General features: G+C 39.4%; 1 protein-coding gene and 1 long non-coding RNA gene across 2 annotated transcripts; both read right to left on the bottom strand.

Annotated features, from left to right (window-relative positions):
- Positions 1-14781: 14781 nt before the first annotated feature.
- On the bottom strand, positions 14782-56110 carry LOC116551371. The gene is made up of 3 exons (XR_004268883.1): positions 56016-56110; positions 29933-30034; positions 14782-15452 (listed from the first exon to the last, which is right to left on the bottom strand). It is a non-coding gene; the product is annotated as an uncharacterized LOC116551371 (long non-coding RNA).
- Positions 56111-56959: 849 nt separating this feature from the next.
- OXGR1 (oxoglutarate receptor 1) lies at positions 56960-59479 on the bottom strand. Its single transcript, XM_032277505.1, has one exon. The coding sequence runs from the start codon at positions 59387-59389 to the stop codon at positions 58376-58378; it is 1014 nt and encodes a 337-aa protein (XP_032133396.1). The 5' UTR covers positions 59390-59479; the 3' UTR covers positions 56960-58375.
- Between the last annotated feature and the right edge of the window lie 12610 nt (positions 59480-72089).

The raw sequence follows: 72089 nt of genomic DNA on the forward strand, positions 1-72089 counted from the left end.
GACGAAAGAAGACATTAAAAGCTCATAAGGAAGAGAACTGCTGCATGTGGAGCCCATTCTTGTGATTTACAGCATTAATGCTCGTTGCTCACAGCCCCTCCCTGTCATTGGAAGCTGACCCTTCTTGAAATGGAAAAATTGTGGTAGTTTTATCGGCATTATTTGGGATCTATTTTGTCTGAAAGTGTGCATTGGAAAGAAAGAAGCCTGGAAAAATGGCATGTCTGACCCGCAGTGCTCAGCAGTTTCTCTGCATATGTCCCCATGGCCCTTGTCTTATAGGTAACCACAGGCAGGGCCTGAGGGATTGGAAGGTCCAACTCAGTTGCTTCACCCCAGATTCAGACTCCATTCGGTCCTTGCTCCACAACTACCATGCAACAGACCTGCCCACTCACCATAATCTGCCCTAGGGCTCTAGCTTGTTTTGTCTAACCATTAAATGTGGGAGGGGTCCCTCTTCCCATCCTGCAGAAGTTCAAGGGATTCTGGAAAGGCCTGTGCGTGGTCGGGAGATTTGGGGTGCTCTATAGGAGAAGATAATAACTGCAATAGTAGCTGACACAGACAACAATGCTCTAGGCACTGCATTAGGAAATTTCCATGTATGGATTCCCTTATTCATACAATAATCCCACAAGGTATAAATTTTTAGAGAGGAAACAGCATAGATGGGCAAAGCTAGGAACTGAGTAGTAGAGAGAAGATTCAAAGCCATGGAGTCCGGCTTCAGAGTCTGAGGTGAAACAAAGGCTGATGGCATTGGTAGCCTTTTGCCTTCTCCTTGCAAAGCTAGCTGCCATCGCGGTGTAATGCTTAGTTAGGTGACAGTGGGGTGAGTTACTGGTGAGGACTGACTTAGAAGTTACTGGGAGCTTGAGCGAGGCCCCTGCAGCTGCTTGGGTAGGAGCCTCAAGTGTGGACTACTCTTCTATCTGGAGTGCAAGTTTCCTATCACTCCTTCTCACTTTAGGCTACCCACCCTCTCCCCTATCATTATTCAATATTAAACCCTTAATTCCCTTTCCACGTCTCATCAAGGGGACAGGAGAAAAAGCAGCCTGTGATGGCCATCAGCTGGGGTGGTACTCATCAGCATCCCTCAGGGTTTCCTTGCTAAATATAATCAATCTCACGGACCATTATCTTCAGACAAGATGATAAAGCAAGACGAAACCAAGGCCAGTTGGTGACCATGTCAGAACACAGACAAAGACATTTCTTGTGCAAACCACAAGAAATGGTCAAGCATCTCCCTCTCTTTGTTTGTGTTTGTTTGTTTGTTTGTTTGAGACAGAGTCTCACTCTGTCACCCAGGCTGGAGTGCAGTGGCGTGATCTTAACTCACTGCAACCTCTGCCTCCTGGGTTCAAGTGATTCTCATGCCTTATCCTCCCAAATAGCTGAGATTACAGGCGTGCGCCACCATGCCTGGCTATTTTTTGTATTTTTAGTAGAGATGGGGCTTCACGATGTTGGCCAGGCTTGTCTCAAACTCCTGACCTCAGGTGATCTGCCTGCCTCACCCTCCCAAAGTGCTGGGATTAGAGGTGTGAGCCATCGCACCTGGCCCCCCGCTCTTAAGGAACTTGTGTGACTCACTCTTCTTTATCAATTAAACCTTTGACTTCTTTCTATTTTTTTTCTGCTTCTAGATAAAATTCATTAAGATACCCAATTACCCAATCATAGATTAACCCTGCTTTCTGACAATACCATATCCAGAACATATTCTCCCGAAAACCACCTTGCACAATCTCAGATCCTGTTAAAAAAAAATCCCCATTAAAATGCTTCTTGGGATGGCCCACAGTTCCCCAGGGTGTGTAGTCTCTGTTGCTGCAGTGAACATGCATTAATCCAACTCTGCATACAGTGTCATTCCTGGTGAAACAAAACAAAAAACCTTAAATGAAGACTCTCAACAGCAATTAAAACTAAAGCCCATGTCACTTGAAGGAAAAAGGGCATCTCTTTATGAAACCAAAATACCCAGTTCCCACTTCTTTTGAGGGCTGGGATGTCAGTCTGCAGAAACACAGTTGCAGGGTCTTCCCTTCCTGGTGGAGAGAGAAAAGTCTCAGATTTATGTTTTGCCCTAGAGAAGGTCACCTCAATCACCCATCCACCATCCACCACAATGAGATACGTGAATTCTATGAAGTACGAAAAAGCCCAAAATCATGTTATATTTTCAAAAGTAAGTGGAATATTCATATCTCTACTGCTGTAGTCTAGAAGCTCACTGAGGTCTGAACTGCTCATTCACATATTTCTAAGCTGCATAGAAATGCTGCTTAAATCCAGTGACCCTCTGTTCCATTGCCTCTACTTAGTTGCTTACTTTATTTGACGTACTCATCCCCTCTCTCCTGAATTATTACAATAATTTCCTATCTACTCTCCATCTATCCAGCCATAATCCCCTCCAAGTAAGCTTCCTGATTTGGTCCAAGAGATTTTTCTGAAGCAGTTAGATTGCCCATGTTGCTCTATTGACTAAAACCTTTCACGAGGTGACTGTCCTGTCTGCCCTCAAGCAAAACCCTGAAAGCAGAATCAGGATGCTTCACAAGCTGCAACCCAATCACCTTTCCAGGTGCACCTCTCAGATTTCTCAGATTTATCCTAGCACAATTCAAGTCTTCAAATAGTCCTTTTTTAAAAAAATGCTGCTTGCCATTTGTAATAGCCAGGGTTCTCTAGAGGGACAGAACTAATAGAATATATATATATATATATATTATATATATATACGACACCCTATTACTTGTATATATGGGAGTTTATTAAGTATTAACTCACACTATCACAAGGTCCCACAATAGGCTGTCTGCAAGCTGAGGAGCAAGGAAAGCCAGTCCAAGTCCCAAAACTTAAGAACGTGGAGTCTGATGTTTGAGGGCAGGAAGCATCAGCATGGGAGAAAGATGTAGCCTGGGAGGCTAGGCCAGTCTAACTTCTTGACCTTTAGATGATGCTCACCCAGATTAAGAGTGGATCTGCCTTTCCCAGCCCACTGACTCAAATGTTAATCTTTTTAGGCAACACCCTCACAGACACACCCAGAATTAATACTTTGTATCCTTCAATCCATTCAAATTGACACTCAGTATTGACCATCACACCAATGTACATGTGTTTGCTGCCATTTAAACTGTCCTCAACTTTGCCTCTCTGAAGAAAACCTTCCTCTTACTGTTACTACTACTTGGCTCAGGTTATGACCCTCAGGTGGCCCACACCAAAAAGTCATGGGTAACTAAGGCAAGAGGCCAAACCAAGGCCTCCATACCACTTAAAACTTATAATAGTTAGAAGTCATAAATTATGATAAAAGCCCATTAAATAGAACATGTTTTATCATCCCATCTGGATATATGTATTTCTTTCTATAAACAAAATAGATACATAGCTATTATAGACATATGACTGAAAATCAGCAAAATACCAGAGTAACTGAATTCTATTATTGTGCAAGCCTGTGCATTCTGTGAAGGAACTAGCAATATTTAGATTAGTAATAAGCTAGAGATGACAAAGGACACGTAATTTATTTTTTCATGAAATCTATTTTTCTTGTCTATATTTCAGCAAAATTTGCTAATTGTGCAGTAATAATTAACGTTTGCACATAATGAATATTCTAGTTTGCAAGTAATTTTCTAAGTAATTAAAAATTAAATTAATTGCATTAAAGTGTTTAGAGTTTGAATATGTTTTATTGAAATGTAAATTAAATAGACATAAAAATTAAAAACATCATTTTTGTATCTTTTCAGTTATTTTTCCTTTGAAATATTCAGAATGTCTATTAAAACTAAAAGACAAAATAAAATTATAATCAACTTATACCAAATATCTTTAAATAAAGTTAAAATTTTTAAATTTGTAAAATATTAATAACATAATGAACATATTTTTAAGATAAAATTTAAGATGCTATTTAAACTAGTATTAAAAGTTATCCTAGTTGCCCATATAGAGTTAGCATTGCCTCTCATACATATTACATCTAGGCATATATTTATACAAATTTAACAGTACTATGACTTGTTAGTGCTTCAAAATGTCCCTCAGCCTCTCATGTGCAACTGCTGAAATATCTCATGAATTCTTGAGTATCTGTGGAACCACAAATTGGAACATCTAGAGACACAAGAAGATGAACACTTGGCACTAGCCAAAGGAAAAAAACCCACTTTGTTATTCAAGAATATTGTACTTATGCTCTTTGAGAGGAAAGATGAGCATGTTCATTCTCTCTGACTTGGCAGCAGAACCCACATGGCTTCCAGAGGACCCACAGGGCAAAACATGGAGAAGCATTTTCCCCTGGGGCCTGCACAGTTTTGGTCTCCAAAATAGATGTTTACTGCTAGGTCACTGTGCTCACCCTGAGCACTGGATCCCCAGTGATAGCAGGAACCACCTACTTTAATTCAATTAACTTATATCATGTTTTGAAAAATGCAGGACCCTATCACCCAGGTCTAATGAGGCTACTGGTGATCAGGTGAGGCAAAAATTATCCTCTAAATCATGCCAGATATTGCCTACAGTTGAAGAGTGATTTTTAGTTTGTTTGTTTGTTTTGAGACGGAGTCTTTCTCTGTCACCCAGGCTGGAATGCAGTGGTGCAATCTTGGCTCACTACAACCTCCATCTTCTGGATTTAGGAAATTCTCCTGCCTCACTCTCCTGAGTAGCTGGGATTACAGCCACCCACCACTACGCCCATTTCATTTTTGTGTGTTTAGTAGACACAGGTTTCACCATGTTGGCCGGGCTGATCTCAAACTCCTGACCTCAAGTAACCTGCCCCTCCTCGGCCTCCCAAAGTGCTAGGATTACAGGCATGAGTCACCACACCTGACCAGGATTTGTATTTTGATAGGAAGAAGAATCACCTGTATAGCATTTCTGAGGTAAATGCAAGGCAAAAAGGTAGGCATCCACTGTCATGTGGTAAGGTTGTAATAGAACATCTTGTGGGTTAGCAAAAGTTGTCTCTCTGACACCTGTTTGAAACATGAATCTGCAACTGGTATGAACCAAGTCACCTAAAAATTTCAGGCTTCCTGGAAGAGAAAAAGTTGAAAACCTCACTCCCTGCTCACTGAAATTTAGTTAGAGGGACTTGTAAGAGTGGATTCTGGTGCCTCTAACCAAGCTGTGCCAGCTATGAAAGACATCCATCACCTGCTTCTCCCCAGGAAGAAATCATTGAAAAGAAAGAAGCCTAGCCAACCTCAACACGAACCCCTCAGGGGTTTGGAAAGGGGAATGGCTTCAACCCAAATTGGCATCTGACTCTAGAATTCCGCTGAACACAGCCGCCATGATCCAGACAAGGGCACTGCTACAGTTGTATGTTGGGATCTACAGCACGAAGTCTCTTGCTCAAATCCTTGTGGGGCTGCAGATTATTCGACTTTCCCGGACTCTCTCTCTTCGTAACATTTGGAAGCAGTATTGCCTCCTTTGGACAGAGTGGGCCCTAAGATTCTTAGCAATAGAACTAGGAATTGAGGAGACACTAAATATTTTGCTAAGAGGGGCAAATGGTCTTGAGTGATTTGTTGGACAAATCAAGTGGAAGTGACTGTATATGTTTTCCACACTGGTGTAGTGCTGACATGACCTACATTTCCATTCAACCACGTATGCTGTAAGCATTTAGAACTTTTGTTTTCAGGAAGTTTAAGCTGGTGAGGGCAAACATGATTAGGAGGGTCAGGTTCTGCAAAGGGAAGTCAGATATTTAGACTTTCCTTTACGGATTTTTTTAAAGTATATCCATCTATATTTATCAATTGTACCTAACATTTTTAAAGCATTTGACAAAGTTTTTTGTAAGTATAAACCAAATGTTGTGATACCGTGGGAGGAGTATCATGATAAAAGTAAACACAGACAACCAGTGAGCATGGAGGAGGGGAACCTTCTCTGGTGTAGAGAGGCCAGGGAAATCTCCCTACATAAGATGATGCTTTTGCTGAGCCCAATAGTTACTAGCCAGGCATGTGGCCTTAAAGGCATTCCAGGTAAGGGGAGCCACCCACATAGGTAAAGGAAAAGAGGTCAGGTTCCTTGAGAGAAATTCTCATAGAGGAGTATGACTTTCTTGAGAAAATTCCCAAAGCTTTCAGGTTGTATTAATCTGGTTTTGCTTTTGAGAAGCATGTGGCAAATGCGCAGGTACATTGTCCTTGGGTTGTTTTCTGTGTGTTTGTCTCTGCATTAGAAGGAATGTTCAGGAGCATTCCTGAAAGCAGCGTGATGCTTGAGACTGAGAATAGGGTTTCAGTGTCAGAGAGACCTGGCACTGCCTTTTATTTACCATACCACTCATGCAGGTGTCTGTAGGCACAAAGCAGGTACCCAAAACAATTTTTTTTTTTTTGGGACGGAGTTTCCCTTTTGTTACCCAGGCTGGAGTGCAATGGCGCGATCTCGGCTCACTGCAACCTCCGCCTCTTGGGTTCAGGCAATTCTCCTGCCTCAGCCTCAATCAAGTCATTTGACTCCTTTGAACTTGAGTTTTCTAATGTGTAAAATAGGAATAATGCCTATGTGGCTGCAGGGAGGCCAGTGAGGGACTCATGTAATAATCTGGGTAATTAATGGTAGCTTGGATTCAGGTGGGGGCATTAGAAATGGAGTGAAGTGGATTGATTCAGGGTGTGTCCCAGAAGAATTGCTCTCAGAACCTTCCAATGGATTAGATATGAGAAAGAAAATAAAGAAAACATAAAGAACTTAATCTTGTTCTTAACCCTGAGTTCCAAGAATCAATTACTGATATGAGAAAACTGGGGCATATGCTGCTGAGTAAAGGTATTAGATAATCAGTTAGATGTAAGAGTCTGGCATTTAAAAGAGCTGGATATTTGCAAATGTGAGGCTTACTTCCCTCTAAATGACATTCAATGGGACATGTAGAAGAGTATAGATTGGGAAGAAAAGGGGCCCTGGGTCATATCCCTGTGGACATTCCAACATTTCAGTGTCATGAAAGAAAGCAAGAGTCAAAAAGAGAAACTGAGAATGAGTAACTACGAATGTATGACCACAAGCAAGTGACAGAAAAATCAGGAGAGAGTGATATCACAGAAGCCAATGAGAAAGAGTGTTTGAAGAGGGAATGAATGTCCACATGTGTCAAATACTGCTGAGAAATCAGGTAACACAAAATATTTTGCCTTATTTTGCAAAGTGAAGGTCATTGGAAACTTCAGTGAACAGTTTTAGTGGAGCACTAGTGTGTAGTGAACACGGAAACTCTAGAAAACTCTTTCAATGATATTTGCTTAAAGAGTGTAAAGCAGGGTAATGGATTTGGAGCTTTTTGCCCTTTCTGAGTATAGCAGGCAGGTCACACACTCTGTTAATGTTTCTCTCAGTGCCCCTTTCCAAGTGCACTTAGTATATCACAAATGTATCAAGAGAGGTTTTTGAGGTTCTGTTTTGTTTTGTATTGAAGATTGAGGGCACTTTTGTTTTGCATTAGACTGATCTGGAACAAAGAGGAAGCTAGTGATGCAGGAAAGAGAAGGGGTACTTACATGAGCGAGGTTCTCAGGAATGACGGAGAGGATGATGAATATGTGGTTGATAGAAGCAGAGAGAGTTTATTCACTGTAGATGAAGGGAAGGCAAAGAGGTTATGTTCATGTTCTGTATGTTGGTCAATATAATGGAGGCAAGGGGAAGAAGGACTTCTCATGTGATAGCTTCCAATTCCTCTTAGAACTTTATGCCAAGGTTTTCTGTTGAGAGCGAGAGGGTAAAGGGGAAACAAGAGATTTGTGTCAAGAGAGAAATGTGTCAAAAGCCCATTTTGGAGAATGAGAAACAGACTCTACTAGGAAGCCATAATATGATTAGGAAGAGGTATTGAATTATCTGAACCTGTATTAAAGTGAAACAAACATAAAATTGTGTGCTTTGCTAAACGAATGTGTGTCTGCTCAACTGCAGGAATGAAACAAGTAGGTATTCCGTTTGTCCAGTGTTGGTCTTGCCCAGGCTGGTTCAGAGAAGCAAGAGAATTAAAGGTGTTTACAAAGAAAATGAGAACATGAGCCGGGTAATAGCTAGGGCTGAATCAATGATAAATGGATGGATGATTAGAACAGTGAATAATTCAAAGTGAAAACACGTGTCATTATTGAGTTGCTTATCCTCTAAATAATTTTTTTCTTTTCTCCTGCAGTTGCTATTGGGTAATCTCCATGCTGTTGCATGAAGCTTGAAGTTCTCATCTGCCCTCCTCAGCATGTACTTGTGAAAGCTGCAGACCTCATCTGGGTTGAAGTAACCAAGGAGACCAAAATAAATGATTCCTGAAAAAAGCTTGAATGACATTTTCAGAGACGCAATCCCTGCTTCTTATTAAGATGGCTGTATAACATTGTAGGTTGGGAGGGTCAGAAGGCTGATCGCCGAAATGTCTCAGAAGCAGAGTGGTGTGTGGGAGTAGGCAATGACTGAGGTAAGAGGATAAAATGTGGAGAAGGAATCAGAGTGGGTCACCACCCTCTTTTGTTTCTTCCCACTGTATGTGCTCCCAAGGAAGCCCCTCAGCTACTCCTACTGAGTTCTCTGTACCCCTTCCTTGTCCCCATGGCTCACAGACAGTGGTTGAACCACAGCTGTCTCTCTGATAACACCCTTTGGTGTGAAACAGGTAAGACTCCAGATTCTTGTTTATTCTAAGAATCTTGACTGGCCTTCTGTAATCATTACATTTTATTACTCTCATTTGATTATTTGGCTTTCTTTCCCCAGTAGTTATTTTCTAACCGTTCTTCAGCTGACAGGACACTCACAAATGAACACAGCAAACACACAGGATCTGTGTCTCTATTCAGAAGTATCACAAGTGAAAGGAGGATGCCCACTGCCCGAGGCCCCTTTTTATTCCACTTAGCCTGACTACTGAACTGGCAAGTGCAGGTAACAGCTTTCTCCCGGAGTCTCTGAGCACCGTGACTGTGTGATGACAGCTGTGGTTGGAGGGCCCGAAGCTGCTGCACAAATGCATTTGCTGTTCCCGAGGAAATGGTACATGAATTGGGTTTTTGAGCGCTGGAAAGAGAAGGCTAAAAGGTGCTTTAATTTATCGTTTTCAAGTATATGAGAGGATGGGATCTTTTTCCTTCTAAGGAGAATGAAAGCTTCAAATGCCTACAGTGAAATATGAAATAGTAAACTTAAAGCAGATAATTTTTCTATTGGCGTGAGAAAGCAACTCCTAACCATCATGCCTGTGGAAACACTCAAATGTGCTACTGAGCAGATTTGCTGGTGTCTCTCTTGGATATAGTAAATGTGTGCCCAATAAACTTAGTTTTTCCCCTTTCTGAATGTAGCAGGCAGGTCACACACTCTGCTAATGTTTCTCTCAGTGCCCCTTTCCAAGTGCACTTAATATTTTTGGCCACATCAAATTAGAATTTGCATGCCTGCTCCCCTTGGAATACATGACCACCTGTGTCCATCCGATATGCCCTGCTTTTCCTCTCCTAGGAGAGGAAGAGAGGTAGAAACTGTATTTTTTTAAACACCTGCCATGCACCATGCTCTACAGATGAGAAAACTGAGATTCAGATTTCATGAAGTCATCCGCTCAAGGCCTCCAGCCAGCCTGACTCAAATGCAAGCATCATCCGGTCTGCAGCAGCACATTTCTAAAACCTTTATAATTCACAACCTCTCGTTTTGCAGAGACTCTCTCTGCCTAGCTTATTTGTTCCAGCTTCATGGCAGCTTTATTTAGGTGATAATAGAAGAACCCTGCTGCTTTATGAGGTGATAATCCAAGCCCTATGTGGATAACTATTCTTTTAGGTTGAGTGGTTTATCTCTTTGATAAAAAGAGGTAGATTATTGTTCTGAAAGCCCAAAGTCTTCCTTTCATTCTTGAATTAGAGAATGAAACTTACATATTTACTTTTAGCAGCAGCCTCAAAGGGAAACCCAAGCTGAGATGAGCAGACCCTCTGCCAGCAGAAGGCAGGTATCAGAAATGCTCTTCCTTCTCTGTTGGCTGTGATTTAAGGAAGTCACCTGCGATTTTTGGGATTTTCTCCTTTTTCCTTTTATTTGTACTTTTAAAGGGGTTATAGGGTGCGACACTGTCCCATTTTTCTCTGGGACTGTGCTGGCGTTGACACTGAAAATCCTGCATCCCAGAAAACCCTTCAGTTCTGGGCAATCCAGGATAATTAGCAACCCTGCTTAAAACCTCAGCTGGAAAAATAATAAAAAGACTAAGTGGACAGGTAAGTGGAAACTAAAAGGGAAGTTTGTTAAAAAATAATTTACTGTCTCAAGGCATTGCAGCCACTTTTATGTTTTTCTGGTGACAGAGTGGGGTCTTTTAGGAAAACAACCTAAAAATCCATAACTGGGGACTGGATAAATAAAATTTGAATGCTCAATTCTGGAATATTATGCAGCCTTAAACATTAAGAAGGTAGATGTATACATGACCATATTGAATAATTTCAACATTGGAGCAAAAATAAGCATGTATAAATATTTTGCACATACTATTTATGGAAAGGTACTGTATTAATTTTCTATTACTGTGTAACAATGTCACCGCAAACTTAGTGCTTAGAACAACAGGCACTGATCTCCCAGTTTCTGTGGGTCAGGAGTCTGGCCATGGCTTAGTCAGATTCTCAGTAAGGCTACCATCAAGATGGTGGCTGGGACTGTGTTCTCATTTGGAGTTTTGACTGGAGAAGGAGCTACTTTCAAACCCATGTGGTTGCTGGCAGAATCCAATACTTGTGGTTGTAGGACTGAACGCTTTCCTCTATCAGTAATGTCTGTCCATGGGAGGCCACTCTTGCCTCCTACCAGCTGCCCACAGTTTCTTGTCACATGAAGTTTCTAACATGGCCATTTGCATGACCTCAAGGTCAGCAAGCAAGCAAGAAACTAAAGTAAGACAGCACTATAGTCTTCATAATATAGTCACATCATCACATAATCATCATCACATATAATCCACCCCCTTTCCTGTGTTCTCTTGGTCAGAAGCAAGTCATAGGTCCTGCCCTCCTCAAGGGATGGGAGAGCTCAAGGGTGGGAAACTAGAAGTTGGGAGTCATTAAGCCACCGTAAAGGTCTGTCTGCTACTGTGTCTAAGAAACTGGCAGCAACACTTGCCTCTAAAGAGAGGGCCCAGAGCACAGAGTGGGCAGAGACTTACTTCCATTCTTTTTCACACATAACTTTGGTTTTGTTTGCCAAGTGCATTCATTACATTTTTATTAAAACACACACCAAAAAACAAAACAACAAAACAAAAAACCTCCAAACAAACACATTTCACCAATTAGTTAAGAAAATAAAAGACAAGGGACACAGCCTTTGTCCCCTGGGCAAATGCCATTGCAGCCCTTTAACTCCAGCATTATATATGCCCAGCACCAGTGCCTGGCCCATGCTGCCATATAACTTCACCTATACATGAAATTCAAGGAGTGTTTTATGACAGCTTTAAGACTTTGTAAACAAATGCTATTGTATCTCAGCCAGGTGCAGTGGCTCACGCCTGTAATCCCAGGACTTTGGGAGACCGAGGCAGGTGGATCATTTGAGGTCAGGAGTTCGAGACCAGTCTGGCCAACATGGTGAAACCCTGTCTTTACAACAAATACAAAAACTTAGCTGACACTGTGGCCTGTCCCTGTAATCCCAGCTACTCTGAAGGCTGAGGCAGGAGAAGCTCTTGAACCCAGGAGGCGAGGGTTGCAGTGAGCTGAGATTGCACCACTGCACTCCAGGCTGGGCAAAAGAGCAAGACTGGGTCTCACCAAACAAACAAAAAAGATATGCTATTGTATTTCTTAAAGACTTTGTTATGGTGTATTCAGTTGTTTGGAAAGGTTATACTGTGAAAAGTGGTCCATTCAGTATTAAAGAATAAACAAGAATAATGCCATTTGTGGTATAAATGAGGAGATTACAACCATGCTGATGTTTGCTGACAGGGATGTACTAAGAAGCTACCTGGAAAGCAAACAGCATTCAGGTCCCATAAACCTCCAGCATGGTCCATGGACCAGCATCATTGCCATCACTCTGGAGCTTGTTAGAAAGACAGAATTTCTATTCACACCCTGGATTTACTGAATCAGAATCTGTGTCTTTAGAAAATTCAAATGCATATTAAAGGTTGAGAAGTTTTCTAAACTGCACCATACTACTCCACAGAGTACAATACAGAACCAGAAAAACTCACATTTTCACAGGAAATATCACACAAGAATGCTTATTGCAGTATTGTTTATAAGAGCAAAAAATAAATAAAATAAACCTGGAAAAATAAAACTAATTGATCACTTGTATGGGGACTAAAAAATGAGCTACAGTGTATTTACCAAAGAAACACTATAAGAAGTTAAAATTAAGCTACAGCTACATACATCATGGATATATAGATAAATTAACATGTGGATAAATTTCATAAAGATACAATTTACCGCAAGAAAAAGGGAAAAACACAGAAACTCAAGTTGCAGGAAGGAATATACAATGTAATACCATGTATGTAAAGGTAAAGATATGGTGTATGGATGCATATGTAAGTAGTGAAATAAGCATGAGAATGACAAATGCCAAGTTCAAGACAGTGGCTTCACTTGAGACGAGGAAAAAGGAAAGTTAAACAGAGCATTTTCAGTGTATATTTTTCATGCTAGATGGAAGATACATAGAGGTTTATTATATATTCTCTACCTTTTTATGTACTAAAAATATTTCACTATAAAAAAAAATACAGCTTTTCTAGATGATGCCAAACTTTCCTTCAAAGTATACATATAGATGTGTCACCCCACAAGCAGTGAGTGGGGTTCCCATCTCTCCATGTCCTTACCCAGTCTCAGGTGGTCAGACTTCTAACTTTTGGCTTATCTGATGGGCGGGTAAGAAATGGCATCATATTGTTGCTTTAAGCTTTCTTTATCTTTTTTATAAGTGAGGTTGAACATGTCCTCATGTGCTTATTGACCATCAACTTTCCTCTTCCAGCAACTGGATTTCATATCCCTTGTGCATTTTTTTCTATTTATTTGCTTTTTCTTATTGTTTTGTAGGAAACACTAATTAAGAGCACAGGGAATACAAGTTGATGTCCTTTTTCAGTTTAAATTACAAGTAGCTATCTCTCTTATACCAGACAGAGCAAAGGCTAATGGAAAATGTCTAGATACAGACTGGGTCACATCTTAGGTTTACCACTAAAACCATGCACTTAACATTTTTGTTCATTACTTTTAAATGCATCACTATTAATGCATTATTATTAAATGTGTGGCTATGAGAAAGTAAAATCACAGAAGCAAAAAATGTTTCTATATGAAGTTAGTATCTTATGGTGTCTTCAAGTTGATGTCACTTTTCTTGCATTAAAAATATAATAAAAACAATCAATTAAACAACTAAATGCATGGGATTAGCAACTCCACATATTTCTCCCTGGTAACCTTATATTACCTTACATTAAAATTAAATCACAATTTTATTCATTTTTGCTGCCATTTGTAGGGGAGAAAAAACCAACAATGACATAAATTAGCAAAAAATTTTGAGATTTTCCCAGTTAGCTCTAATTTGTATTAGTCCTGTGTGTGTGTAGGTGTGAGTAAGCATGTGTCTGGTCTTTAAGAAAATGACAATCTCTGGAAATTACTTCAGGAGAAATTTCTTTTTGTATTTGATCCTTCTACAATTATCATTGTTTATACCTTAAAAGAAAGGCACTTCTTCTTACTTAAACTAGGAGGAATCAATTTCTTTAGAATGCTGGAAAATCTTTATGTTAAACAATTAAGGAATCTCGTTTATGTGATAGATGTTCTTCAGCATATTTTTGGTAGCAGCACAAAAAAAGCTTCAGTTCCATTTATGATAGAAAGGTAGCGTTGCCTTGGTGAATGAGAGACGTATTGCTTTAAGTAAAAATGGGTCGTTTCTCAGCCCTACAGTGTCAACGGGAATTTTAAGCATTGCAAAACAGAAACTTCACAGACAAGTGTTACAATGCTTAAGTTTGAAGTTTAACCCTGTTTCCAGGGACTGGCTGTATTGCTCTAAAATTTCAGATATATTTAAAATCCTCAAAGACTTGGTCATTTGCTCAGTGATTCTCAACCTTTCTGTGCTCCCCCAGTTCTCAGTGCACCCGTCGGTTGTGAGTCAGCCCACATCCCTGCGTTTAGCCTGACGTTAGGAAATGAGGGATTGCACAGACACAATGACTGCCACGCAATGCCAAGCTGAGCAGGGCAGGCAGCAACAGCATGTCAAGGACACTGTGTCAAGGACACTGTCTTAGACTGGCCAGGCAAATGAAAGATTTGGAGAAATCCCATCTGTCCCCAAATAAACTTTTACATAACAAATGGTGCCAAGATACTGGGGCGTGGGAAAGTCTGTCAAACAGGATCTGTCTGAGCATTCAAGGAAATGGGATTCTTAGGAAATACCATGAGTTCACCCAGCTCCCGCCATCAACTTCTTTTTCCAGCTTTGTCTGGAAATTAGTAATTGAGAGTGAAGCCCGCCACCTCTGGGCCTCTGCCGTTGTATATTGTGAATCCATTGGCTGTGTGTGAGCAGGAGCAGATGGAACCAACAAGTACCATGAGGCAAACAAGAACAAAGGAGAAACATACAGAGTAAGAAATTGAGGAGGCTCTGTGACATGAAATAGCTTGCCCATAATTCTCATGGCTAGTTGGGGCATATCTGGGATTACATCCATAGGTATGACTCTCAAGCAATTGTAAGTATCTAATATGGCATAATATGAAGACTAACTCTGCTTCCTATCTCAGAGTGACAACGTCTCATTGCCACACTCCTTGGCTTAATCTTAATTAAGACTTCCAGCTCTCTCTCCCACTCCCAGTCCACTCTGTCTTTCTCCACTCTTGTTTCTAGCTGCTCATCTAAGCTTTCCAGCCACTTCGTCACTAGCTCACCATACGTCCCCAGCTTGTCTGGGGACTGCTGTGCCCCAAAATGTGAACACACACAGCCCTACTTCTCCCTTATCTCCCTCATTCCTCCAAACACTGACTGCAATCACATAGTCAGGTCATGAAGGCACCATACTTACTCTGAAGGGTTTAGCATATCAGTGCTTCACACAAAACAGAAGGTCAACAAAAATAATGTTAACAAATGTAGGTATGATGGAAAGACACTATGTATATGTTTGACAACTTATAATTGGGTGTCAGACTTCACTGGCTTGACAGTTCATTTGCTGCTTCCTGCTGCAGGGAATGTCCGTAATGATCTTTGTCCTCTACTGGTCTCAGCTGGCTACCGTGTAGCTGATCTCTCCAGACACCTTTCTCTCTATTTACCACCTCTCTTCTCTGAGTTCAGCCTTCCTCAAATTCTCCTTCTTTGTTGAGCTCCTAAGAGAAAACAGAAATTTCTTATTATTTAATTTGTAGAATAATTTTGCTTTTTTGTCTCTATCTTCCCACTTTACCCTTGGGCCCCGTATGTTATCACCAAAAATGTCACTCACATATTTTCCCTTAAAAATAAAAAAAGTTAAAGTCTCTAAAATGTGTAAACAAGAACAGAAGGAGCATTTAAAATTACAATGTTTTATGGCTTTACATATATTAGATTAAAATCTCATAATAATTGTATTAACATTTCCTTGAATGGTTACTGAAAACAGTTTAAGTAATTTTTTATAGGGAGTTTTTTTCCTTGGGGTATATCCCACTGGGATTACACAATCATTTAAGTTTTTTTTTTTAAGTCACGTAGAATAACTTTTCTCTGTGTGGTTTTGTCACCAAATGGATAAATGGGTAGGGTCGTTTATGTAATTTTACTTTCAATTCTAACTAATTCCTTTTTAATTTATTTAAATTTTTTTTTTAGAAAGGAAGAAAAAGAATATAAAAAAAAAAGAAAAAGAATAAAGGAAAGGAAGAAAGAGGAAGAGGAAGAGGGAGAGAGAACAGGGATGTTGCTTTATTGCCCGGGCTAGAATGCAGTCTAAAACTGGGTATGCCTGTAATTGTGTTTAATAATAGAGACATTAAAAAAAAATGAGGGAAGAAAATAATTAACAAGCAGCCAACCAATATTTCATTTAAACCTGTAAATACGTGTGATGTAGTACTAATAAGAGTGTATATTTTGTGTATTTAAAGTGGAGAGTTCTATGAATGTTAATTAAGTCTACTTGTTCCAGATCTGAGTTCAAGTCCTGGATATCGATGTTAACATTCTGTCTCATTGATCTATCTAATATTGATGTTAAAGTCTCCCGCTATTATTGTGTAAGGGTCCAAGTCTCTTTGTAAGTCTTATATATCTGGGTATTTCTGTATTGGGTGCATATATGTTTAGGATCTTTAGCTCTTCTTGTTACATTGATCCTTTTATCTTTATGTAATATCTTTCTTTGCTTCTTTTGATCTTTGTTGCTTTGAAATCTATTTTATCAGCAAAAATTGCAACTCCTGCTTTCTATTTATTTATTTTAGCTCTCCATTTGGTTGGTAAATTTTTCACCATCCCTTTGAGTCTTTATGTATCCTTGCATGTGAGATGGACAAGCAAGCACTCAGAGATTTCATCACCACCAGGCCTGCTTTACAAGAGCTTCTGAAAGGACCACTACAAATAGAAAGGAACAACCAGTATCAGCCTTTCTAAAAAATACCAAAAAAATAAAGAACATCAACATATTTAAGAAATTGCATCAACTAGTGGGCAAAACAGCCAGCTAACATTAAATGACAGTATCAAACACACATATATTGTTATTAATTCTAAATTTAAATCGACTAAATCCCCCAATCCAAAGACACAGACAGGCAAAAAAAGCCAAGACCCATTGGTATGCTACATCCAGATCCATCTCACATGCAAGGATACATAAAATTATTTAAATTTTTAATAGACTATTTACAAACTTCCTAAGTAAAATCTACAATGTGTGGTATGCATCCTTTGTCTCCTCTTGTTCCTCTCAAATCAAACTGGACCTGACATTCATAATGGTCTTTGCAAAATGCAGATCCTGTGACCCTTCCCCCTTCCTGCTTGCAAACATTCACTCACTGCCCCAAACACCTTAACATGGTCAACTGCACTGTGTGTGAGCAAGCCAACCCTTATATCCCTCTCTAGCTCATTCTCCATCCTTACTCTTGATGCTCCAAATAAAACTGAATTCACTCAGAGACTTGAAAGTATCAGGCCTTTCTTTTGCTGGCATTCTTGCCAATTTCTCTCCCTTTGTCTGAAGCACTTCCACTGCTCACATACTGTGTGGTTTTACCCCTATTATTTCTTTTGTTCAGGCATATGGTTGTGGCTAATCTACCTCATGGAACCGGAACCACCCCTTCTTGAATGCCCAAGCTCTCTGCCTCACACTGGGAGAAGACCCTCTCCACATACAAAGAACCTTTGGAATAATCCAGGAAATATGTCATTTGAGCAACAAATGTACAGTTGTCAGCCTGTCCTCCATGTTGCCAGCTATACCTGCTCTAGGAGGATACTCTGTGGATCAGGGTTCTCTTCCATGCACCCATGACACTCCACATACATGACATTCAACACATTACCCTATACATGTCTCCTAATATGTCTTCATCCTGCACTGAAATGTACACTTTGCAAGGAGAGAGACGTCTATTTGATTCACCATTTTAACTCCAGAGAGAAAAACTTGTCTGACTCCAGGGCCTCCAGCACCCCATACAGTTTCTTTGTGAGTAGCTAAGTGCTTTTCTGCATTCTACACATTGCATGGTCATACACAGCAGCCCTGCCTGGCATATAGTATTTTCCCATTAAAAATATGTCGAATTAATTAATCCTCGATTTTGACATGTACTTCCTAATAGCTTTATTGCTGATCCTCTTTTTCTTTTTAAATTTTATTTTCGGTGTTTTGAGCATTCTTTAAATTTCTCTGAAGATTGCACTACCATTTTTCAAAACAAAGAAGTTGAGGCTTGCAGTGTAACTTGATTTCACAAGCCACACACCCCAACCCTCTGCACCAAGATGCCCACCTGATCCCCCACCATGACATGCACTTTTTATTTGAAAGCTGGCTTCTCCTATTCTCAGTTCTTTGAAGGAATACTGGGTGGTATAGGAGAGGATGCAGCTGGAACTATTACTGTTTGTTCTGCAGAGACAGCAGGCCCTGTACTATGTCTGTTTCAAAGCTTGGAAGAATTTGGAAGCAGAAAGTTCACAATCGCTACTGTGCGGTTTTACCCTCATTATTCCTTTTGTACACGCACATGGTTGCAGCTAATCTGCCTTGTGAAACCCACCCCTTCTCCTTGAATGCCCAAGCGGTCTGCCTCACATTGCGAGAAAACCTTCTCCACATAAAGAGAACCTTCAGTATAATCAAGGAAATACTTCATTTGAGCACCAACCTTCCTTTCCTCCACATTGTTGAGAAAATTGTCAAAACACTACTTTTGTTACAATTAAGGTTCTTCAAAATACAAATATATTCATGGAGAATGCTTCCTCCCACGTTCCGTCACAGCAGAGCTGCGTGCTACAGTGAGAGCCTGATGGGCCCCTCACGGCCTGCATTCTAAAGACAGGGCAGCTACTCTGCCAGCCCCTTGCTGGGCCCTTTTTAGGTCCTCTCTAAAAGACTTCAAATCTGGAAAGATTGCACTGATAAAGTATTTGCAGAACTGTGCTTTTTGTTTTCCTGCTTAAAGAACAGGGAGAACACATGTAAGTGTTACAGGAGGAGGATCTGGACACAGATCTATCTCCTCTTCAAGCATTCTTTCCAAGTCTCCTTGTATTGCTTCCTGAAATATTTATACGAGTAAATACCCGACTTATCATAAGGAAAGTCTGGGATGACATAGTCAAACACATTAATCTACAAAAGAAGATACAGGCTTGCAATGGTTACTGAGGTGGCCAACTGCCTGTTCAACATTTAGATCTGTTAACAGCGGTAAGTATACACTAGTAAAATAGTTTTTTTTTCTTTCGCTTCAAGAACTGGGCAAATACATGATCATGGAAATAATTATCTAAAGGGAAGACTTAAAGATTTGTGTTGGGAAAGACTAAAGGTGACTCACAAGTACCTAAACCAGGGGCAGAGCTCTTAGGGTGTCCAAAAAATTCACTTATTTTTTTCCTTCTGCACTTACCAGTTTTACAACTTCACTTTTGAAAGCATTTAACATGATTTACCTAAAATTATTTTTCTATTAGTTTTATATGATTCTATCTTTCCATAGGCTTATTTTTTATCTTTTTAAATGAATATTCATTTTTAATTAACAAATCATGTTTGCCTCACTAGAGTGTAAGCTCTGTGGGGAAATACCTTTCCCCACTGTATTCTCAGCAACAAATACATAGCAGAAAATCAATAAATATTTGTCAAATAAATAACTTTTCAGAACTACCCACTATAAGTAATAACATCATTAAAATAGAAAGTGCTTACTGGTCTGGTATTCTGTGATTGATACATTCTGAGGGTTTTACTTGGGTTCTTTCATGCAGTGCTCACAAAACTCTACAAGATAGGGATAGTTATTATTATAGTTTAACCAGATGAGAAAATATAGGAACAGAGAAAAACAGGTGTGACACAAGTCATGGATAGGAACCAACAGACTACTTTGTAAAGAAAGGCAATTTAACTCCAGGATCAGTTAAGCCATTGCCCTCTACTGCCTTTGAGGCCAGAGACACAAGGAAGGAAAGTAATTAATATAACCAAAAAAAAGTGGAGTCTCTCCCAGGGTTTGATTATGTCTACAAGGGTAGCCCTCACTGTACAGATTCCAATATATGGGAATTTCAGTCATCATGGTTTAGTTGAATAGTGTCAGTGCCCGAAAAACTTGAGGTTTTTTTGTTTCTTGTTTTTTTTTGAGGCAGTCTCACTCTGTCCCCCAGGCTGGAGTACAGTGGCCTGATCTCAGATCACTGCAATCTCCACCTCCTGGGTTCAAGAGATTGTCCTGCCTCAGCCTCCCGAGTAACTGGGATTACAGGCCTCTGCTACCATGTCTGGCTAATTTTTGTATTTTTAATAGAGACGGGGTTCCACCATGTTGGCCAGGCTGGTCTTGCATTCCTGACCTCAAGTGATCCATCTGCCTTGGCCTCCCAAAGTACTGGAATTACAGGTGTGAGTCACCACGCCCAGCCAACAATTTAAATTTTCCTTCCCATGGTAGATTGACTGTGAATAATGACATGAAGTACAAATTTTGCTGCAAGCTCATCACTTCTTAAATCACTTTGTAAATAACAGATGTACATCATGATCAGTATCCAACCTGATCACTTCTTGCTTAGTGTACTGGTGGTCCATCACTGTTGCATTTGTTGTTTGTTCAGTTTCCACAGACAACAAAACATGTAGTTGTGTTGCCTTTTTGTCTCCCAGCGATAGACCCATGTGACATTTTATAAAGATAGGCAATTGAGAGAGGGAATTGTCCAAAAAAGCTGTCCAAAAAAAAAAAAAAAAAAAGAAAAAAGAAAGAAAATTGATAGCATTGGATGTGAAATTCAACTCAGCATAAATAAATGGAGTCACAGAGGAATAGCTGGCCGTAGGGATGTTGATGCTGCTGCCATTGAGAGACTCAGTATGCAGCCAGAGGAACTTAGTGACAGTGAGCTTAACAGCCTAAATGACAAAAATAGTTGTGAAGAAAAGAATGAAGATGTCTTAAAGGAAGTGAAGCTGGTAAGAAGATAACTTCACATTAAAGGAGTTCTCAGAGATAACTGCAAGACATTGAAGACACAAAAAATACAATGGTGCAAGCTGATCCAAATTTAGAAAGGAGTATGACAATTAGATAAAACACTGAAAAGATACTGGCTCCGTGTTGTAAGTTTTATGATGAGAAGAAGGTAGGCACTGCCTACTCTTTCTTTTTTTAATGGAAATTAACTTTTATGTCTATAACACACAAAAGGTATAAGTAGGACTTATATAAAACCAATAACCTGTACACACAAACAGAAATTATGTGAAATTAGGTTATTGCTATATCTCTTTAAACCAGAGGGAGGAGGAGAAACAGGATGAGATCCCGGAGCTTCTGTGTTCAATGAAGGTAGCTTGCCAGGCAGTGCGCCAAGGCTACAGTGCCAAGGGGAGTGGGGAGTTGGGGGAGGGGATGTGATAACGAGTTGTAAGGCTTCCGGGCACAGCTGTGAGGGAGGCACTTGAGGGGAAGTATGCCTGAGATGTAAACAGTCTTGTCCACACTCAGCAGGTGGGATTTGTTAGTGGGGGCAAACCAAGGGTCTCCATAGTTCCCAGCTGGCCCTCCTTAACATGCTTATCTCATGTGGTGCAGGAGTAGGCAGGGATAAGACGTCAGTCCACAGCAGGGAAATCATCAGGAGCAGCCGCCACAGGTGCCTCTCCCAAGGCTGGCAAACAGTTACGCACACAAGGGCTGTGACTGACCGGTGCTGACGGCAGAGCTCACAGAACTCCTGTGTTCTCAAGGTTTAGATACATTCTGGGAAGGGCGAACTGGTCTATGAGTCACATAGTACACGGAGGGGTGCCGATAATCCAAAAAATTTAGCAAAACACCTTTCGCGTCCATGATGCAGGCTTGAGGGAGCCAAGAAGAAAGTCCAAAGCTCTGCCACATAGACCTTGAGGGCTCGTGTCCACCGGTTAATCCTCTCCAAAGCCTCCCCTGCCACCTGTCGGTGCTTTGTTTTTGTTTTTTGGGTGGTTTGTTGTTTTATTGTGTTGCGTTTTGTTGTTGTCGTTGCTCTTCTGTCGCCCAGGCTGGAGTGCAGCGGCACGATCTCCGCTCACTGCAACCTCGGCCTCCCGCGTTCCAGCGATTCTCGTGCCTCAGCCCCGTGGGCTGCTGGGCGCGCGCTCCCGAGCCGGTAAATTGTTCTGTTTTTGCAGAGCCGGGATTTCGCCATGCTGGCCAGGCTGGTCTCGGCCCGGATCCACCCCGCTCTGCCTCCCAAACTGCTGGGATTACAGGCGTGAGGCCCCGCACCCGGACCATAGTCCTGCCATCTTGGGAGCAAGCTGTCGTGGTGATTTCGTGGCTGGAACGGGATCCGCTCATGATTCACCGTCATTCCGGGAATGATCACAGACGTTTTCCTAGGACCTTCAGACCCCACTACGCCTGTTTCACAGGAGACCATAGCCAGCTATTGCCGTGTGTGGGCCTTCCCTCCAGACTCTGCCCTTGATGGGGCAGACGCCGCAGTCACAGGCTGCAAACTTGGTTCCCCTGGGGTTGGATCTAAGTTGGTCAATATAATTTTCTCCATGAGATAAATAAGCGGGGTCAGTGGAGATAAGGCGGTTGGATGTTTTGCTCTTTTTCTGCTTTCTAGCTGCAAGAAGAAATGTCTTTTTTCTTCTTTTTCTAAGTACATACAGTAAGTGGGGCAAAGGCCCCAATCTATTCCTTTTTTTATTCCTGATTGTACGACATCTTATTGTGACCACTTTGATGGGCAGGACTAAAAAGACCTCCAAGCCCTCCACCTCTCCCAGTCGGTTATGTGGCCGTTGGGCTGCAAAACCGAAACCGGAAGCAAAGTCCTCTTCACGTCTCCCAGCTCTTTATGTGCTGGGTTGGGCAGCAGCACCGGAACCGGAAGGAAAGTTCTCCAGGCCCTCCACTTCTCCTAGCTCGTTATGGGCCGGTTGGGCAGCAGCACCGGAACCGGAAGCAGCTGCATCTGTGGTCGAGTGCTGGCTGGATACCGAATTAGGTCTTTGTTTCTGAACATGTAGTCTGGGATCTTATTTTCTTTCCTTCTTCTTTCTCACTGTCAGCCTCCTCATCAAAGTTCAGACTGAGATATTATTGTTTTTGGAGACTCTTCTGAAGATCTGGCTTGGAAGCAGTATCCAAGCTGTTTTTCCCACCAAGACTTCCTTCAGTATTTCCTTCCAAAACAGGGGAGCTGAATGAAAGAACATGAACTTTGGTTTCCAGATCTTTATTATCTGGCTCCAGGGCAGCCCGAACATCAATGCCATGAAGACAACATGGCTGTGGGGCGTATGAGAGTCCACCAAAGAGTCAACTCCTCTTTGGTCCTTGACTTCACCCAGCGTAGTATGGCTTCCGGATTTGGCTGCACCACGGATGGCTGAAGGAGCTTTTTTCTCTGCTGTTTCTTGAGCAATGCTCTGATTATCCAGCGCCACCTGTTAAATTTTCTTCATCTCATCGTGAAAGGCACTGACTCCGCTGGTACCAGGCCGGCAGCACCACTTGTCCATGCCTGCCACCAAGTAAGTGGCAACCACGTCCTCACTCCTGACTGCTCATGGCTCTAAACTACTTTTGAGAGCTTGTGTGGAGAGTCTAGCAGGGGAGCACAACTACTCCTATACCTGTGAGCGAAGGCTGGACTTCTTCTATCGGGGATGGACGTCTTCTTCCACCCAGCTCGCAGCTTCAGGAGGGACGCATATGGAACGGTGAGAGAAGAAGGGGACGCACGCCTAGCCAGCCAGGTTAGCTGAATCAATCCTGGTGATCAATGGGGTAACAGACGTCTCAGCCAGATCGCCCTCACATCCTAAAGTGTCCTCAATAATTTTTTTACAAATTAATAGAATGCTTTCATCCTCAGTGTTTCTGTTTTCAATTATAGTATACTAAATATTAATTTTATGATTTTTATCATTTTCTGTACATTTACAATACTTGACAATAAAAGTAATGTTTTCACAATTTTTTTTAATTTACAGAAAAATAATTTTCACATTGATTATTAAAACTATTTTGCATGGTTTCAGCTTACATCTGCAAAGTAGGGACAGCTAGTATTCAAAGAACTTCATGAGTAAATAGTGAACGTGTTTGAATTATGAATCACAAGTTTAGATGGTTCAAAGTATTGCTATATTCTTGCAATATATATCAAGGGAAAGGCTTTAAGGCTCTTTAGCTAGCTTACGAGTCCCATGGGAAAAGCTGATTCCATGAGAACAGGAAGATGCCAAGAGAAAAAGGCTAGCTTTTGAGAAGCAAGAACCTGAATTACATATTGGCTTATCAATTCTATACTCAAGCTCTCATTCAGTAGCTGAAGCTTTTACCTCATCTGTAAAATTTAGAGTAATACAAATTTTGCAGGATAGTTCTGTGTATGAGAAAAATATGCATGCATGTGTATACATGTGATGGGGCAGAGAGCACTTCCAAAGGCAGCCTGCTGTGTGGATGATCGTGGACATCCCCATGCAGGTCATAGCCAGCTCTGCATGGTAGGTCAAAAGTTGGGGCTATCTATGTGGCATCTTGGATTTTCTAATAAAAACATTAGATATTCCAGAAAAGATTTGCAAACTCTGCAGTATCTTTTCACATGTACTTGTTTCTCTGATTCTGCATTCACAGACAACATACCGTAGCTTCTCTGTTTCTCTTTTTGTTTGAGTACAGTACAAAGAGAATCAAATTTTAATAACTATTATTATGTGTTTACATGTAATGAAGCTATTTCCATGTTCGCACAGATGGTCTCAAATAACAGAACATTATTACAGCCAGTTCTCATAAATGTGGAGCTTCTCTACTAGTTTCTTTGATCTCTATCAATAAAATATTGTCATTTTGATATTCATTTTTGTAATAAATTTTATACTATGCTGGAAATTTGCTGGAATTGTAAGTTGCTTGTGTTTCCTTTGTAGGGGAGTCAGAAGAAAGGTTTTCACATTGAGCATGCTCCTGCCTGGAGTTTGCATAAACACATTTAGGTAGATGGTTTGTTAGCGGGGAGCTGAAAGAGAGCTGAGGGATGCCAGAGTTGTCCTTAGAAAGAGTCTTGGCGCCTGCTTGTCTCTCCAGCTTAAGTCTTATTACTTCTCCACATATTTTACTCTAAAACATCCTAAGTTAGGGGTCTATTTTCCTGAAGCTCATCTTCTTTCTCATCTCTGTACCTTAAAGCAATGTAATACTATGAAAAAGAGATGTGATAGACTCAACTAAGGTAGTGCCAGAGTGGATGGAGAGCAGGTCTGATTAGGAGAGAGGTTAAAGAAACAGATTCAAGTGCCCCAAATCCCCATGTAAATTCCTCACCCACATAAGAACACCTTTTGATATCTACCCCTGAGTGCAACTGCCTATCATTTTCTCCCACCAGCCATAGGAACCATGCACTTTAGACACCCCCTATCTCCTGCCATTTGCCACTTGTTCTATATTCACCTCTATCTGGTCTGTTTGCCTGATATATTTTTCTCCCCAATTTTGCCTCCTTTATTTTGTGGAGAAAACGTTGCTTTATCTGACTCTGGTGGACTATTTGTGCCCCACCCCTACAAATTCATATGTTAAAGACTAATACTCAGTGTGATAGTATTTGAGAGTGGAGACTTTAGGAGGTAATTGTGTCATGAGAATGGAGCCCTTGTGAATGGGATTAGCATCCTTATTTAAGACACAGAAGAGATGATCTCCCTCTTGACTATGCGAGGATACAGCAAGAAGGCGACCATCTACAAACCAGGAGGAGAGCGCTCACCAGACACAGGATCTGCTGGCACCCTGATCTTGGAAGTCCTGGCCTCCAAAATTGTGAAAAATATAATTTGTTGTTTAACCTACACAGTATATATACATTTATTATAGCAGCCCAAATGGACTAAGACACTGACCTCCCCTGGTAGAATTAACCACTTTGCCAGTTGTTCAAAAAGCCCCTTAAGTATACTTCTGCTAAGATATAATATGTACAAAATATAACATATATATATTATTTTGTTGTTGGCATCAAAGTTCCTGTTAGGGAAATAACTATTTTTATTTAAGAAAATATACTGAAAAACAGAAGTTAACAAAATGTGAGGCCTCAAAGGGATGAGTTAGCAGGAACACAGAGATAGATTAAAGAAGTGCGTCTCCAGAAAGGGAGTATGAAGCTGGGAGAAGACAGAGGAGAGAGAAGTTGGTGATGAGCTGCAGATATATAAAGAACATGGTGGAAATTACCAGAAAGTAGAAGTTGCCAGAATCGTTGAGAGACTTAAGAAGAGAGAAATCTAATATTCAGCTTAAGGTCTTCTCCCATATGGTGATGAGACACAATTCTCTCATGCCATTACTCCAAATTATCCCCAGTAAAAGTCTGCTTCCCATGGTGGCATCGAGAGTAGAACTCTGGGATATAAAAGAGAAAGATCTGTAGCCTCTGTTTCAGTTGCCATCAAGACAAAAAGGGATCAGGATCAAAGAAAACATATATAAAAAGAATTCTGAAGACAGAGGGTCACCAGAGTCAACAAGGGAATTTAGAAAAGGAAATCCCATCCTTCCTTCATTCCAGATCCCTGCCTCTACTCACCATTGTGAACCATGTACAATGCCAGTAATTTCCCCACCTGTAAATTTAGAGAGATAAACTAGATGGTTCCTCAGGCCCCTTCTGCTTTAATATTCTATGAATCTATAAAGCGTTGTATCAAACTAGGGGAAAACAAGAAAAGTTGTGTCCTATTGTAGTAGATTGTTTGGTGATATGATTAACTTGCTTAGGCACAGGAGATGATACAAATAATGACACTCATTTAACACCTAAGAAAAAAAAAAAAGAAAAAAATTAAGAGAAGTATTCTCATGGCACCCAAAAATGGCTTGTTTAGATTATTCTTGCAGCTTTGTAACATCTGTTCTAAAAATTATGATGTGTTTTGAAATTACTACTTGAGCGTATATACAATGTGTGTCAGACATTTATTTAATTATGTTCTTTAAAAAAAAAAACAGTTCCAGTATTCGTTGGATACAAACATGCTGATATAAACAAAAATCAACTTCCCATTCTCTCCAAACCTGGCAATTTAAAAATAGTTAACACCAAGTTAACATTAACTTAAACTGTCAGTTTAACATTAACTTAAACTGTCAAGTAACAATTAATGATAAAGGATTGGTCCTTCCCTTGATTAAAATGCAATTATGTGGAAGGAAAATATTAAATTATTTCTGTTTATCCACCAGCAATTATCTGACTGTGTTTAAGTAACTCCAGTACAAAAAGCTACTATTTGGAAGGAATACGTGTGTTGTTTGGGTCTACTCACATAAATGATGGTGAGTCTGTCTGTTTTGCAGTGGAGAGACTAATGCAAGGAGGTAGGGGAAACTGTTGTAATTTCTAAAATGAGCAGATATTGATGTAACTAAGTCAATTTTCCATCAGTCATATATTAACTGGATGCATACAGAACCAGTGGTGTACTGTGCAGAGTTCTGACCTGGATTCGAATTCTGACTCCAATGCTTATTGTTTGTATGATCTTAGTTACTATCTGTGCTTCAGTTTATTTCTGTGAGATATATATACACACACACATATATGTATTATATATATATATATATATGTATAATACATATAACACACAACTATGTATTACGTAGGTGTGTATTAATTTTGTTAGAAAATTTGCCAAAAGAAGGGATTTAGAGAAGGTATGAATTATGTAAGAAATAAGCAAGTGTTTCTTTGTTATAATATTGGAAGAAAATTAAGGGATTTAAAGGCAATACAATGTAATTGTAGAATGGATATAGGCACCTGGGGAAACAGAAGGGACCTGTTTGCATTTATTACCGACTATATTACAGACATTGGAATAGACCCATTACCTGTGGCAACTCATACAAACTGTCTAACCTTCTAAGAAGTTATTATATCCATCTTACAAGTATAGGAATTAAGGGCTCAGGGATGCCAACTTAATTATCTAAGAACACGGAGCTGGTAAATGGGTAAGTCATGATCAGACTCAAGTCTTTAGACAATAACTTTATGGTCTTTGCACCACTGTGTGGCACTTCAGACCTGGTAAGGCATGTAGCTTATAGCCACTAATACTAGATATCTAAAGCAGAATTTCTTAAACTTTTGCGTCTCAGGACTATTTGACACTCATAAAAAAGTATTTAAGACTTAGAAGAGCTTTGGTTAATGTGACTAATAGCTATCACTGCATGGCATTATAGAAATTAAAACAGAAAAAATTTAAATTATTTAAAAATGAGATTTATAAACCCATTGCACAGTGGCACAAATAATGTCTATTTATAAAAAATAAGACTTATCAAAGCAATAAATACTAGTAAGAAGAGTGGCATTGTTTTATAGTTTTTGCAGACTTCCTTAATGTTCGGCTTAACAGAGGACAGATGGGCTCTAATTTAGTAGTTTAAATATGTTGTTTTGTTTGAAATACATGGAAATAAAAGGAGTATTGTAGGAGTCATTTCAGATATTTTTTGACCTTCCTCTCTGATATAACACCAAAACTCAACAACTAATCTTTCTAATGTTTCTTAAAGATTAGTTGTAATGTGGAATATCTGAAACAACTTTTCATGTATTTTACATTAAAATTTTTGCCTATCTTCACTTGAAATAGATTTTTACCCTTGTTTGATTTTTGATTCTTATGTATCAGTCATTTGGAATCTATTGGTTTAACAGCTTCCTAATACTGACATATTTTATTATTCAATGCCAAAAAATGACATTTGCTAATATTACCACAAATCTGATCAGAACAGCCTTTAAAAATTGGGACGCTGTCAAACTCATGAGACAGATACAAATTTTCCATAATTCTAGTTTTCACATGGAAGCTTGAACTTCATCACTGGAAACAAATATTGTTAGTTTGTGTTCCTTGAAATGACAGGTGCATTTTGTTGATTTTCCAAAACTTGGCCAAATGAAGAAGTCTGAAAAGCACTGTTTGTCTATTAGTTATTCTTTCAAAAAAATGTTTCATGAAAAAAGCATCTAGTTCAGCTTGCAACTTAAAAAATTTCCTGAGGTGCTTTGGCACAAGACAGCTATGGATTGAAGAATACAGAACTGCTTTAAACATACTCCCCATTTTGTCACACACAACCTTCAAGCATGTTCATTTCAGAATCTAGATGTTTTAAAAATAACAAATGTTACTGCTTCATTAGGAATATTTTGAGTGAGATTGAAATATTCCTTTTTTGCTGCAAGTATGTGGAGGTGAAGAATGTGATGACTATTAGCACAGTTTGGTGCCACTATCTTGCTTTGTGCTATAGGACCAGCAGTTAAACCCACCATTACATTTGCATAAGCAGGGTAAATGACAAACAGTGAGAACAAAACACAGTTTAGTAGTATTACAAAAATAGCTTTGACATCCTGGATCCCTTAAAAGAACTCAGAACACCTTCAGAGATAGGCAGACCATACTTTGAGAGCTAGGGTCTAAAGGATTATCTTAATGATTAAATAATTTAAAAAATGTCAAGCTGATAATCAGATAAATTTGCTAAGCAAAAGCCTTAAATGTGTATGATTTGATTAAATAGAAAACCTATGTGTTACAGCATTTAATTTTTGCAGGGAGTACAAGAATAGGCAAATTATGTCAATGCACACAGAGCCACACAAATTCTCCCTCAATCTTTTTTTGGTTTAGGAGTTTCTTTAGGTTTGATCAAAGTCATTGAATTTTTAATTAAAATTCTTTTTTTTTTTTCGAGATGGAGTTTTGCTCTGTCTCCCAAGCTAGATTGCAGTGGTATGATCTCAACTAACTGCAACCTCTTCCTCCCAGATTGAAGTGATTCTCATGCCTCAGCCTCCAAGCAGGTGGGGCTACAGGCATGTGCCTTTGCGCCTGGCTCTTTTTTTTTTTTTTTTTTTTTTTTAGTAGACACAGTGTTTTACCACATTGGCCAGGATGGTCTCAAACTCCTGACCTCAAGTGATTTGCCTGCCTCAGCCTCTCAAAGTGCTGGGATTACAGGTGTGAGCCACCGTGCCTGGCCTATGTTCTATTTTAAAATGATTAATGTGAAAAAAAACTTACTTTCAAAGAAAGATCCAACACTTCATCACATCAGCCTTGTTAAAGTTTCTGAACTTCTTGGCGAAAATAAATTTTATACAATTCTTCAGTATAAGGAAAGGTCTAGAAAAGGAAGGAAAATGAGAATGAAAAAGAGATAATAAAGGAGGAGATGACCTGTTGAGTAGGTGACACCAGTGGCTGAACTTGTCTTCTTTGCATTACACCAAACAACCCCTTCCAGGTGACAGGAATCTGCAAAATTGTGGAGGATTCTCTTTTAACAGGGTGTATTAGTAAGTTCTCTTATTGCTATAAAGAAATACCTAAGACAGGGTAATTTATAAAGCGAAGAGGTTTAATTGGCTCACAGTTCCACAGGCTATACAGGAAGCATGGCAGCATCAGCTTGGATTTTGGGGAGGCCTCAGGAACCTTATGATCATGGCAGAAGGCAAAGGGGAGGCAGTACCTCATGTGACTGGAGCAGGAGGAAGAAAGAGAGGGAGGAGGCGCTGCAAACCAGATCTCATGACAACTTACTATTGTGATGACGGCATGAACAGAATGGTGTTAAACAATGAGAAGTCACCCCGATGATCCAATCACCTCCCACCAGGCCTCACCTCTAACACTGGGGATATAGTGTAACATGAGACACAGATCCAAACCATATCACCTGCATTTCCATTTAATATTGTCATAAGTAGATTTGTTTTCTTAAAATTAAATATTTGAGGTACTACTGCATATTTTTAAATACACAATCTGTTGATAATGTGTAGAGAAAACAAGAAGACAGCATCAATTTAATGCTCACCATACATGAGGCAAACTTCTTAACCTGCATAGGGATCCAACTCAGCTGGTCTGGAACACCTGAACTACATGGGCTTACAGATTTCTACATTTTACTCACACAACAATAAGTACTAGAAAAAAATGCAAACACAGCATTTTTATTGTTTACAAAAGCAGCTCAACCAATGGTTAAAAGTGTAGCACCTGAAACAGACTTGCTTGAGTTCAGCTCCACTTCCACCACTTATTATACATGTGACCTTGGGTGAGTCCCCTAATCTCCCTGTGGTTCAATTTAGTTCCTTCTATAAAATGGACACCAAGATAATAATTTCTAATTCATAGAAATTGTATGTTGGTTTTCTAACATGCAGTCTTTAATAGACATTACATTTTTGGGGTTAATTGTTATAAGGGTTAAATGAGTTAATAAATGGAAAGTGCTAACAACCAAGAACTACAAGGAGTTTGTTCTCCTTGTCATCATCATCATAATTATTACTATCATCATTATTACATGGTTTAACAGATTCTCTCACTTACTTCTAAATAAAATGTCCCCACGGTAGTACACACCAAGCCAAGTATAGAATGAAGCACACAAATTGCTTTTTAGGAGGAAACTTAGTCCTTGTGAATTCTGCTTACTTGAGATCCTTCTGGCATCCAAGGGAATTTTATGTGAGTTTTCAGGGAATTCTTTGATCTGTTGCTGAGGATAAGAGTTCCATTCAAAAGCTTCTAATTGCACTTCATCCATGTTACTACTCTCAAAGACAGCCATAACAGCAGTTTCCATGTTAAAATTTTTTTCCACGTACACTCAATGAGAATGGGATATCTCCTTTGGTTCATTTTTCATTTTTATTTGTTTTTCTAATCTTCCACAAGTTCCACTTAACCAAATAACTCAAAAGATTTTCTTTTTTACTCTTTTTTTCACAATTTCTCTCCTGACTTTCATTCTTCCTGCAGATTTGAAACTAATGATTGCCAGTTGGAATACACAAAAACTTCCCTAAGCATCTCCTCTTCAGCCCACGTACTCAGCTCCATTCTTTACTAGGCAGGTGCACCCTCAGGATAGGTTATTTTTTTCTTTGTGTATCAATGCTTATTTGAATTAGCTTGTAACTCACAGGGCTCTTGATTATATGGAGATACTTTGTACTTCAGCAGACATAGGGGGAACGTTGTTGGTGAGGGAAGTTGTAGCATGATCTAGAAATTCCTTTTTGTCATGAAGCAGGACCCTAAAGCATTTCTTTCATTCTGGAGAGAAAGACACACAGATATACAAGATGAACATCACCACCAATAACAACCACCTCCATCAATGCAAACAAGAGCCAGAAATCAACGAGTTGAAGGATTAACTAGCCACACAGTCATTATCTTATATCCCAGCAAGCCCAGGGAAAATTAGGATGCCTAACACAGGATCCTGCTTTTCCCAAATAAAATTTCCACAATATATCCCACCATCTCTTTTGGTTTAGGGCTCCCTTAGAATATTTTCTAGGCACTGCAAATTAGAAAGGTGTTGGTTTTCTAACATGTAGTCTTTAATAGACATTACATTTCTTTGGGTTAATTGAATTATATGGCAGGTTAGGAACTGCACCTCATTGGTGAAAAAAATATGTACATTTACTAATTTTGCCAGTTTGGTTTATATTCCTTGGAAGACTCATATTTTGTAGAAAGATATTGTATAAATATAAACAACCTATCCTCATGTTGCCTTTCTCAGAAATGAATATATTTGGCTAAGAAGGCATTTCGAGCTTTCTGTTCTTTCAGGCACTTTTATTTCTAATAAGGTTCTCTGCCCTCTAGTGGTTGTTTTGTTTCTGGCATTGGAGTCAAGGTAATGTACAATTAGGAAGCATAATTTTGCCTAAGGATTTTAAAAGGAGTGGTTGTGTTCTCAATTTAACATTTAAAATGGTTTCTGGAGGGCCATGAGGATGCCAGGGGATTCTAGGATGACTCCGCCTCATGTTGCACAAAGACAGGTACAAATTTCTACTTTATTTTTCTTTTTCTTTTTCTTTTTTTTTTTTTTGAGACGGAGTTTCGCTCTTGTTACCCAGGCTGGAGTGCAATGGCACGATCTCGGCTCACCGCAGCCTCCGCCTCCTGGGTTCAGGCAATTCTCCTGCCTCAGCCTCCTGAGTAGCTGGGATTACAGGCACGCGCCACCATGCCCAGCTAATTTTTTGTATTTTTAGTAGAGACGGGGTTTCACCATGTTGACCAGGATGGTCTCGATCTCTTGACCTCGTGATCCACCCGCCTCGGCCTCCCAAAGTGCTGGGATTACAGACTTGAGCCACCGCGCCCGGCCTCTACTTTATTTTTCAACCTATTTCTCTGTGCTGGGGGGGATCTGTCTCATTTAGGCTACATATTATAGTCTATTATAATAATTCATTATTTCCATTTGCAAGTTAACAAAGAAGAGTTTATGTATGGCCTTAAATTCTGGCTGCTGGATAAAAGGTTTGAAATTCACTCTTATGAAAAATGATAAATGAGTCCTGTCAACTTTGAAGGCCATAGGGTAGATCCATATGGTGTTTGTGGGGCCCATCTTCCTATTTTCAAGTCCAAGGAACTCTTTGGGAATCTGGTCATACTCATGCTTGGGCTTTGAAAAAACCAAGGTGATTTGGAAAATGTTTTCTGAGATGTAACAGCTGCGGCTGCATGATCAGAGGCAGATTTATTTTGGCACAGCTGCCAGGCCCTCATTGAGCCTTCTGTGAATTTTAATTCCTAGTAATTATTGGAAGTGACACAAAGTCTTATTAATTAACCCCTTTGACACAAACAGAAGGTGTGCTTCCTTCAGAGGACTGGGGGGTGAGTTGGAAAAGAGGTCATGGTGTGGCACTCTCACCCCCTTATTCACCAACCCACAGAAGATTAAGATGATCAGGTGGATTGGTTTGGAACTGCTATTTCATATTAATCTAAGAAGCTAGGTTATCCAATAATTGTATGATGATGGGGGAAAGAAATAATTCTACAGAGGAAACTAGGATCAAGAAGAGGGATCAAGTGTTGGAGAATATATCCAGTGCAGTTACAGCATGACTTCAAATCACCTTTTCTACAATTATGTCATATTCTCAAAAGATTATTGTTTTAAAATATTTATATTGTGAAATAAATTATGTGTGTGTATGTGTGTGTGTAGTTTAAAAGAATAATGAGAAAACAAATACCCTTGTACCCACTACCTGTATGAGGTAACGCCAAACTGTTTTCCAAATTGTTGTGTAACTGTTCCTTCCTAACAGCACTGGAAAAAGAGTTCACTACACCACACCACCTTACCAATACTTCATATTATCCAGCTTTTAAACATGTGCCAACCTTATAGATATGAAATGGCAGTTCTCTGTAGCTCAGTGTTTCATGTCCCTGAATTCTAATGAGTTTAAGCAACTTTTCCTGTATCTATCAATATATTTTTACCTATAGTTTCTACTGAACCATTTGTCTTTTTATTCATTTGTAAGAGTCCTTTATATCTTCTGGATATGTAAGGTCAGGGGTTTATATTGCAAACATCTTCTCCTGGTCTGAAGGTTGTCTTTTTGCTCTCCTTGTGGTATATTTTGATGAACAGAAGTTCTTAATGCTTTATTTATGTAGTTGAATTTATCAATAATTTATTTGTGGTTTATGTTGTCTGTCATTTATTTTAAAAATTCTTTTCTTCCCCAGATTCTTAAAATAGTGTCCTATGTCATCTAAAGTGTTACTGCACTCTTTTGTATCTGTGGTAAAGAAGGCTAACTGTCCACCAAGTGTTTGTGCCTCTTCTCTTTAGAAGGTAGAATCATCAGGGAGAAGTTGCCCAGTCAGTGATTAGTTAACCCTTGGTTGCATCTAGATGGGATCATGTTACTAGTTCTTGTTAATGGAATATGAGTAGACGTAATGTAGTGCGTATATAAGAAGGGCATCAATTCTCTCCTTCCCCATCCACAAAGATGCAAATACTCTAGGATCTTAGGATCCAATGAAGCCACAAGTGGAAGGAACATAGAGCCTTGAATGACAATGTGTAGGTAAATAGCCTACTACTATAGACTGACTGTTTCTGTTCCTCTGAAATTTGTATTTTAAAGCCTAACTGTCAGTATGATGGTATTAGGAAGTGGAGCCTTTGGAAAGTGATTAGGCCATCCCTGTTGAATGGGATTAGTGCCCTGATAAAATGAGATCCCAGAAAGAACAGCAAAAAGATAACTTTCTATGAACTAAGAAGCAGGTCCTCACCAGAACTCAACCATATTGGCACCCTGATCCCAGACTTCCAGTCTCTAGAACTGTGAGAAGTAAATTTCTGTTATTCATAAGCTACCCAGTCCATGGTAGTTTGTTGCAGCAGCCTGACCTAAGACACCTGCCAACCAGGAACACCCATATTCAGCAGACACTTGAGCAAAAAAAGGATTTCTATTGTGTTGACGCTAAATTTTTGGCTATTTATTTCATCACGTAGCATTATTACCCTAACCAATGTAGAAATTGGTATCTAGAATTGGAAAGCTACCTTAACAAATTCTAAAATATGTGGCATTGACATCGTGGATGGTAATAGAAAGCAAGGAAAAAGATCAAGCAAGACAGAAATATGGAGAGGTCTGTTATGCAGTAGCATAAAATGGTGTCTGCTATAATTTTAAAAGCAGACCAAATGCCTCATAGATACGTAGCTCTGAGGAGGTAATTGGAAAGAGCTAAAAATGTGAGTGTGTGTTGGTTTCTACTCACTCTTATCTCAGGTATAAAAAGAAAAAGATGAGTCTAAGCAAGAAGTCGTTGTTGCCGTGAGAGCAGAGATGGAAAGGAGTGGAGAAAGTCCAGAAATTTGGAGATTCAAGGATTAGCAAAGCTATTTCTGCACCCTAAACCATGATTTTAAAATTAGACTGAAAAAATAACTTAGAGCAACAAAGACTCATTAGGAATTCTCAGTTACACGAAGGATTAGGCCTTGTGGCAAAGATCAAATTAAGATTGTTTCTGTCCAACTCAAGGCTATTGTATGAGATGGTCTCAAGGTACCTGCCATTACATTGACAAGAAAGGCAATGGTAGGTTATAGGGAGCAAAAAGCAAAGACCTAAATCAGATTGAGAATTATGTCTAAGGAAGAATGAATGTGGTTATTCATACATGGGATTTACTGGAATCAAATAGATGAGAAGTTTACCGTGTCTGTGAGAATTATATTGTTGAATAAATTGCAACCTGGCTTTTAAAAGCCTGTGACTATAAAATAGCCCTCATGCCTCCAAACCTGCCCCAGCAAGAAGCTGGCAGAGAAGATCCAGCCCTCTCAAGAAGGGCAGACCCCTCAAAGCTCATTTCAGATGGGGTCTTAGGCAGCAGGGCTCTCCACATGTGATCCCCAGCCCAGCAGCACCAGAATCACCCAGGAGAATGTTAGAAATGCATATTACCCAGACTCACTAATGAGAAACTTTATGGATGGGGCCCACCCATGTGGGCTGTAAGCCCTCCAGGTGATTCTGATGCTTGCTAAAGCTTGAAACTGTCTTAGAGGAGAAAAAATAAAAAGAATCTCCGGGGATAGTGGAGAAGTGTGGAGAATTCCTAGAGACTTGAGTCTCATCAAGTAACGTCCCCTGTGGCCAGGGAACAGTCTTCCTAATGCCTACATGGCAGGATTTTGAAATTTGTTTGACTATTGGCTCCTATTTTTTAATTTTCTTCCTGAAGGATTATTTTATATTTTAGTTATCTTTAATCTGCTTTGTCTTTATGTTTTGAGGCTGGGGACAGTAGCCACATATATTGTCTTTTAGTCCCTAAATAGCCATATCATAAATGTCTACAACTGGATCAATGGAGAGAACAGAGAACAGTGGTTGCCACTGGAACAGAAAAAGAGGGTGATTAAAAGGAAGCCTCTGAGGTGCTGGGCTGTGGAGGAGCCATGAGTTGAAAGGAGTTTGGGTCCCTGAATCACCGTGTGGACAAAAGCTACCTTCTGACCAGGAATACCTACACTGATTTTGAAAAACGAATAATAACCTTCTATTGTGTTGAGACACCAAAATTTTACAGTTTATATTCTTATTGGTACTATGTAGTACAGTTTAGGTTATCAATCCTCTGAGAATTAATTTTGTAAAAGGTGTGATATGAGAATCTATATTTCCATGTGAATGGTCAGTCTTCCCAGCACTATTTATTGTTAAGCAATTCTTTCCACACATACCTGCTGTGACTACTCTGTCATAAATCTAATTTCCAAATCCATGAGAATCGGCCCCTAGGCTTTCTATTACATCACACTTTAATTTTCATAACCCCATACCAACACTGCATGGTTGTAAATTCACATAACTTTGTAGCAGAGCTTGATGACCTCCACCTAATTGTGTTCTTTGAAATGTCTCGGCTGTCTCTTTTACAAGTTTCGTATTTTTTTTCTGCCTTTCAGCCTTATACTTTTGCCATTTCAATTTCTGACCAGGATAAAGTAATAAACACATATCATGAAAACCACAAAAAAATTTTTTGAAAGAAATTAAAAAATGCCTGAATAAATGGAAAGATACACCATGTTCATGGGTCAGAAGACTAAATATTGCTAGGGTACTGTTCCTTCTCACTTGACCTGTTGGTTAAATGCAATCACAGCCAAAATTTCAGCAAACTCTTTGGAGAAATTGATAAAAAGATTCTAATATGTATATGGAGAGCCAAGGGATATAGACAAGTCAAAACCAATTAGAAAAAGAAGAACAAAGCTGGAAGACATTAAGTAATTTAATGACTTACCATAAAACTACAGTCGTGAGACAGTGTGATGTTAGACTTAAAAGAGATGTATTAAACAATAGAACAGAATAGATGGTTAATAAATAAATAAATAATAAATAGACCCTTATAGACCATTAATTTTTTATAAAAACGACTAGGTAATTCAGTGAGAAACAAGTAATGGGAGTTGTTGCTGTAACAATTTGATATCCATATGCCAAATAAGGGCCTTTCAAACTTACCTCACACCATGTACAAAATCAACCCAAAATTGATAACTAAATGTAAGAGCTGATTAAATACAACTAAAGATAAAAGCTAAAACTGTAAAAATTCTAGAAGAAAACGGCCGGGCGCGGTGGCTCAAGTCTGTAATCCCAGCACTTTGGGAGGCCGAGGCGGGTGGATCATGAGGTCAAGAGATCGAGACCATCCTGGTCAACATGGTGAAACCCCGTCTCTACTAAAAATACAAAAAATCAGCTGGGCATGGTGGCGCGTGCCTGTAATCCCAGCTACTCAGGAGGCTGAGACAGGAGAATTGCCTGAACCCAGGAGGCGGAGGTTGCGGTGAGCCGAGATCATGCCATTGCACTCCAGCCTGGGTAACATGAGTGAAACTTCGTCTCAAAAAAAAAAAAAAAAAAAGAAGAAAGCAGTGAAAAATATTTGAGAACATTGACTAGGCAAAGAGATTTCTTGTAGGGCACAAAAAGCACAAAGTAAATCTGTCAGTTGAACTTTATCAAAATTAAAACCCTTTCTTCTTCAAAAGACACTTTTTAGATAAATGAAATGTTAAGTCACAAACTGGAAGGAAATGTTTGTAAACTGTATGTCTAATAAAACACTTACATCTAGAATATAGAAAGAACACTTATGATTCAATAATGAAAGACAGATATCCCTTTTACAATTAGGCAAACTTTACAGAATAAGACACAAAAATTGCCAATGTGAACATAAAAAAGTTGCAGCATTATTAGTCATTAGCTAAATGCAGATAACAACAACCTGCTATCACTACATACCCACTGGAATGGCAACATTTAATAAAAATTACGGTACCACCTGCTGGCAATTAAATGATGCAACTAGGAAGCTTAATCGTGGTTGTGGAGAATGGAAAATTGCACAGCCACTTTGGAAAACAGTTTGGCAGCTTCTAATAAAACTAACCACACCTTTACCACATGAATCAGCATTTTATCTCTAGATATTTACCCTAGGGAAAATGTAACATATATTCACACAAAAAGTTGTACTCAAATATTTATAGAATATTTAATGTATAATGCCAAGAAATAGAAACTACCTGTTTTCTTCATATGGTGAAATGTATAAATAAATTCAGTTATTTCTACACAAACAGAATACTAATCATAAATAAAAAGGAAATAATTACTGACAGCCCAAAATATTGATAAATCTCAAAAGCTTTATGCTAAGTGGAAAAAGTTCAAAAACAAGATGCCACAGTTTAGAAAATGAAGAAAGCAGATCAGAGACATTCAGGGGCTGGATGTAAGGGAAGAGGACTGATAGATAAAGAACATATGAGAACTTTTTGGTGTGATAAAAGATGTTCTATATCATGATTGTGGTGCTGACTACAAAACTGTATATTTTTCAAAACACAATTAATTGTACATTTAAAGTTGATTAATTTTATTGTATGTAAATTATACCAAAGCAAAGCTAAATTTTTTTTTTAAACTTTGGTAGCTTTAATTAATTAACTAATTAATCTGCTGTCTTTCTGCCAACCAAAGCAGAGGTCATGCAGCTCTTCCTGTAAGGGACCAGATAGGATTTGTGGTCCATACAGGGTCTGTTGCAAATATACAAGTCTGTAGTTATAGCATCAAAATAGATAATACATAAGGAAACAAGACATCATTGATGGACAGTTAAATTTAAATTTTGTATAATTTTCATGTGTCAGAAATATCCTTTTGATTGTTTACCAACCATTTAAAAATAAAAAAAAAAAAAATCATTTAGTTCATGGGCCATATAAAAACAGACAGTAAGCTAGATTGGGTTAATGGGCCACAGTTTGCTGACCCCAAGATAGGGAATTCTCTACAATATTGAATAAAAAAAAAACAATAATGAAGAGCATCATTTTGTGCCTCATCTTAAGAAAAGGCTGTTGGTGGTTTACCATTAGGTATTATATTTATTAGAGGTTCCTTGGTAGATAGGCTAAGGAGGTTCTCTTCTATTTCTAGTTTGCTAAGTGTTTGTATCAAAATTGTATGTCAAATTTATTAATCTTTTTGTATTTATTGAGAAGCTTATATTGTTTTCTTGTTTACTTCATAAGGTGAATTATATAAACTGATTATAATAATTAACTAATCTTACATTCCTGAAATTAAATTCATTTTAGTTATGTTACATTTTCTGCTAAAAATGCATTATTAATTTAGTTATGCTTTTTTCTTTTTTAGAACTTTTAACATCAGTGCCTAAAAATAAGTTTAACTCATAAGTTTTTCTTTCTTCTACTGTTCTTTTTCTAGTTTTTTTTTTTTTATCAAGCTAGCCTATTATCCATTTTTCCATTCATAATATCTTATGGAAAACTCAAATTAGACTCTTGTTGAATGTTTAACAGAAGTTACTTGCATGTTCATATGGACTTAGGCTTTCTTAACTTGAAAATCAGAAATTTCGAATTCTATTTCTTTCATTGTTATGGATCTGTTCCTTTCTTTTATTTCTTCATAAGTTAGTAAGTTGCTTTAGATGTGTCTAAAATCTATAAACAAAAGCCTACCAATGTGTCTACAGTCTATATTTGTCTATTTAAAAGAACATACATTATAGTACTTTTAGTGTAGTTTGAAAGTCTTTTTTTTTTAACTGGAATATTTAGCGTTTTTATATCTATTGTGATTACTGACATATTTGTGCTTATACTTTTATATTATGGCTTCTGCTTGCCTCTTATGCTTCTATTTCCCTCCTCTTTCTTGATTTCATTTGGATTAATTGACATTTATTTATTCATTCATTTATGTATTTATTCATCTTTTAAAACTCTCAGGTAAACAGAATTAGATTAATCATACTCCTTGGTTCGTGACAGATTCTCGTCACTGGCCTATGCAAAGTCTTCCTTTGCCCAATTTATTTGTTTACTTGTTTATTAAGACAATAAACATTTGAGATCTAATTATCCAATTGAAGATAAATAATATTGAAACTAACTTACCTGTGTTCTCTGTGCTACTCCTGCTGTGCTCTCTTTTTCTTGTTCCATGTTTTCCTTCCATTGCCTTGGATCTTAGATTCTTTAGATTTATTTTTTGAGATTTTTTTCCTTGAAGTTCTCACACTGAAATTTAACACAGCCAAAGTTACTCAATGTATTTACTCTCTTCCCAAATGTAAATGTCTTGCTGTATTAATTACAGTATCACTTCTCCCGAAGTAAACGCTAACAATATTATAGGAGTTATTAAGAAATTGTTTTAGGCAGATACAGAGGATAAGGGGTCTTTGGTAAGGTTTTTTTTTTTTTGTTAAAGCAGCTCCAGAAATATTTCTTGTCTAACAGAAAAGTGACTTGAAAGGCCAGATCAACAAGCTTTAATATGCAAATACTAGCCATTAGAAACTGGGTCCATCCAATATGCTGATTATTGCCCTCTTCTCCTTGACAGCAAATCAGACACCAGCTCCTGCAGCCTCTTAATATAACTGACTGTTTATCACCACTCTTGAGGTTTCCTCTCTCAGCTTGGAGCCCCCTTCCCTCTGTCTCTGTAAGGGGGAGCTTCTTCCTTCTTTCTTGCCTATTAAACTCTCCACTCCTTAAAACCACTCCATGTCCATGTGTGCCTGTGTCATTTTTACCTAAATCACCATGAGGCAAAGGACCCTGATGTTAGTCAGTAGAGCCATATCATTTCAGTGCATTGACCAGGAAACTAAGGTGCAGCATTCATCAGAGTAGTAAGTAGGGGAGTGAGCTTAAAATCTGTTCTATCACTCAGAGATGCTATTTTTCTCTATTTTAAATCAAATCAAATCAATCAATGGGCATCCATCAGTTGGTTAAACAGTCTTATCGTGCCTGCTGTTCTAAAGACTCGGATGTCAGACTTGCTGGTGAGAATATGGAGAACTCTCCAATACCCATGGGTCATCAGATACGTTGGCCATGTTTCAGTTAGTTTCTTTTTATGGGAAAACCTCGCCATCATGCAAGGCTGGGAAAAGTTCTAGGCAACTGAGAATTTCTGGCCAGGGCACCCCTTAGCATTTTTCAAAGGCCTCTGGACCAAACCCAGCCTTCAACAGCCCATTTTGGCTACTGGCAGAGAATCCCCAACTATCCTGTCACAAAACTCTCCTTCTTTTTTCTATCTACAGTCTCTTACTCTGTGTGTCCAATGTGTGGAGATTTAGTAAATCAGGTATACTGTTGCAGTCTTCTAGAAACAGAGGGTTTCCCCGCAACCCACCATGAGCCTCTCTCTCTCTCTCTCTCTTTCCTCTCTCTCTCTCTCACTCTATGTCTGCCCTTGGCCTGGAGAGTACATGGCATTTCCAGGTCTCTCTCTACTGCTTCTCTAGTGGACACATAGTATTTCTAAGCCACCTAGAAATCTTCTTCACGAGGCACTTTTTTTATGGTAACATATAGTTTCCTTTTGCACCACTAGAAATCAGGCTGTAAGCCTCTTCCATGAACAGGAAAATTCTGCTTTTGACAGTTAGGAGTTAAATGTCTTCCATAGCCAAATTTTAGTCTTGATATTGTCCCATCAGCAGGAAAGTGGTCATTAGGTTCCTATGTTCCTTTAAGGCACCTAGTCTGTCTCCAATTAAGACAGTACTTAACTAGTAAGGGAACTTTAAGTCCAGAAGTTAACTGGAACCATTTTTTAAGAGTAAATGCTTTAGCACAGGCCATAATGGCAGGATATAGAATTCAATCTAGCACACCCCCTTCATTAAAAGGGCCTTGCCCAATTATACAGTGTTTCCTGAGATCCATTTTATTTTTAGGGAGGCACACAGGTCACACAAGTCTAGGAGGGCAAAGGAAAATATTACGCAGAGGACTAGGACTACTTGGGTAAGTGTGACCAGGTCTCAAAAGTCTAGTTCCTCTGGTGTTATGGCTTGGAGGGTCACGCCTACAGTCATGGGTGGCACATTTAACAGGGTGCCAGGACCCAGGAACTAGGGAAGGAAAATAGTTGGGGGGACACCCCCACTGTTTTCTTCTCCACCCTGGGTCACACAGGGAAAGCAAGGAGACTAAAAGGATGCTTTTATTCTCACTTCTCTTTCTAGATGAATAACAGATTGTTTTCAGCATGCATTCTGCTGGACTGTGTTTTAAAGCACTGAGACTCCTTCGACATGAGACTTTGAAGAAAAATCACTTCATATTCTATTACACAAGAGCATGTCCCTCTTACCATCTTGGGGACAGACAAATCTAGCTTGCTGGGGGAAGCCTTGATTTTAATATCCAACGGTTAGAACTTTTCTGCAGGCAGAAGCACAAATGGATTCAGGTCCTTTATGTACAGACTTTCTTTGCCCTGTGAGACAACCCAGGCCTTTACAGGTTCTATACAATCAACCCAGTTCTTTTAGCAGCCATGGCAGGAAAGCCCACAGGGAATAGTTCCCTAGAGCTAAAGGAGGTTCTAGAGAAGCAATCTAAGACAGCTATAGAATGTCCCAACCTTTCAGGCCCCCTCTAATTGTACCATCAGCTACTCTAGGTCCACCATCTCCAGTATTCCTCTTCCCCCTTTACTCTTATCTCTGCAGGAAATGCCTGATGGGACATCGTATGGGAGCACTTTCAACTGCCTAACTACCTTCTCTCAGGAGGACACTCTGTCCCCAGTGCCAAAGACCACTCTTCCCAAAGATAAGCTTCACACCCACAGGGTGGGAAAAGTTGACTGAGTAATGCCTCCCTCTGCTTTAAAAACAGTGGGAAAGGGCCATACTTGGGAGATCTCAGATACTGTAACATCAGACTCATAATTGCTGATAGTTCAAAGATGTGGAGGAGGAGAGCATAGCAAGGGTGATCTAAAAGGATCAGAAGGCCTAATAGGCCTTCTAGTCTAGTCAGAATCTAGTCTCTCCTGGTTGGAAGTCCCAATGGGAGTGGCATGCTCTAAGTAACCGCCTTGACTATAATGCAAAGAATAACACATTAACCTTTCCAAATATGCCCCCTCATGGAATTCCAGACCCTTGTATGATGTTTGCTAATAGTAGCTGCTTACAGATCTGTGGGCAAACTAGACACATCTGGACTGACAGCTCTTGCCACAAGGATCATCTGAGATACTGGCCATGGCATTTTATGTCTCTAATTTTTCAAAACTCCATTTGTTAGGTGGACCCTTCTTACTCGGCATGTCAAATTCCAAACAGTATTGTAAATGACTGTGATAAATATGGATATCCTTATCCCAAGGATGCCCTTATTACATGTGAAGAAGGGAAACTTCTAAAATATGAGAAAAATCTGCTGGCATCTCTCACAAGCCACAACTTAGAATTGTCCCTTCAAGCAATGGGGCTATATATTTTTCTGTGGTTCCTGAAGTCATGTTATCCTTCTAATGCATTGGAAGGGAACTTGTACTATAGTAGCAGTAGTTTCTAACTTATTATTTTTAAATTCTACTGAGATGGCAGTATCATCTGGGAACATCCCCAATTTAGACTCTTTTCTAGAAACAACACTATCTCAAATATACTGGACAAAGAGGGGTTTCATTTCTATACACCAATATGTAAATTTAACTGAAAGGAAAGACTGGGGAAGGCATGCATATGAAAATCCCATATTAAAAAAAAACATGGATGCAAAATTATATAGCCAGAGGCCTATTGCGGTTTATGGGCATCCTCTCCTTGAAAGATCAGTTCTTAATACCTCTATTATGATGCAATGAGGTTGGAAGGCCACTATAGGTGCCACAGAGGTACAACAACAATCTAGACTCTTTAGCCTCAGTAGTAGCACAAAATAGACAGGCCTACGATGTCCTTACAGCTGAAGTAGGAGGAACCTGTACATTTTTAAATGAAAAAATGCTGCTTCTGGATTAATACCTCTAGTAAAGGAGAGGAAAATCTACTGGTACTCAAAGATCAAATCAAAATTATTGACGGGCTAAGAGAAAATGCAGGCTTCAGCCCCGAGTGGGTACAATCCCTCTTTCACGAATTCCAGTCTTTATGGCATTGGTTAGCTCTTTTATTAAGCCCCCTCTTGCTTATATATCTTGCATTAATATTTGGATCTTGTATACTCAGTACTGTAACTCAAATTCCTTCCTCTCATCTAGAATCAATCAAACTACAAGTGGTCCTGCAAAGAGAAGCACATATGGACATGTCATTCTTCCAAAGACTCTTAGATTGACCCCAGGAGGAGCCCTAGCTACTGTTCCCACTTGATGCCCCTTTTCAGCAGGAAGTAGCCAGAAGGAGTTGTCACCCAAAACTCCCTAACAGCGGATAGGGTGACATCTCCTCAGGGGAAATATAGGAGTTATTAAGAATGTATTTTAGACAGATAGAAAAGGTAAGGGGTCCTTGCAAAGATTTTCTTTCTTTTAAAGCAGCTCCAGAAACATTTTTTGTCTAGCAGAAAAGTGGTTAGAAGGGCCAGGCCAGCAAGCTTTGATATGCAAATGCTGGCCTTTAAAATTTGAGTCCAGCCAATATGATGATTCCCTCACTCTTCTTGTCACCCCGTCTGCCAAGTATAATGGCCACCCCCAGATAACCCCACATGTGCAGGACATCATGGTGCCTTGCATTTGCGTATGAAAAAGATAGAGTGTGAGGGTCAGTTTTTTTGCAGCTACGTGAATGACATATCTGGTCAAACCAATCCCCTGGGCCCTATGCAAATCAGACACCATCTCCTCTAGCCTCCAAATATAACTGACTGTTTCCTCCACACTCAGAGTTTCCTCTCTCTCTGCTTAGAGCTTCCCTCCCTCTCTCTCTATAAGGGGGAGCTTCTTTTTTCTTTATTGCCTATTAAACTCTCTGCTCCTTAAAACCACTCCACGTGTATCTGTGTCGTCTTATCTAAATCAGCACAAGGCAAGGGACCCTGGTGTTCCCTCAGTCATCAGAGTCGTATCAATAGTTGTGAGTGTTTAGGTTTTGCCTTGTTTCTTAAAGCTACAAACTAGACATTATAATTATTGTTTTACACAGTCAATTTTGTTAGGTTTACCTAGATCATTATATTAGGGGTAGAAGGCACCTAAGTTACCTGGCAGCAAATCCGTACATACCAGCAGCAACCACAATTCTTGCCCCCTTAGAAGAATTCAACTGAGGGGCATAAGGCAGAAAAGGAAACCGAGGCAAGTATCAGAGCAGGAGTTATTAAAAAGCTTATTTAAAGGAGTTTAATAAAAACATTTAAAGCAGGAAAGAAAGGAAAGTACACTTGGAGGAGACCCAAGAGGGAAACTTGAAGGACAGATGCAATACTTAACCTTGATCCTAGGACTTTATGTTCTGTCCCAGCTCTGCTTCTTGAGCACCTTTCCCATGATTCTTCCCTTAGGGTGGGCTGCCCTCAGGCACAGTGCCCTCCTTATGTTTGGTGAGCCTACACAGTGTGTTTAGGAAGAGTTTGTCTCTGTTTGGGAAATTCCTTTTCCCTGGCCCCTGTGTTCAATTAACACTTTAGTGTGACAGCTGTGGGCCATCAGAAGGTTGTCTCTCCCTGGTGCTGGCTGCCAAATTATCATTTTGAGAAAGGCAATATGATAACTGCTGAACCATCAACTGATGATGATCTGATATTCCTGGTAGGTGTCTGGAGGGAGCCCACTCCAGGCTTGTCTAACTGCCTGTAACAATTACAACCATCTCTGCACTCACTATTTCTTCTTATCTCTAAGATCTATCCATTTGACATGATTGTCCTTCTTCCTGAAGTGCGTTCCTTAGAATTTTCTTTTGTGAAAGTCTTTCAGTGGTAAACATTTTATCTCTTCTTTACCTCTAAAGGTCATCATTTCCCCTTTATTTTCAAAAGCTCTTTTCTCTGGATATAGAATTCTAGGTAAACAAATACTTTCTCTCAACACACTAAAGGTATTATTTCACTTTTTTTATGACACATTTTTGTGAGTATGACTTATATTTTGCAATTTTGATATTATATTTTTGCAGGGACATTAATGAAGCTGGAAACCATCATCCTCAGCAAACTAACACAAGAACATGAAACCACACGCTGCATGTACTCACTCATAAGTGGGAGGTGACCAATGAGAACACGTGGACACAGTGAGGGGAGGGGAACAAAATACACACCTACGTCTGTTGGGGAGTGGGGAGCTGGGAGCAAGAGGAGGGAGAGCATGAGGACAAATGGCTGATGCATGTGGGGCTTAATACATAGGTGACAGGCCGATAGATGCAGCAAACCACCATGGCACACACTTATCTGTGTAACAAATCTGCATGTTCTGTACATGTATACTGGAACTCAAAGTAAAATAAAATAAAAATTTTTTAAAGTCAGCTTTCAGTCTTGCAGATCCTCCTCTGTAGAAGGTTTTTCATTTCTCTCTGGCTGACTTTCTGATATGTCTTTGATGATCTGCAGTTTCATCTGATATGAACAACTAACTAGCTGTTAGTTTGTTTTGATTTACCCGGCCTGTATACATTGGACTTAAAGCATGAGGGCTTGGGAGCTTTCAAAAATTCTGGAAAATTAACAGCCATTCACCCTTCAAATGTAGTTTTTTCCTTCATTCTTTTTTATTTGTTTCTAAAAATATGCTCATATATATGTTGGATCTTCTCGCTCTCTACTACAGGTCCACCATTCATATTTTTCATTTTCTTGTTTCATTTTCCTTTGGGTTGTACTCCAGATAGTGTTTTTGGATCTTACTTCCAGTTCATTAATTCTCTCTTTGCTTTATCTAATCTTCTGTTTTACCAATCCATTATTTTTTTAAATTTTAATTTACTGTGCTTGTTATTGCTAGAAGACTGTTTCTTTTAAAGGTTAATCATTTTAATAGTCTCATTTTCATTGCTTATTTCAAGCCTCTCTTGTATTGTTTAAAACAAAATAAACATCCTATTTTACAATCAGTGTCTAATATTTCTTATCCAAGAAATCTTTGAGGTTCTAATTCTAATTCTCACTGTGCCTTTTTGTTGCCATTTCTTGTGATTTCTTTTTTAACGTGAGTTTCTCATTATCCTTGGAAACTTTACCAATAGAAACTCTTTGAGAGCTGTGTTAAATTTCCGATCCCTGAAAGAGATTTCTGTATGCTTCTGCCAGTTGCCTGCTGGTATTACACACCTGGAAATCACTTTAAAATTAATTCTCCACTTGAGCTTCAGTTTTTAACATACAAGTAGCAACAAATTGACATGTAAGCTTGATGCTGTGATTTCTCAGGAGCAAATTTATTTTCCCTCTACTCAGTGTCAAAGTCAATCCAACCTATTTTACATGCTGCCCCCTTCTCTTCCCTAGTCTTATTTATCATTCACCCTAACCTGGAGAGCATGGCCCATTGGCATTCAGAGTTTTGCAAGAGTCTCTTATTACAATCCCCACCTTTGTTGAATTGCATACTCCGTGTCCTTTCTCCCATGCTTAGTGTGACTATATATCATCCCAGATACTTTTGAGAAAAGAAGTGGGTACAGTGATAGACTGGAAAAAGAAAATGTGGCACATATACACCATGAAATACTACACAGCCATAAAAAACGATGAGTTTGTGTCCTTTGTAGGGACTTGGATGAATCTGGAAACCATTATTCTCAGCAAACTGACACAAGAACAGAAAACCAAACACTGAATGTTCTCACTTATGGGTGGGTATTGAACAATGAGAACACGTGGACTCAGGGAGAGGAGCATCACACACTGGGGGCAGTTGCAGGGGGCTAGGGAAGGGACAACAGGGGGTGGGGAGGGATAACATGGAAAGAAATGCCAGATATAGTCAAAGAGGGAATAGAGGCAGCAAACCACCTGGTTATGTATGCACCTATGCAACAACCCTGCATGACCGGCACATGTACCCCAGAACCTAAAGTAAAATAATAAAAATAATAATTATTATTATATCAGGACAATTGGCATTATCTAGTACTATCCTGGGAAAACCAGGATGTACATTCATGCTACACATCCCAACACATATATCAAGATGTAGGGGGAAAAGCCACCAGGATTTTGAAGAGACTGTTGGGAAAATTGGTGCTTTTGCTGCCTGCTGACTCCTGGATTTCTCACCTTTATATTTATTTTTTCCCTTTATGGATTCTTTAGTTCCTTCCCAGCTCACTGAGAATTTTTATAGATATTTATGAAAATAGTTTACTTAGCCATTTTCATTGTTTTCAACTAGAAGTTTGTGCAGCAGATTTAATCTAACATGTTACCAGAAACAGAAGTCTTTTCTCTCATCATCAAAAGCAATACAAAGACTCAGTTTAGGCATGACTTTTCTGCACTCAGCTATTGGTCAAGTAAGAATTGGGATTTAAAAGGCCGGTATTTCTCATTCTAAAAGAGGCTCATTTTTGCTGTTGTTCTATGTGTCATAATTTCTAGTGTGTTACTGGGTGTTGGGAGCACAAACATATGTGTGACCATGTGTTGGAGAAGTTCATAATCTGAGGAGGAAAAAAAAAACACATTGACATAGAAGAGTGATAATCCAAGTCCTGCATGATAAAGTGCCCAAGTGCTTCAAGAACACAAACAACAAAAGATGAAACCACCTACTCTGAGCTAAGTAGTTAGAGAAAGAGCCACAAAAACTGAACTTTATCAGTGCTTTCACAAAAGGTTAAAACTTGAATAGGGGATTTAATATTGAACTTGTGTTAATTCTTTAATATGAATGCTGTCTGGCTTGTTGTTTGAGCATCTCTTATGGTGAATATGTAGGTGTTTTTTTGGCTTTCTTGGTGTAAGATTTCATATGTTTACAGTGTTGCCTCTGATAATAAGATAATACTAAGTATATTACACCAAATTCTATCTTATTGTTTATCTCCAAGGTGGTTTAAACAGATAAATGGGGCATTTAACCATGTACAATTAGCACCCTACGATATTTGTATGTACTTAAAATACACTTCAGGGTTTAGATTTAGATAGTTACATAAGTTCCTGAAATGCACCCTTTGGGTGCACTCCTTAGAATACAAGTAGATAATGATAACGTGTAATGGCAAAAAGAACTAGACAAATATTTTGTTGACTTTTGATAAGTAAGTGTAGCATAAAAGACACTCAACTAAAAGGGACTTATGAATAATCTAGTTAGTCTGCAAGAATGTCGTACTTTTGAAGGTAGAACTGTTTCATTATTAAGATTTATATCTCAAGGTCATAGCACAGCACTTTGCACATAGTAAGAGTTCAAAACATGCTGGTGTTCGTTTACTTGAATAGATGTTAAAACTGATATTGTGATCCTAAACACATAAGCTATGCATTCCTCTGTTTTATAAGTTCCTGTGCTCAACAAATAAATACACTAAGTAAATAATATTTTCTGCATCTGTATTTTATTTTTCAAATGTTTTTGGAAGCTATTGTGATTCATAAAAATTATTTACAATCATTAATGTAGTATTAGCAAGCATTTTCAGAAAGAAAAACAATGTGTTCAGGCTGTAGGAATATTTCTAAATCATAGAAAACAAGTTATTATGTAATCATAAAAAATATATTCACATGTCATATATGCAGAGACGTAATAAGAAAGAAGAAATATAGCAACTCTAAGAAACTTAGTGGTTTAAGTGCACTTTAAAAAACTCATCTCCTCAAAAACCTCTGAAATGCCTGTAAAATAAAAATGAGAGAATGCTTCACCTGAACTGAAATCAGCAAATAATTCTGGCCTCATAGTCCTAGGCTTTAAGGCTTTCTTCTAAATATCAAACAGTTAAAATAAATGGAAAGAGGATGCCAAGAGTACCCACAATTCCCTGGTGCAAACCCTGTATCAAATTGTAGGCAGTTAGTGGAGGGCATTAGAAATAGCTCCACTAAACTACCATGGCTCAATAACCAAGAGCTCTTTTTTGTTCTTTAACATTCATTCTTTTAGAGCCTCCTGGTGTGTTTTAAGGATGTTTCTGAGAGTCTTGTTGGTTTTTTGAAATTTTCTTACGCTTCATACAGGGTTTTTGTTTCCCTGAATGCTTTCTTTTGGAGTCTCTGATTCCTGTTGCTGGATCTCCCCAGTTGCTGTGTAATTCATGGCTGTCCATGCTGATATTTAAGAGTAAAGCACTAAGAAGCTGAGTTGGCAAGGCAGGTCAACTGGTGGGTGCCATTGTAAGGTGGGCAGGCTGAGCTGTTTCTCAACTGTTGGTATCTAAATGGTTTCTCCTTTTGTGAAAAGGCAGCATGGTATAGTGGTTCTATACATGGGCTCTGGAGTCAGACTGTACATTCTTAAAGAAAGCAGTTAAAACACAGCCCAACACATCACTAGTGCTATATAAGTTGTATCTATCATTGCCATATTTTCCATTTCCCTAGAGAAGAAATCTATCATGTTCTGGCATAATAGGTAAGCATGAACTGCCAGTGTTATTGGAGCCAAGAATTTCTATCCAAAATTTAGGACCTCACCTTTGCCCTTCCTTTGATTATATTTATTGTCCTTAGGTCAAGAATATTTCTGCTCCTTCTTCCAACCTCTCCAGAATGAGAAACCAAGAATTCACCTGGTGTAGAAGAGAGGTAATTATTGATTTGCACAGGACAAGGGATGATATCTAGGGGTGTAATTGTTTTTTATTCAGACTTTAAATGAAACTTCCTATTGTCAGTTTACTTATAATCCTCTTTCAGACGTAATTGGCAGCCCTAATTTCTGAATATTTTGGAGTTTAGCAGAATGTATTACCCTGTTTCTGGGTTCTCTCCACTACCAGCATTGGGTCCCTTTTTTTCACCATTTATCCATAAGCTTTTAGCTTTTAATATCTTTAGGGTTATATTAAAATGGGAGAGTTCCGTAACCCTCTCATGGGACTTGTAACAAGGTTGTGGCTTGTTTGCTCAGCTGTCATAGCTTTTAATATCTTTAGAGTTATATTAAAATGGGAGAGTTCCCTGACCCTCTCATGGGACTTGTAACAGGTTGTGGCTTGTTTGCTCCAACCACTTATAGGTGGGGGAGCATGAAGATGGGCAGGTGCAGGAGCCAGGGCAAGTGTTTTTGGGTTCCAGGCCTGCAGTAGCATATAGGGATGAGTTACAATTAATGCTTTTTTAGCAGTTGCCATCCACAGACAGCTAAGTATTAAACCAGCTCAGTGGAGAGTCAAGGTGACAGCTTTTTAAACTCTGCCCTCTTGGTACTCAGGGTGCTTGTCTGGTGTCCAGGAAGAATCGGGCCACACAGACTTGAAGGATGGTGAATGCAGGAATTTTATTAAATGATAATGGTGGCTTTCAGTAAGATGGATGGGAAGCTGGAAAGGGGATGAAGTGGGAGGATGATCTTCCCCATGAGTTTGGCTGTCTGGTGGTAAATTGTCTTTCCAAAAATCCCCAGCCAAATTCCTCTCAGTGTTGAGGTGCTTTTCTCTTCTCCCGTTCTCGTCTGTGCTACTCTGCTGCCCTTCTGCTCTTCTACTCATGGAGGGTGGGGTTTGGGGTTTTTATGGCTACCCGATAGGAGACCATGGCAGGCCAAACTGGCTTTGGAAAAAGCAACATTTGGGCATGAAAATGGGCATACCTCTTCTCATTTAGGGCAATAGGTCCAGTATTGAGGGTGGAACCCTTTCCAGGGTCCCTGCCCTTCTGCCTCCTCTTCATATCAATATTACTGTTACTATTTTAGCATCATTTTAGGAATGAAGAGTCATGGTTAAACTGTCATGTTTAAATTGAAGCTCTCACACTTTAGACAGATAGATGGTAAACAGCATTAATGAGAAAGGCAGGAGGCATTCCACATGGCTTCTGCTCCCTCACCTGGGATAGATCACAGTGGAATATAAGGGAGAGCCCCTCCCACTGGTAACAATGAAACTGGATCAAATACATTAATCAAATGTTTCCAGGCATGGGATGATAGATAGAGCAATACTGCAAGCCCATAATCATCCTGCCTCTCTGGCTCATGGTCTGGCATAATTTCCTGACCACAGCACAAAAATCTGGAATCAAAACAGAACACAATGGTCCCTTTGAGCTGAGGAGGCAGAGGTCAGTGTTCAACATAAAGTGTCTGAAAGATTTAAAGCAGGGCACCAAGGGAGAGGGAAGCATGGGCAGAATAGGGAAAACTTATCTGATTTCTGTGCCAAGGGCTATGTTTGCAGCGAGAGACTACTTAAGGCTAATCAGAAAGAAGCTATGGGAACAGAGACACTGGTGATCAAGCAGTGACTGAGAACATTAGAGTTCTGGTCTACAAAGAAGAAAAATAATCTCATTAACACCCTACTAGCTCACCTCCTAGAGAGAGCAGAAATAAAAGACCATGCCTTAGAGTAAACCCTACTCTAGATCTATTTTGGGGAAAAAAAGGCTAAAACCAAATCTAAGCAAGACCACAAGAGAAACTGAATTTGATAATTGGGTTTTATTGTATTAAAAGGGTTTGGTAAACATCTTGGGCTTCTCGCAAATATGTTCTTAAAAATTACAAAACCAAGCCAACACAATTTCAAGGTGATTAGCACTAAATGATCTCTCTACTAGGAAAAGAAACTCCCAAGTCTTCAGAGATAATAGTAGAATCTCTACAATGATTTATTCATAGTATCAGTAAAAAGATAGTAGATACAAAAAACAGAAAAGCCTGTGCCATAGCTAAAGAAAAAAAATCATTAGAAATCAAAAAGTGGGCAAAGGATATGAACAGACACTTCTCAAAAGAAGACATTTATGTGGCCAACAAACATATGAAAAAAAGCTCATCATCCCTGGTCATCAGAGAAATGCAAATCAAAACCACACTGAGATACCATCTTACACCAGTTAGATGGTGATTATTAAAAAGTCAGGAAACGACAGATACTGGAGAGGATGTGGAGAAATAGGAAACTTTTACACTGTTGGTGGGAGGGTAAATTAGTTCAACCATTGTGGAAGACAGTTTGGTGATTCCTCAGGATCTAGAACCAGAAATACTATCTGACCCAGCAATCCTATTACTGGGTATATACCCAAAGGATTATAAATCATTCTACTATAAAGACACATGCATGCATATGCTTATTGTGGCCCTGTTCACAATAGCAAAGACTTGAAACCAAACCAAATGCCCATCAATGATAGACTGGGTGGCACATATACACCATGGAATATTATGAAGCCATAAAAAGGATGAGTTATGTCCTTTGCAGGGAAATAGATAAAGCTGGAAACCATCATTCTCAGCAAACTAACACAGGAACAGAAAACTGCATACTGCATGTTCTCACTCATAAGTAAGAGTTGAACAATGAGAACACATGGACACAGGGAGAGGAACATCACATACGGGGGCCTGGTGGGGTGTGGGGGTCAAGGAGAGGAATAGTATTAGGAGAAATACCTGATGTAGATGACGGGTTGATGGGTGCAGCTAACCACCATGGCACATGTATACCTATGTGACATACCTGCACGTTCTGCACATGTATCCCAGAACTTAAAGTATCATAAGAAAAAAAAAAAAAAAGAAATTATAGAACCAAGAAATAAAATAACTGAAATTTAAAGTTCACTTATTGAGCTTAACAGGAAATTGGAGATAATAGAAGAAACAATTAACTAAATAGATCTGAAGAATAGAGAGTCATAAGATTGAAAAGACACGAACAAAGTCTCAGTGACCAGTGCCACTATATTGAGCTGTGCAACGTAAGTGTAACTGGAGTTTCATGAGAAGAAGAGTGAAGATGGGACGGAATACATATTTGAAAAAATAATGCCTAAAAATTTTCTGAATTTGATGAAAAAGATTACATTATAAGATTCAAGGTTATTAATAATTCTTAAGCATTATAAATACAAAGAAAATTATACCTAGACACAGAATAATCAAATTGCTTTATAACAGCAATAAAGAGAAAATCTTAAAAGAACAAGAGGATGAAGAAAACATATTACATACAGGAAACAATGAAAGGACTTACAGCTCACTTTTTATCAGAAACAATAGAAATGAATGGATAATAGAACAACATCTCTGAAGTGCTAAAATTAAAAGTGGCAATCCTCTATCCAGTGGCATTTCTATGTTCAGTGAAAACATCTTTCTTAAAAAAGTTAAATTATGATATTTTCAGATAAATGCTGCGAAAATTTCTCTTCAGCGGACCTGCATTATAATGAATGCTAAAGAATGTTTTTTGGTTGGAGGAAAATGATAGCAGATGAACACTCTTATCTCCAGGAAGAAATGGAAAGTATGGTATTGGTAAATAAGTAGGAAACTATAGAAGATTATTTCTTTTCTTATTGTAATTTTCTTAAAGGAAAACTGACTAAAGTAAAAATATTAACAATGCAAACTAGAGTTAATAATATGTTTAGACCTACAAGTTTTGACAGCAATAGCACAGAAGTTAGAGTGAGTAAATGGCATAATACTGTTGTAATGTTGTTACATTTTGAAGATAGAAGAAGTGGGAAGTGAAAAATACAAAGCATCAAGTATGAGATAAGAAGAGAAAAGATGACAGTAGGGAGTGGAAAAAATTAGGTGTGAAGTATAAAATACACACAATTGACTCTAAAGCATTTATGATACTTAAGGTAAGATATTTATAGCCCTAGAAAATTACTATAAAATAAAAAGAATTCAAAAATATAACTAAGAATCCAATAGAGGAAGTAAATAATATTAAAATATTTTATTTTTTGAATAGGAAACACACAAATGTGCAGGTTGGAGGCATGTGATAAACAACAAAATGGAATTAAAACAGCCCGACCTACAACGTTGAAAATTCTACAGGACAAATGACTTGACTTGATTTCTTCAGCAAATAAATGGCAATAAATAAAGGAAAGGGGAGCTCTAACAGATTAAAATAAATTTAAGAGTCATATCAACTAAATGTGATGCAAAGGAGCTTCCTTTGATCCTTATTGGAAAGAAACTGTAAAAATATATTTTGGGGAGAAACAGCAGAAATGAAACAGGGATTAGTATTAGATAATATTGAGGAATCAGTTATTATTTTGTTTTAGTTTTGTGTGTTTTGAAAGAAGTCTGTGTTGATGCATTTATAGGTAAAACTATGTTGTCTAGAGTTTGCTTTTAAATATTCTAGCAAAAAAACGTGAGAAAAGAGAGATAAAACCTTAAGGGTGGGATGTTGACTATTGATGAAATTAAGACATGGGTTACATATGGTCATTTGGCTCCTTTTTAAATTTTGTGACTATTTGAAAATGTCCACAATAAAGAGTTAAAATATTGGAAGGGATTACTGTGTCTCAGAAGTTTGGAACAGGTTTTTCCCCATACGCAGGTGCAGTGAGCCTGACTTGCACTTTCGGGTCTCACACAGCGAGCAGATCTGAGTCTGGTGGACACAGTCAGAGCTCCACTTTTTTGTTCTTACTCTGTCTTTCTCTGCCTAGCCTGGTTGTATGCAAGTTCACATAGGTCCCCTTCTAGCCTAGGAAATAGCATCAATCCCATCTTTTGGCCTCAGTTCAAAACTGCCTCCTCCAGCACAATTAACCCAGAACTCTTGACTTTGTAAAATAAAACTGACCCTTAGAATTAAATTTAGCTTGGATCTCTGTGATTCTGTTCTATCCACAGAACGCTGGAGGGCAGACTGTCATCTGCACCCAACTCACAGCTGTGGGAAGCAGATCAGGTAACAGAATGACAGAAAAGCTTAATCAAGGGGAGGCATTTTTCGGATAATGGAAAATCATGCATGCTCCCAAGTTAAGGTCAATTATCCAGGGTAATAAAAATGTTAAAAATGTGAGAAAGTGAGATTAAGAGTTGGAGCAAGGTCCCTAAGAGAACAAAATAAAGACCAGAGATACAGTGCAAGAATTCCTGCCAGAGGGATGATTTATTTTTCTGTACATTGGTAGGAAGAAGGTTAAAAGATAAAAGAAACTACAGAGATGAGTTGAGAACGACATGAAGGAGGTTGAGGTGGCTTTTCTCTGGTGGGTGAACTCTTTGGAATAAGAAAGAATAAGATGGGGAGAGAAAAAAAAAGGGATTTGTGCACAAAGCTAGAATAATGACAGCAGTGGAATACAGGCAAGTCTGTCTGCACTTTGGTGATAGCCCAGGGGCTGGTCTAGGCATCAGGGAAAAGAAAAAGATCTAGCAGTTCCAAATGGACCTCTGAATACTTCTTGATGCTGTACGGCCAGAGCAGATGAGAAAGTCGGGGTCCTCTAGTGAAATAACCCATTTCACACATTATAGAAATGCTCAGAAGAAGATGGCTCAGAAGGTAGGTGTTGCAAAAAGCACCATTGTCCAGAAAAGTTCATATTCAGATCCACTGGCTTCCTCTTCCTTCTCCCAACGTGTTCTGAAGAGGTTCCTGATGAACATCCTCACTTAGATCTAAGTCAGATGTCGTATCCTAAAAAAACTGGAACATCAGGAAGAATTTCTATGGTACCCTTCCCTCTGAGTAAGTCAACTATTTCAACTTTATTTTATAATATTATTGATTCTTACTTATTTTTGTTCCTAACCACAGAGAAAATAAGTTTCATGTAAATATAATAGTGATAAAACTGCATTTTTCACAGAAAAATATGACCAAACAGCCTATAACTATAAATAAGTTTATTAATTCTAGCAGCATATTTATAAGAGTTTCAAATATCCAGACCAGTTATTTTCTCAAATATTTATACTTACTGATAATTAAGCACACATACAATTCAAAAATACCTTTAGCTATTAAATACACATGTTTACTGTAGTCATAAAAGAACAAGAAATCTAAAGAGAATTAATGTTTCCTGGAATATTTCCCCACAAAAATCAAAATAGCATTAGAAATGATTGAACACCCAATACATACGTGATATTTGAAAGTGACTTCTGGTCCTCGAAAGTTTCCCTTCCTTCCCCAGGACATGTTAATTATGATGAATACAATTTGATAATTTTTTTTATAAATTCAATAAAAACTTCTTAAGTGGTCTGCAACAATAAAGACAGAATACTCCAAATGTGTTGCAGGTACTAATTTCAGCTATTTGCATGGATGTCCTTGAATCATTTCAAAGGTATCTTACTGGTTTGCAAGTAAAATACAGATCTGGCTAAACCCAGTTTTACGATATCAAATTTAAGCTAGAAGGAAACAAATTGTAGAGCTACGAGATGTAAAGAATAAATATTAAGAAAGATAAAAGTAGTGGTTTGAATCGTGTAATGGTTTAATACAAATTGGTCCGGAGTGCGGAGGAGCATGAAATGATGAGTGAAAAGATTGGTTTTCTCCTATCTTGGCACTCATTTACTGAGCAATCTAGGGCAAGGGTATAAAATTGGTTTCCATGTATATATAATAAGTTGGTGGGAACAGATGTTCTCTAAGATGCCTCTCAGTTCCAACAACTTATAATACCAAGTCTGAATACTTTGCTGCATCCCATTCTTATATCTCTTCAATGGAGGAGCTCAATAAAGAGATTGCAAATAACTAGAAGCCTTCCCTGGCTTTGGCACATGATTACTTGAATACATGGTATTTACCAGGAGTTCCATTGAGGGAGACATCCTGAACATCTTAGGAGTGCTAGGTAAAGTATCAGCAAGTATTTATTTCTGGTTAAGTAAATGAAGTATTTCAAGGGTTGTTTGAGTAACTGGTTTTCTTTGCGTGCTCAAGGTCCCCGCTTGCTTTGCATCTCACTATTGAGCAGACAGCCTGCTGAAAGTTGTCACTGACCACCACATACAGTAGCAGGTTACCAAAGGTGTTCAGAGCAGCTAATGGTCTTGAAACGATGTAAGCTTCATGGATCTGATTCTCAATGGAACAGCTGATCGAAAGCAGGCGAGATTCGATACGAATGATCCTCAAGATATGAAAGGGTAACAAACATACGTAAAATACGAGGAGTAGCAGAATGGCTAGCCTTCGAGCTTTCTGCTTAAGGCAGCTGTGAGTTTGTAGTCCATGGGTCAGAGTGTGGATAATCGTGGTATAGCAAAGTGTCACTATCACCAAGGGGAGGCAGAAGGTGGTTGCAGTCAAAATTAGGTTGTACCATTTAATAGTACCGAGTTCATCTGAACTGGTAAGATCAAGACAGGCTGATCTGTTGGTCCTGCTGGTTGACGTGATCAAGAAGGTCATGGGAATGACAGCTACCAGTGAAATTATCCACACCACAGAACAGGCTACCACTGCCCATCGAGTTTTGTGAATAGAAAAGCAGCTCATGGGGTGAATGATCACACAGTAGCGGAAGATGCTGAAGCAGGTGAGGAAGAGGATGCTGCTGTACAGGTTGAAATGGAAGCTGAAGCGGATAAACTTACACATGAAATTTCCAAAGATCCAGTTTTCGCCATTGGCATAGTAGTGAATCAGGAAGGGGAGGCTGGTCAGATACAGCAGATCTGTGCAGGCCAGATTCAGCATAATGATGGTGCTACTCTTCCAGGGTCGCATTTTGAAAATGTAAGTGGAAATCGCTACTGCATTCCCTGGAAATCCCACGAGGAAGATAATGCCGTAAATAACAGGGAGGTAGTGCATCTTGAGTGGGATGTTTTCGTCAGTGCAATTTCCAAAAGCAGCTGCATAATCGGGGAAATCAGAAGCATTTGCTAAATTGTCTAGTGGCTCATTCATGGTTGCCTCCTTTCATCTTGCAGGAAAACAAGAGAGTTCAGTTCGGCAATATGAATCGAATGAGAAGTAACTCGCTGATAAAGGAAAACAGAAAACATTAATGGTAGGGTAATAAAAACAAGGATCTACTTTTAAATGAAAATTGTTCTAACATCCTAAACTTGCCACTTCTCTCTCTCTTTAATCTCAAAAGAGACCCTGTGGAGAAGAAATTGAATTTCCAAGAAAATGACTGAGGCGAGTTACTAAATGCATCTAATAAAAATATAAAAGTTAAATTATCATGAGAATTAAAATGAAGAATTGGAAGAAAAAAAGCCACATGTAGCTTTGGAAAACAATGTGGCAATGTTGCCATTTGGGCAAGCCATAGGGTATCACCATTAGAGACTTAGCAACAGGACCTGCTATTAACAAGTGTGATGCACGCCACCATCAGTTCACTTCTATACAACACAAAATACTGAAAAGTCTTTCTTATTACCTCTATTTTACAAGAGACTGAGAAATGTTTTGTAGCTCATCTCTGGTAACACATCCAGTGGCTTAAATGTGATCCACACTCATGTTTGACTCAGAAGACACTCTCTTTCTACATGACCTCTCAGTACTGCCTCTCAATCTGTGTTTTGTTGATTTTCATCAGGATTGCCCTAAATAATGGAGGGAACTAGTGTGAAGACAGGAAAACACTGAATACTGTAAATTTTAAAACTATAGATTGCATACATTGCAACATTTAATTGCACATTTCCATTCTTACAATTTCTTTTAATAGCTCACATATTTTGCTTGTGCAGGGGAGTGTGTGTGTTAGGGTGGATGGGGCGGGATCAGTGGTATAATGTAACTGTTAAGAGCCTGAGCTCTGAAGCCAGATGGCCAGATTTTGATGCTCAGGTTAGACATTTAATAGGGTGTTCCTAAGCAAGTTGATTAAACTCTCTGGGGCTGGAAGGAGTGCAATTTTAACTTCCTTCTTCTTGTTTATTAGTGTTTTTAAAAATTTCGACAGTGAATTTTTGCAATGAGAAAAATACTTCTAGAAAAGAGTTACAATTAGCTTATTATTTGAATGTAAATAGCTGTTGGTAAAATGCATCCAAGTACACATTTATAGAGCACACACCGTGTATTAGGTCCTCTGTCAAGTCCTAGCCATAGAAACTGAATAACATACACAGATGTATAAGCCACTGTCACAATCTACTGGGGGAAGGGGACATGGAAAATTATTTTAACAAAATATAAACCCACCTCATGGAGCTGTCAATATTATGTTAAAAATAGAAAGAAAAACACTTGGCATACTACTGGGCACATCAGAAGAGCTTAATAAATATTAGCTGATGTTAGTTGCTAAGTCATTTGATGTATGAATGGTACAAGACTACAGAGATCACAAGGAAAGGAGGAAACATCAGAGTCTGCCAACATTATTACTATAATATGATACTAAATATACACTATCCAGCATTTCCTGAGAGGAGTACAGAGGTATATTTCAAACTAGCACAACTTAACAAATCCCAAATTAGCAGAATCTGTCCTTGTTGACTGCCCTTGAGTGTACTCATCCAGGTCTCACTTAGTCCAGGAGGTCTGGGAAAATTGTAATGAACTCAGCATGGTTATGGGACATTGGGAGATAAAATTGAGAAGGAAAAATAGGTATTAATAAAAAAAATAATAGTACAAAGCACTACTGTAAGTGTCTTACATATTTAAATCTATTTAATCCTCACAGCCAATGGTGAGGTAGTGCTGTGATTGTTCCCCTTTAACAGAAGAAGAAACTGAGGCACATAGGAGGCAGTGATGTGCTCAAGGTCAAACTGCTAGTTAGGGTGAGCCAGGATATCATGGGGGCAGTCTTGTTTCCAGTCTGGGCTGCATCTTACAATGAGTAGGCAAGAGGGAAATCTGAAGGGCCTGTAATCACAAAGACCACTTAGCACATGACCTCTTAGTGCTGCCTCTTAATGTGTATTTTGTTGATTTTCATCAGGGTTACCCTAAATAACTGAGGGAATAACAAGTGTGAAGACAGAAAAAGGCTGAATATCTCAGAAAGCTCAATAAATCAAACACTGTAGAGCTATCCCTTGGTATCTGCAGTGAATCGGTTCCCGAACCCCCAAGGATACCAAAATCTGCATATGCTCACGTCCCTGATATAAAAGTAAAATGGCATGGTATTTGCGTGTAACCTGTGTCCATCCTCCTGTATACTTTAAATTGTCTCTAGATTACTTATAATACCTAATGCAACATAGATGTTGTATAAATAGTGATTGTACTATATTGTTTATGGAATAATGGCAAGAAAAAAGTCTGTACATGTTTATTACAGACATATTTTTTTACAGACTTTTTTTAAAAGTATTCTCAATTCACAATGGTTGAATCTACTAGTGCAGAACCCATGTATCTGGAGGACCAGCTGTAATTGTGTGAACCAGGGCTAAATTGTCAGTAATAATAGTGACTACTTTTCCTTGGATTGAGAGAAGATTAAATGATTTTTCAAACAATCTCAACTTATATTTTAGATTCAGGGATTACATATGCAGGTTTGTTAGCTGCATCTATTAAATGGTGCTGAGGTTTGGGGGTTTGACTAATCCTGTCACCCAGATACTAAACTAAGTGTTGAAAAGGGTGTGTGGATCATGCTAAGTGCTACATCAGAATCTGCCACCATTATAGCTATTCTCTGATACTAAATCTACACGATCCAGCATTTCCTGAGAGGAGTGCAGAGGTGTATTTCAAACTAGCCCAACTTACTAAATCCTAAATTAGCAGCATCATTCCCTATTGACTGCCCTTGAATATACTCCTTCAGATCTCACTTAGTCCAGGTGCAGATCAGAATGCATTTACAGGTTTGCTGCTTTTATTCTGTATGAACTGGGGAAAGAATAGCCCAGAACATAGAACTTGCCTCTGGGCAGCTGTTAGGTCCTCAACCGGAGAGGCTGGTGCTCCCTGGGACCATGTATTACCCATCAAACATGAATGCTTCTCTCCTTGCCAAGTTAATTGACTCTAATTAAAAGTGCTATTCAACTGTCATCCTCACAGCACTGGAGGTCATAGGAGTCAGGGACTGCTGGCCAGTGAGAGTGCTCTGAAGCCAGGCAACCACAGTGAACGGCTTCTTCCTTGGCAGAATGTCTTAAATGGACTCATGTATAAGGAGCAGGAAGTCACTTAAACTTGAAAGGAAATGGTCACAGCCAAGGAGTCCCAGAAGCAGCACATCCCAAAGACAGTTTTTAGATTACATCAAGAGGCCACTAAGTAGCTCATGTTGTTTCTGGAGCAAGGAAGTAAAGATAGTTTTAGTAACACTCAAAATAATTCTCTGGAGTTATTTCATTCTAATTGGGATTTGCCTTAACAGAGAAGTGAGAGGAAGAGAAGGGGAGGGAATTCAAGTCCAAGCTGCATATCTGTCAGCTACTTGAAAGCAAAAACACAAGTCACCTCATACCCCAGGGGCTGGCACACAGAAGGTATGCAGTAAATATTAATTTTTGCTGAATGCATTAAAGAACAACCAGTAACATCAGTAAAACTTACATGGTACTGAGGGGCTAGTAAAGTGGCAACTATCATTAAAAAAAAAAAAAAAAAATCTTGGGCCAGGCTCAGTGGCTCACACCTATAATCCTAACACTTTGGGAGGCCAAGGCGGGTGGATCACAAGGTCAGGAGATCAAGACCATCTTGGCTAACATGGTGAAACCCCATCTCTACTAAAAATTCAAAAAGTAGCTGGGGCTGGCAGCTTGTGCCTATAGTCCCAGCTACTTGGGAGCCTGAGGCACAAGAATCACTTGCACCTGGGAGGTGTAGGTTGCAGTAAGCTGAGATTGCCCTACTGTACTCCGGCCTGAGTGACAGAGCAAGACTCTGTCAAAAAACAAAAACAAAAACTTGGTTCTTTGATGACTTTTAAAAGAAGAAGCAAAATGACAATTCTTGTCATTGCCAAATAAACCCTTAGCCATGTTATGGAGGCCATTTTAACAATAATTCCATCAGTAAAATATAGGTAAAAACAACTGCCTTATTGTTGTGAAAAAATAATAATTAAATTTAGGATTGAATGAAGACTGACTGGCCAATTGTAAGGGTTGACTGGGAAGCTTAGTCTCTCTTCCATAAAACCTCATAAAAGTATAGTCTGAGTTTACAAAATATGTGTGATGTTAAGAACAGCACACAAAAACCGGTCTGGGCTGTGAGCAGGTAGGACGAAGCTATTTCTTTCCTCCCTAGCCTTAGGGTCTGGTGCAATTCACTGCCACAACTCAGAACACCAGATGGTCCACAAACAAATCATTTAAGCTCAAAGGACATTAAAAACAAATGTGGCACAACCCTGCTGTATTCCCTTCTCTTAATACAACAGTAGTTCTCAAACAAGAGGATGTTACAAATCACCTGAAATGAGTGGGCTCTTTGCAAGCAAGAAATAACGATGAATTACGTTTCAACATAACCAAAATGTAAGTGTGAACTAAGCTAGGTTCAGCATGCATAAAAGCAAGCATCAACGTTTGGGATAAACTTGTGGAAAAAAAAAAAAAAGCTTATAATTTCACTACAACCACTATGGAGAACAGTTTGAAGGTTCCTCAGCAAACTAAAAACTGAGCTACCATATGATCCAGCATTTCCACTACCCAAAAGAAAGGAAATCAGCATATCAAACAGATATCTGCACTCCCATGTTTGTTGCAGCTCTGTTAACAATAGCCAAGATTTGGAAGCAACCTAAGTGTCCATCAACAGAAGAACAGATAAAGAAAATGTGGTGCTTACACACAGTGGATTACTATTCAGCCATGAAAGGAATGAGATCCTATGTTTGCAACAACATGGATAGAACTGGAGGTCACTATGGGAAGTGAAAAAAGCCAGGCATAGAAAGACAAATATTGCATGTTCTCACTCAGTCATGGAATCTAAAAATCAAAACAAGTGAACTCATGGGCGTAGAGAGAAGGATGGTTACAGAAGTTGGGGAGATTAGTGGGGAACTGGTGGAGGGGATGGCTAATGGGTACAAAGAAAAGGTGGAAAGAATGAATAAGACCTACTATTTGATAGCACAATAGGGTGACCGTAGTCAATAATAACTGAATCTCACATTTTTAAATAAAGAGTGTAAGTGGATTGTTTGTATTAATAGCACAAAGGATACCTGCTTGAGTGGATGGATATCCCATTCTCTATGATGTGCTTATTTCACATTGCACGCCTGTATCAAAACATCTCATGTCCCCCACAAATATATATACCTGCTAAGTAGCCACAAAAATTGAGAAATAAAAAAATTGTAAAAAGCTTACAATTTTAGCCTTTTTTTTCTCTCTGAAATTGGAAAGTAGCTGTGATTGTGGAAAGTAGATGTCACTGTTTGGAGAACACACTGCTTGTGGACTGCTATCCTAATGCCAGCATACCCAGGAACCTCACAGATTGGAATTCCAAGATTCTGCTGTAAAGAAGGCAGGACCAGAAATGGGATTCCAAGATTCTGCAGTAAAGAAGGCAGGACCAGAAATGCTATCGACTTCAGTGGAAGCAGATACTACTTCACATCCACAGCGTACTCCTACTCCTTTGGTGGGAACAAGGCAAGTGGGATTAATGATGAAATGTGATTTTCCTAGGGTGTCTGTTCATTTTGCAGATCAGTTTTGTTGGATAAGTTAAGCTCCTTATCCAACAATGCCTCTACCTCTCCCAGCTCTCCTGTCTCTCCCCTGGCCTCCCTGGGTTTTTCTGGTTCTGCTCCCATGCTGATCAGGCTCACAGTTGGTTCTTTCCTCCTTTTCCCAAGATACCAATGGACCAGGGGGGTGCACCGTTGGAATACTTCTTCTGTCACCTTCTCTCCAGAGTCATTGGAACCTGAAGCTGGGGTCACTTTGGGTTGTCAAAAAGAAACTTAAGAAGATCTTTCATTCATAAAGACTCACTTTGATTTCCCAGTCTACATATTTGAAAACTAATTTTACTCCATGCTGGTGGAAAATAGACCAATTCTATTTTTTTTTTTTTTTTTTTTTTGAGACGGAGTTTCACTCATGTTACCCAGGTTGGAGTGCAATGGCGCGATCTCGGCTCACTGCAACCTCCACCTCCTGGGTTCAGGCAATTCTCCTGCCTCAGCCTCCTGAGTAGCTGGGATTACAGACACACACCACCATGCCCAGCTAATTTTTTGTATTTTTAGTAGAGACGGGGTTTCACCATGTTGACCAGGATGGTCTCGATCTCTTGACCTTGTGATCCACCCGCCTCGGCCTCCCAAAGTGCTGGGATTACAGGCTTGAGCCACCGCGCCCGGCCCCAATTCTTAACATAGGTAAATCTGTGACTGGGTGAGTGCTGACCTCCCTGGCCCCTGAAGGAATCCTTCTCCCCAACCCTTCTGGGAGCCTCAAGGCTCTTCCCTCAATCCCCACTCTATTGTTTGTGTGTTTTCATTTTTATTTATTTTTTGAGACAGAATCTTGCTCTGTTGTCCACACTGGAGTGCAGTGAATATGATCTTGGCTCACTGCAACCTCTGCCTCCCAGGTTCAAGGGATCCTCCTGCCTCAGCCTCTGAGTAGCTGGGATTACAGGTCCATGCCACCACGCCCTGCTAATTTTTTGTATTTGTAGTAGAGACAGGGTTTCACCATGTCGGCCAGGTTGGTCTCAAACTACTAACCTGAGGTGATCCACTGCCCTCAGCTTCCCAAAGTGCTGGGATTACAGGCACAAGCCACCGCCCCCAGCCAAACCCCCACTTTAAATAAGAATCTGTAACTCAATGTCCCTGAAGACTATTAAGGGGCCATGTTGACGGAGCCCAAAGATATGGTTTTACCTATTTGATCTTTGGGAGAAACAAATACAATATCTGAAAGCTCGCTTCAGAAAAATGAATGCATGGACACGCAAATATTATACATATTTGAGGTTTAGAGAACATCACAAGCTAGTTTACGAAATCCATAGCAACGAAACAAAAAAGACAGAGGAGAAAGACATTTCAGGGGCCAACATTTTCCTTGCTTGTTGGGGGTGGGGGTGGGACAGTGTCTTTGGTCGTTGCCAACACCACGCCGTCCAGCACGATGCAGGGTGAGTTCTGAGAACATTCAGCAGGGCGATGATCAATGGGGTAAGGGATTAACTGTTTGTCTCCTAAGCACTCTCTCTGCCCGCCTCCCAGACCCCTTGGGTGTGAGAAAAAGTGTGAGATAAAATCAGCAATCCCTAAATCCCCCAGGTCTCTCTAAGTCAAATGTGTCCTCGCCCTGAGCTTTTTGTTCCCCAGAATGAAACTTTGCTTCCCCCCACAGGATCTGGGGTGCTCCTGCTGCCGCCAAAGAAGGGGGCCTCTCCTCTGTCCGCCCCGGCCTGCTGCAGGGAAGTGAGGGGGTGCTCCTTCCCCTGCTCCCCGGGCACCCAGCGCTCCCTCTCCCGGGTCAGCGCTGGGTCCCCCGCACCCGCTCCCTCCAGCCGGTGGGCCCCGCTCCCCGATCGCGCATGGCTCACCTGGCAGCCCCGGCGAGGCAGACGTGCGCCCCGCGTGCCTGCGCAGCCTGGCTGGGCCCGGACCGCCGACCTGTACCGGGGTAGGCTGCGCCGCGCCCCGCCCCTACCACCCCTCCGAGGCCCAGCGAGCAGGTGCGTGTTCCCGCGTCCTCGCCCCAGGCAGCCTGGCTGGCAGCATCCAGCCTCGCCCACTTCCCAGCGGACACAGGGACAGCAGCTTCCACTCTGCGGATGTCTGGACATCCTCCGTTTGGGTTTGGCGGGAAACTGACCCAGGGGAAAGTGTTTGCAGAGGTACCAAACAACCAGCCCCCGGTAGGGTTGTTGCCCCAGGAGGTTTGTGGCCGCCTTGTCTGGGTCCAGAAATATCACAGCTCTCCTACAGTTTAGTGCCTGTTATTTAGCGTGGGATAGAGGCGACTTACTGAAGCGTTGTCTTTCCCCTGTACCCAATTACAACCCTGCCCTCCAGCGCTTAGCAAGGTGGTTTAAAACTAATTTCTATCCCTGCGAAGAGCGTTTGTCTAGCATCCCCAGATCCAGGGAGTAGGTAGCCTTCTTGCTACATAACTTAGGAGTCGCCGTTTCTCTTCTATGAACCTCAGCCACATCGTCCAAGTTACTAAGCCCCCTGAACCATTGAACTTCAGGATCTCTTCCAGCATCAAAGAGTAGTTCACTGTGTTAGTGAATGGGGGTGCTTGGAGAATGCCCCCTATGCTCTTACATGGATGGGTATTGAATGTCTCTTCTGCACTTCCACCTTGATGGACATCAAACGCCCTGTATAGTCCATCCTCTGGGAATGCCAGCCAGCAGGAGCAAGAATGTTAGGCCAGGTGTCCCTCCCACCAGCGCCCAGGTGGAAAGATTCCGCCCTGGCTGATGGTTGGGATAGCCCTAGTTACGCATTTTTATTACCATGCTTATCATTATTACTATCTGAGTTCCAGCCTCTGCAGGAAAATATTTTGCATTAGGAGAAAAATTATTCTCTAACTTTACTATGTTTAATCATTTCTTCAATTCCTCATTTGGAAATATTTGACCCTGTTTTGTTCCTACCTGTTGATTCATCAAGACATTTGCTGTTTGATCACGCTGTGTCAAGCACTGAAGAGATAATGAAGAACAATACATCATCTTGGCCTTCCAGGAGCTCGTGTCTCATAGGAAATAAGATATAAATTAAAAACGTGATTAGGGCTTGCCACTGGTAAATAAAAGTGCCGGGAGCGCATATAACTCAAATGAAGGCTTTCTGAAGTAAAAGACATCCCAGCATTTTTCCACAGTAAGCAAGATTTCCAGCTAAAGAGGAAATGGCCTATAGAGGTTATTTTAAAACAAGTACTGGGTCCAGAACTCTAGACATGAAAGGGACACTTAAAAATATCCAGTTCTCCACATGGACACAGGGAGGGGAGCACTACACACTGGGGTTAGTTGGGGGGAAATAGGGGAGGGATGGTGGGGGGTGGGGAGTTGGGGAGAGAGAGCAAGGGGAGAGATGCCAGATATAGGTGATGGGGAGGAAGGCAGCAAATCACACTGCCACATGTGTACCTATGCAACAATCTTGCATGTTCTTCACATGTACCCCAAAACCTAAAATGCAATAAAATAAATAAATGGAAAAAAAAATAACCAGTTCTCTAAAGTTAAAATGGTGCAGGTGCTATGGAAAAAAGTATAATAGTTCCCCTAAAAATTAAAAATAGAATTATGACACAAGCCAGCAATTCTGCTTCTGGGAATATACCCCAAAGAATTGAAAGCAGAGACTCAAACAGACACCTGTACACCTGTGTTCATAGCGGCATTATTCACAATAGCCAAAATGTGGATGCAGCCCAAGTGCCTATCAATGGATGAAGAGAATGTGATGTATACGTTCCATAGGGCATTATCCGATTTTAAAAATGAGGGAAATTCTGACACATGCTGCAACATGGAGAAGCCCTGAGGACATTATGCTAAACAAAAGGAGCTACTGACAAAAGTATAAATGCCATGTGATTCCGCTTACGTGAGGCACCTGAGTTGTCAAAGTTATGGAGACAGAAAATAGAATAATGGTTGCCAGAAGTTGCGGGGAGAGGGAATGAGGAATTAATGAGTATGAAATTTCAATTTTGGGAGATGAAAAGAGTTCTGTGGTCGGGTAGTTGCACAACAGTAATGCCAATGAACTACACTTCAGTATGGTTAAGAGAGTATATTTTGGCCAGGCGTCGTGGCTTACATCTGTAATCCTAGAACTCCTTTGGGAGGTTGAGGTGGGTGGATCATGAGGTCAAGAGATCGAGACCATCCTGGCCAACATGGTGAAACCCCATCTCTACTAAAAATACAAAAATTACCTGGGCATGGTGGCATGCATCTGTAGTCCCAGCTACTGGGGAGGCTGAGGCAGGAGAATCACTTGAACCCAGAAGGCAGAAGTTGCAGCGAGCCAAGATTGCACCACTGAACTCCAACCTGGCAACAGAGCAAGACATCGTCTCAAAAATATAGTAAATTTTATTTTATGTTTATTTTCCTATAAGTTTTTTAAGCAGATGGTTAAAAATAATTTGTCCTATGTATTTATTTTGCAAAGGAGGACACAGAATTAGAGAGGTCCAAATGACAAGCTCAAGGTCAGAGTCACAGAAGTCTGTGTAAAACCAATGTGCCAAGCCTTCTGTTCTTATTACTACCTCCTAGGGGTGCCTGGGTCACTCGATTGAAGCTATTGCTTCCTCAGACAACAATGTATTATGATCTAATACTCTAAATTGGCTCCATCAACAAGATGATTATTATGAACAAATTGTGTCTTGTATCTTTTAATGTTTACCTGTAAATATTACCTCTAACCACAACTCAAATTTTTTCTCTCCATAATAGTGCTTTGCAGGAAAAAAAAATAAAGTACTAACCAATAAAGATTTTAGTCCCTATGTAAAGAGAAAAATATACATATTTAAAACAACTTGCATTAGAATGTGACGTCACTATTTTAGCCTATATATTAAACTTCAAATTTAGGACCTTGGGGTTGTCTTTTAACGACCCTAAATCAAAGACTTACATGAAGGTAAAATTCAACTTCTATTTAAAATTGATCTCTTGCCCAGATTCAGAAATTCACTCTCTTCCTTAAAATGAACACCAAATAGAACAAGATTCCAGCATTTAAATTTATAGCTACTTGAGCAGCACAGGTGTCACCTGTGTGATGTGCTGCAATTGTTCCTTTAAAGCAGGAAATGGGGTTTATTGCCATGATAATCAAGAAACTCAAAACTTCTCTTCTAACTAGGAGACACTGACATCTTAAGGGCTCCTGCTCCAAAAAGCCCCGTGAAATTCTGCATAGAAGACAGTGTTGGTATTCCAGCATTCTCTGAGAGCCATTAATGGATCAGCTGGGGGTTAGCAGGGGTAAAATATTCCAAATTATCTTGGCTCTTACTCAGAGTTTTATTGAGAAAGGAACAAATAGTTGGTGACAACTTGGACCACTCTGTTTCCTGATTGGAGCCTCCATCCACTCAGCTGTGCACTGTCATACTCAAACTTCAGGTGATCATGCTCCCAGATAGTATTCCAACCATGACCGACCTTATCATTCCCAACCATGTATGGCCTTGTCAGACTTTTTTTTTTTATAACTTTGGCCACAGTTTGATATGTTTGGTATAACAGCAGTATTCTCATGAGATGAATGGCCTTGATTTTTGAAAAGTGATTAACTTATTTTCTAGTGCCTTTAAAATGAATTGCTTCCTTAAGATGTACTGATTAAATAAAGCAAGTTTGTGATCTACACTCTGTTAGGCAACAAATTCAGACATTGTGATGCCTTCCGGATTCCTACAACATTTCTTTGGTGAGAAAGATAATACTAGAAATTTGAGGCCTGGATTTTAGTTTTGAAAGAAACTCACTTAGCTGGAAAAGAAATTTCATTTCTAGGTATTTTTAGTCCATCTAGAAAAAGCAGTGGTTGGACAGATCACTCCATGAGGCCAAATCCAGATTAAACGGACCTGAATGATGAAAATTTAGAAGGATAAAGCTCTGTTTCTGAGAAAAAATAAGCATGATATTGTTGCGCCAATGTGAGCCACCTGCTATGCTACTGTGTGAACATTTAAAAATCATGCTACTTCATGATTTTTTAATGTTCTTGAAATAATATGTCCTTGTGGACAGCTCTTTGAAAAAAGAACTCTTCTGGGGCCAACAAAAAACGGTTGGGAACGAGACTGGTTAATTTTTATTCATTAGATCCAATCCCAGTAGAATTTGGGAGATGCTGTTAGGATCTTCTAGAAGTAAAGAGCCTGGCAGTTAACAGATCTAAGTAGGATGCACAGCTAAGAGATGAGATTGCCAGTCTGCTCAGGAAGAGTTACAGTGTGAAGTGTGTTGACCCATGGAAACAGGGAGAGGTGGAAATTAGAGACAGAAGAAAGTGTTAGAAGAGGAGTACAGAAAAGCCACAGAATAGAGAAAACCATCATCAAGAAATTGAAGTGCCCGTGCATGAACTATCCTTTTCTCACCTCTCTGATTTGAATCTCATAAATCACTTCAGGTTTAATAAAGTACCCTATGAGTATATTTTCTAAGAAATACATATTTTACTAACTTGAATACTTGCAGTACATGTGGTTTGTGCCATGCAATATGGCATTTATTCATTTTTAAACTACTTAATAATTTTTAAAATGACAACAGTTTTATAAACTTGAGTCTTGCCATTCAACAAAGATTGTCTGCATCTCAAGAGAGCAGTTTATAGTCTCCTCTTTGGATAGTACACAGTGCCTTAAATAGGTACATAATAAGCAATAACAATTGCCTATAGTTACTAGGTAATTATTACTAGAACTATAAATATGATTGCTCATTTGACCTTAATTAATATTAAGTTCTTCAGACATTTGTTACTAGTTGAGACTAAGCTGTTTCCTACTGTTCTCTGTCCAACTGAGCAGCTGAAAAGAAGATGGGGAAAGAGTGGTCAAGAATTACACAGAATGACACAGGGCGCAGGTGGCTCACACCTGTAATCACAGTGCTTTCTGAGGCTAAGATGGGAGGATAGCTTGAGGACAGGAGTTCAAGACCAGTC

The sequence above is a fragment of the Sapajus apella genome, unplaced genomic scaffold (assembly GCF_009761245.1).
Source record: "Sapajus apella isolate SASKATOON/1434 unplaced genomic scaffold, GSC_monkey_1.0 scaffold9, whole genome shotgun sequence".
In the NCBI taxonomy this organism is placed as follows: Eukaryota; Metazoa; Chordata; class Mammalia; order Primates; family Cebidae; genus Sapajus; species Sapajus apella.

Coding starts and splice junctions, on each gene's coding strand:
- OXGR1 (XM_032277505.1), bottom strand. CDS start 59,389: ATGAATGAGCCACTAGACAATTTAGCAAATGCTTCTGATTTCCCCGAT.